The 72,089-nt window shown below is 36.6% G+C and overlaps 2 protein-coding genes, 1 long non-coding RNA gene and 1 pseudogene across 5 annotated transcripts; all 4 read left to right on the top strand.

The window, feature by feature from the left end:
* The first annotated feature begins 172 nt into the window (after positions 1–172).
* Positions 173–3,698, top strand: LOC122293327 (UDP-xylose transporter 1-like). The gene is made up of 9 exons (XM_043101873.1): positions 173–377; positions 482–520; positions 1,319–1,439; positions 1,677–1,861; positions 2,260–2,327; positions 2,417–2,549; positions 2,657–2,818; positions 3,064–3,336; positions 3,457–3,698. Exons 3-9 carry the CDS (start codon positions 1,319–1,321, stop codon positions 3,559–3,561), a joined length of 1,047 nt encoding a protein of 348 aa, XP_042957807.1. The 5' UTR covers positions 173–377; positions 482–520; the 3' UTR covers positions 3,562–3,698.
* Positions 3,699–12,082: 8,384 nt separating this feature from the next.
* On the top strand, positions 12,083–22,630 carry LOC122293361. 3 transcript variants are annotated; one of them, XR_006237252.1, is made up of 4 exons: positions 12,152–12,880; positions 13,024–13,222; positions 13,501–15,351; positions 22,204–22,630. It is a non-coding gene; the product is annotated as an uncharacterized LOC122293361 (long non-coding RNA). The 3 variants fall into 3 exon arrangements; XR_006237253.1 differs by lacking the exon at positions 13,501–15,351 and having other exon boundaries at positions 12,188–12,880; positions 22,204–22,603; XR_006237251.1 differs by lacking the exons at positions 13,501–15,351; positions 22,204–22,630 and having other exon boundaries at positions 12,083–12,880; positions 13,024–13,396.
* Positions 22,631–24,218: 1,588 nt separating this feature from the next.
* LOC122294963 lies at positions 24,219–27,306 on the top strand (annotated as a pseudogene).
* Positions 27,307–43,484: 16,178 nt separating this feature from the next.
* On the top strand, positions 43,485–45,698 carry LOC122294962 (very-long-chain 3-oxoacyl-CoA reductase 1-like). Its single transcript, XM_043103951.1, has 3 exons — positions 43,485–44,143; positions 44,371–44,440; positions 45,255–45,698. Exons 1-3 carry the CDS (start codon positions 43,503–43,505, stop codon positions 45,495–45,497), a joined length of 954 nt encoding a protein of 317 aa, XP_042959885.1. The 5' UTR covers positions 43,485–43,502; the 3' UTR covers positions 45,498–45,698.
* The last annotated feature ends 26,391 nt before the right edge of the window (positions 45,699–72,089 follow it).

Here is a 72,089-nt window from a genome sequence, read left to right as displayed (position 1 = left end):
AAAAATACTGCAACTAATTACAGGTTTCATGACCTAAACGGCCATTCAAAGTGACAGAGGCTCTTTGCTTGCAATAGCCGTAAACTCCATTCTGGAAACAAAACACGTGAAAACAAAAACCAGACAGCCAAATAAAACGGTGTTCGGCACCAACCACAAAGGCATCAAAAATAAAAGGCCTCCCTTTACACTCATTCTCTCTCAGTCTTTAGCTCTAAGCCATCCCAATACATTCTCTCATCATCCACTCCTCACCGTTGATAATAAAATAACCCCATTTGTGCTGCATGGTCTGCAGAAAACTTGCCTCAGACGTGCCTGCATGGAGTTGTAGGAGCCCTTTTAGATTGTAAATCGATTTGTTCATTTTTGTAAAGGTATTTTAAACTCACCATTTGCTTGATTTATGGGATCTATGTTATGTTTTTGTGTAAAATTAGTAACGGGTCCTCTGTTTCTGTTTCCTTTTGTGAATTTGCAGGGCTCCTAACCCTCCAAGACTTTCTCATCCCTTGCAAAGGTACGTTGGCATTCTCATTTCTTTGTCATTCTAATTAGTAGAAAAGCTGTTCTCCAAGCTCCATCAAGATTACACCAGTTATTTATAACTGCTGCATCTGAACAAGCAAGAGACTGGTCTGGTTTATTCAATCAGCACTGTGATCAATGATCCCTCGCGCAAAAAAGTTGCTTATAATGCCTTTATTTATTATATTTTATATCACTTTGCATTCAATCATTATCAGTAGTACATTTCCAATCTGTTACAATTTAATTTTGCAGTTAGTTCATAGTCACTTAGATTTATCAATATCTTCAGAATGGTATCAGTTTGCCTCCCAATCTAGTGTTACATTGTAATCATCATCTCATCGGATCGCCAGAAAGATTAATGACATGGTCAGAATTTGTCACCTCTATATTAAAATTATTAATAATCTCTTATTGTCAAACTTTTTCCTTTTTTATTTATTTTTTATTTTTTTATTATCTATAAATAACGTTTCAAATATGGTAGAGCGTTCGTCTCACTCAACCTTTTAACTATCGAGAACTTCGACTCTTACATGGTCGAGAATGGCTTTCCCATTGTCCAAAGTCCTAAGCAGCTGGATAGCTGTCAATATTATTGTGAAAGTCAAAAGAACAATACCTTTTGTACTAAATGACATGACAAGTTTTCGCATCAGTGATATATTTAGCATATAATAAGCAGTAAATAGATTTTTTTTATCGACAAAAAAATATTGTCATTCCAAATATTCAGTCATTTGATATCGAATGTTTGATACATTCTTTTGTCTCTTGCTCATCAAAGATGGGAGAAATGTCGACACTCCAGTTTGGGGTTATTGGCGCTCTGTTCCTTTCAGTCGCATCATCCGTCTCCATTGTCATCTGCAACAAAGCTTTGATGAGTAATCTTGGCTTCCCTTTTGGTAACTAGCCCAACCTTTTCCTGATCTGGATTGTAGTTGACAATTAACAGAAGTGTTGAACATAAACAAGAGTAGTCCCCTTGTGATTTCGAAAGCTCTGACAAAGTACCAACAAAACTTCAGTTTCACAGTAGTTCCTATAAACTGATCTACTTTTTTTCCCCATTGTTATCTTATTTTGACAACTTTTTCCTTTGCTTCTCCCAATGTTTTTCCTTGCTTTTGTTCTTGTTGCAGCTACTACGCTCACTAGTTGGCATCTCATGGTGACATTCTGCACCCTACATGCGGCGCAACGCTTGAATTTTTTCGAGTCGAAGTCAACTGACACAAGGACTGTAATACTCTTTGGCCTTCTAAATGGGATTTCAATTGGACTTCTCAACTTGAGTCTGGGTTTCAACTCCATTGGATTTTATCAGGTTGAGTTCAATTATTCTATTCAGAACCTCATATATGTATATTGGATTATAGAGCTCTTATTTCTGGTCCCAAGATTACTAGTTAATTAAGTTGGGTCCAAAAGACTATAATTACGAGATGAATCCTAGTTTCTTTCTGCATGTTGTCACATATAAAAATGAGAAACTGAAAAACTTTCTTGTATGTAATATTGTATAGCATGGTGTTAATGGCCTGGTTTACAAATTACAGAGTTGGATAAAAGGGTAACTTTCATTAAACTGCCCTCTTAATGAAATGAAATAGAACTTACTGTAGATTATGGAAACTCAACCTTAAAGTGTGATTTATCCTTCATCTTACTATTGTATAAAAATCAGGGCATTCACATGTTTTTTGTTGGTTTACCTGTTGGCAGATGACAAAACTTGCAATCATACCTTTCACTGTATTATTGGAAACTATTTTCTTGAAAAAGCAATTCAGGTATTCTTAAGACTTTGGGGACCTGTTCCTTACAATTTTCAAACAGGATTCTCAAAGCTGACGGTAACCTTTCCCATTCTAATTTGCAGCCAGAAGATAAAGTTCTCTCTCTTCCTCTTACTGATAGGAGTAGGGATTGCCTCTGTGACTGATCTTCAGCTCAATTTAGTGGGGACGATTGTCTCTATTTTAGCCATCATAACAACCTGTGTTGGGCAAATTGTATCCTTTTGCTTCCACTATTCTATATATGGTTTTGTGGTATTTTAACTTTTAGTGGATTGCATTTGCGTATTGAAATATATGGGCATTCTTAACCTCAAAATCAGCTGACAAACACAATACAAAAGAGGCTGAATGTCTCTTCAACTCAGCTGCTCTACCAGTCAGCTCCATTTCAGGCAGCCATTCTCTTTGTCTCAGGCCCTCTGGTTGATCAGTTCCTCACCAAGCAAAATGTCTTTGCCCACAAATATTCTCCTCTAGTTTTGGTAAATTACTACCTTTTCTTTTCCTTTCTTCATGTCTGCCATGCCTAACATACTATAGATATATCAGCAATGTTACTCTTTATCCTTAATTTTGTCCTTCCCCGTCATACCTGCTGATGTAGCTCATTTGTTAACCAACTAAAATGTGCCACATCAACATATATGACTAGAGATGAAAAAATTTAGGATGAAGAACAGAAATTTTCAATATCATATGGCTGACTTCGAAGTGAACATCTGGGCAGTTATTCATTGCTCTTTCGTGCCTCATAGCCGTGGCTGTGAACTTCAGCACCTTTCTGGTTATTGGCAAGACTTCCCCGGTTACATACCAAGTGCTAGGCCACCTAAAGACATGCCTTGTTCTTGGCTTTGGGTATACACTACTCCATGACCCGTTCACAGAGAGGAACATCATTGGAATCTTAATTGCAGTTTGGGGCATGGGATTATATTCATATTTTTGCACCCAGGAGAGTAAAAAGAAACAATTAGCTGATGCTTCAATGGTATCTCAGGTACCCACCATCTCTCCCTTTCTTCCTCAGCATTCAGCAAGTTTTCTACGAGAACTGGAATTGAAGGATTAATCTTTCTTTTTTGTTTTGTTTTGTTTTTTTGGTGTTCTTATTTTCCAGATTAAAGATAAAGATACAACACCACTTTTGTCCGCAAAGAGCATGGGTCACCAAGATAAGGAAAGTCAAGAGACTAAGATATCAACCAAGGACTCTGCTGTTTAAATGATAGGCATTGTTACCAAAGTTTCTATGTATTATGGTTCTTTCCATATTGAAGACATTTTTTCCCCTGATAAACTCCAGACATATTGCTGAGTGTAAATGGTTTTGATTCTTTGAATAAATTCTCTCTTTCAGTATCTCTCTTCTTTTTTTGTATTATTTCCAAATTGCAAACTTTCTGAGCAAGCATTTCACCTTATTCCCTATTTCTTCAACTTTCTGAGCAAGTTTTCTTAAATTTTCATTCTTAAGTCTAGGAACTAATGTAAAAAGAAAGGCAATCATACGTTATTTATTAAAAATTTAATATTGTCTAAAACAATTTATAGTGTATTACAATTGATGTGAATGATATGCTGTAACATCACAATGGAAGGCTTAAACCACATGATCTATATTTCAAAATGATTAGTCAATGATATAATTAGAGCCCTATTGTAACTTTATAAAGGGCAAGAACTTCTCATTCCCAAGCAATGTGATGTTCCATACATCACCTACCCTTAACCTTAGACTGTCTATTGTAGGTGGCACAGCTCAAGTCCCACATTTCTGGTTGGGATAGGTTCTGATACTATTTGTAACAGTCCAATGAAAGGCCCAAACCATATGGCCTATACTCCAAAAGGACTAGTCAATGATACAATTGGAGCCTTATTAGAACTTTATAAAGAGCAAGAACTTCTAAATTACAAATAATGTAAGATCCCATACATCACCTATCCTTATCCTTATCATATGAGATATCACATATGCTCTAGTCATCGGCTCTTACAAATAGCATTCCAGCAATCATGAAAGTCAAGTGTGATCTCAACACAACAAATGCAGCCCAAAATGAATCGGCAGAAGATATGACTCAAGACTCCCAAAATAGACGACATTGCTTTACTGCATTCACTGCTATAGCTTTTCTTTCTTTCCATAACTGTAGTATTATTTTAGCATTATTGTACAGTCCCAGCAATTGGGCTGAATATATTATATATCCTTGTAATATCCAAATAAACGAAATGCAAAACGTACTCTATCTCATCTCGTGAGATAGGAAATCCTCAAAAGGCTTTATGTTATCAGAGACATTGGCGATCGAGATAGGGAGCTTTTTCCCTCAAACATGATGGAAAGTCGTTCTAACTCCTTATTATCTTCTACTTCATCCACTGACAACCCACACACCTTGTTCCACAAAATATTGCAAATTCTTGTCTCTGAAAAACACAAATGCTTAACACATTTGAGGGTTATGATCTCCAAGGATTCATAAATGGGAAATGTCTAGCACCATCTCAGTTCTTTGGAAGTAATGATTCCAAATCTTTGCAAAACCCTGCATCTGTAAAATGGCGGTGATCACATCGCCTCATAAAGGGTTGGCCTACTGCCACTCTTTCTGAAAAAAGTGTTGGAAATAAAGTGAATATTTTGAACAAGAACAACATGACAATTTTCTGGATAATCTAGAGTACGTATCTCATTTTCTTTGTATATCTTTTTTTTCTTGTATATCTCCTTCCACAAATACATGACCTTTTTATATTAGGTACGTACAAATACAAATGACCAATTGCAAACAATTTTTTTTAATATTTATTAATTTATTTAATTTCTGAAAGACATTATACGAAATAATAAAAATGCAAAACATTAATTGAATTTACATTCTCACACTTCTAAAAGTAAAATATTAATAATAACATATTATATTTTAAAATTAATATGAAATTATAATATAATTCATTATGAAAACTTTTAATTATACTACTTCACCTATTATAATTACTTTTAATAGTTAAAGTTGAATATGTATGTTGTAAATTACGTAGTTATAGAATAAAAATATAATGTTTCAATTTTAAAAATATAACGTTTCAATTCATTATTATTAAACGATTAATTTTATCCAACAATAAAAAAAATAAATATTTACATTTCAAAATTATATATTTAAAAAAATCATTAAATCAAAATCATTAATAAAAGGAAAAAATAATCTTAAAATATAAACAAATTAAATATTGCACAATATTAAAATTTATTTTATTAATATTTTATTTCTATCAGATTTTTATTTTTATAAATATTTGGTATTTATTTGAAAACAAAAAAGAGAATAAAGTTAAAACTATAGTGAAATTAGTAAACTCATATATATTTTCACCATTATTTATTTCTCACCTAAAGATCAAAAGATAGAAGTCTTTGGTAACATGAAGGGCCCAACAGTGTGCTGGAGCCCAACCCTCTAAATCCTACCCAAAACTACATCGTTTTGGGGGCTTGGAAGACAAAACCCTACTTCCATCTTATTTTCCCCTCCCCCTCTTTGCGCCACGTGACATTTCCATCTCCCTTCATTCATTTTCATTTTTTTCCTCTCCCCTAACTGCACCGCACGACATCTCCATCACCCTCCATTCATTTTTATTTTTTTCTCTCCTCCATGCCTTTGCCCGTGAGTTGCTCCCGCTGCTCCCATCGCCACCATCAGCTGCACCATGTGGTTGTGCCTCCCATTGTCTTTGATCGCCACCGCAACTCCCAATCCTTGTATTGCACTGTGTCATTTTCTCATGGGTTATGCCGTGCTTCTGCGTGACACCAGCTGCTGCCAGTCCAACTTAGCCACGCATCCATTGAGCAGCAATGCCTCGTCTCTGTCAGCCACCACCTCCCCCCTATTATGAACTAACGGCATCATCTGGTTGGAACAGAGGCAATGCATTTGAAGATGGAAGAATAAAAAGATGTATTTTTTTATTTTAGTTAAGTCTCTATTTTAATTGTTCTTTCAAGTGGGTTCATAACACTTGCCCCCCCTTATTCCGATAAAAAAGAATTGCATCTTCGAAGAAAATGTCACTTTGTATATGTGAAGAAAACGTCGATCATAGATTTTGAATCCTCTAAATCTTTATTGGTGTTTGTTGGTGCTAATTTTATCTGCATCTTGTTCTAAAATTTCTCTGTTGGCTTTCAAAAGATATAACTCAAGTCCGAGCTACTCGAGCCTGTATCAACTTATTTATTTATTTTATGCGAGTTCAAGTCGAGTCTGTTCTTATTATATGTTAGGCGAGTCAAGTTCGAGCACATATATATGCTAATCAAGTTTGAGATCCCTTGTTCGAACTCGGCTTGACTCAATTCTTTTGCAGCCCTAGAACCCGCTGCCTTCAACCCCGTGACTTCAAAAGCAGGAAAGAAACAAAACTCATCTCCTAGCCGCTTGTGTGTGTTCCATCCAAAAGCAAGAAAAGAAAACGTGGGCCCCGCATCCGTGTAAGAAACCCAAGGCCCATCTCATGTCCGTCCAAAACAAAAAGCATAAAAACTTTACTACCTGTTCAGCGTGCACCCAAAAGCTTTGCTGCCTTTTCAAAATGCATGTTGCCTTCACTCGTGCCAGAAAATTGTCTTCCTGACCAGAAATTTGTTGTTCGTGTCCATAAGCATGTCGCATGCCCAAAATCCAGCTAGTCATGTGTTAAAATTGAATTTTAGCATGCTTGCGTTTTATCAAAGGGCATGAATCTTCAACTTGGAAATGAAGAGAGTAGCGCAAAATCCATAAGCATGTCATGTGCCGAAAATCAAGCTGGTCATGTGTCAATGTTGCCCAGATGACTAACACAAGAGGGTGGGTGAATTGAGTTGTATTAAAAAAAATAACAATTATAAATCAAATATATAATATAAAATATAAACAAAATATGAAATAACAATAAATATAAAGAGTAAGGGTAAGAGAGAAGCAAACTCAGTATGTTAACCAGGTTCGGCCTCACTGCCTACGTCCTCGCCTCAAGCTACCCCTTGAGGATTTCCAAATTCACTATTCAACCTCTTTCAGGTGGAGATAAAAACCTATTACACCTTTGAACAACACCGCTACAAAGGATCCGTGTAGAACACTCTCTACACTTGCAATCACCTTACACGTGGTGATTCAACTATTCCCCGTGTAGAATACTTTCTACACGCACAAGGGTTATACACACCCTTTTTCTGATACAAAAGCTGATAGTGGGTATGTTATCAGAAAACACTCCTCAATGAGTGAAATAAGAACAATACAGGGCAAACTATATTTCTCAAAATGAACAAAGATTAATGCTCAATGCTTAGAAAAGAGAGAATGAAAGCTTTGAATGAATGTTGTATGCTCTTGGTGTTGTAAATGTGAAGCTCTCAAATGATCTATTTATAGGCATATGAGACTTCATATTCAAATTTAAAAAGATTCACATGTCAAAGACAACATCATTCACTTTTTCAAAAAAATCAAACCTAATCTTTTAATTTTTGTATATGACAAAATGAGCACACTTTACTTTTTAAATTTTTCAAACAAAATCATCTACCTTTTGTATAAGTCTAAAAAAACATCAATCACTTTTGAAAATATTCAAATAAAACATGCACATGTGAAAGATGACAATCAATCATCTTTAATATTTTCAAAGTTCAACCCTTTAATCAAGGCATGCACATGCAAAAGATGACAATCAATCATTTTTCAAAATTTTCAAATTTAATTTTCAAAAATATTCATGCACATGTGGAAAATGTATTTTAATGCTTTATGATAAAATATTAATTTTGACCATTAATCATAATTTCGAATTTTAAGAGATTTACAACATTACTCTATAACTTTAATGTAAACTTGTTTCCTTCTTACTCATGTTTGGTTCTTTGATGTGCTTGATTCCATTGTGTGAACAACTTGATCTTGAAACTCCTTTATTCTTTGAATTCACTTGTTATCATCAAAATCCATGTGTAGATTTATAATCACATGAAACTTGAAACCTTGGGTTCAACAGTCAACATGCATGCGTTTTGCATGTGGACTTGCAGTACCACCTTTTTCTTAATCAGCAATGTTTGTTTTGTAATCAGAGCATAGCTTGACATCTTGTAAATTGTTAGTCTGAAGGTGTAGCTCAAGGAGAGGCTATCTTATTTAAAAGCAACTCTAAAAATAAGGAAAAGAAATAACACAACAAAATAGAAAACCAAAAATAAATTAAAAGGAAGAATAGAATATCAAAAATGTGTTTGCATGTTAGGAAATATTGCCCAAATAAATCACAAGTTATAAAATTAAGCCTAAAACATGTTATTAATCACAAGTTACAACTTGGATTTATGCTTCATATTCATTTTTCCATTTAAAACAAATAATAATGTTATGAAATAATTAAAATATGCTAATCCTAAATGTATGAAATATGCAATAATTCAACTCAATAAAAAATCCATAAGTAGATCTAGTAGTTAATGATGCTTTAAATGTTCGTTTCAATAATATAGTTTGTAGATAGAACCATAGATTTAACATATTTACCAAATATATAAAATGGATATGTTGGATTAGAAAAAATTGTGGAGAAATGTTGAGGGTTTTTTAAAAGCTTTGGAGATATAGTTTTTATTAGTTTTGTGAAAGTTTAGGGAACTTTTTGAGTAAGGCCTAGTTTAGGAAATGAGATGAGATGAGATGAGAAATCTATGAATAATAATAAATTGGTTTGAGTTAAAATATATTATTTGGTTTTGAGAAATGAGATAGAAAATGTGTTGAATAAAAATATTATAAAGTTAAAATTTTGTTATAGGCGCTGCTCTGCTCTCCTAAACGTGTCACTCAAAGTTACAGCTAGTGCATTGTGCGTTTTTTTTTTAAATATTAAAAAAAAAAATACAAATGTTCTAGTGGTAACTTTGAGGGTCACATTGGGGAGGGCAACATAGCATTTTCTATTGTTACAATATAATTTGTTAATATTATTTTTGTTTTCAATTTAAAAATTTTGAATTATTTTTTGTGTTTTGTTTGAAAGTTTGGAAAAGTAGTAATAATTAAGTAATGATTAGATAAAAAAGTTAAAATTTTGAAATTAAAAAAGTGTTTGTGCTTGAGTGATGTTTAAGAAGAAGATGAGATGAAATGAAATGCGTTTCCAAATGAAGTTTAAGAGCTTGTGGCGATATGACTTCTGTTGGGTTGATGAAAAGGGGCTAGGTGGATTTTTTTTTTTTTTAAATTGAATATATTTTTGTGAGGATCTTGTTTTTGGAGTTAGGCAAAAATTGTTTAATTTTTTTCTTTTTCCAAAAAATAAATTGTTTTCTTAAGATTAAAAGATAATCAGATTAATTAAGAATAAAAACTGTTAAAAAATATTGAAAATATAGGAACATTTTTTTGTTCCAAGCATGCACTATTGATTGTGTGTCGAGAAACGCTTCTAACCAGAATTTCCTATAAGTGTAAGACAACGGAGACCAATGGAGTAGTACCACGTAAGGGTACATGTTTTGAATAATGAAGTGTACTGCAGAGGAACTTCACGGGGTCTGAGTTGAGCCCCACCCTCTCTCTCTCTCTCTCTCTCTCTCTCTCTCTCTCTCTCTCTCTCTCTCATAGAAAACCCTAACCTCTCTCTCTCCAACGTCGAGGCCCCCTCAGGCAGAAGGACCGTGCTGCAAAATCCTCTCCAATAGCGAGGACCTTAACTAGGATGTCGAGTGCGTCAAGATCGACTAGGTTGTGGGTTTCCCATTTTGATTTTGATTGGTTAGTATTATTTTACCTTCTCAATCAAATCCCTTCCAATTTTGTTTTTTACTCTTCAAATCCCCCAAGGCCCCTTTTTTTTCAATAGTTCCACTGCGGAGCAGTTTGTCTAGTAAAGTCTGAAAAGTAGTCCACCATTCACAAGGCGACATGTAGCCTAAAACACAATAAACATGTTACACCTCACCACATAGGATCACTAGAAGCAGTTCGCAGAAATCGGCAGCTCCATTCTCTCTCAGGTTCATTCCTTCTTTGTCTCCAAGCTCTCAAGCGTCTCATTGCACTGCCATCAATCCTTGCCGCCTAAGACAAAGCTCAATTCCACCGCCACCATCTCAATCCAATGCTGGCATCTCCATTTTTCAATGACCAAATGTGGACCAGCCAAAAGTGTCCTCCAAAGATTAAAAAAAAAAGAAAAAGAAAGAAAAGAAAAGATAGAAGCCCGGATATTCTTGTCAATATCATGAACCTTATCCTACTTTCTAATAAAATCACAACCATAGAAACAATTTCTCATTTTTCTCATCTTCTTCTTGTTATGAATCCATACCAATTTTATCACATATACCAACCATTCCATGGAACCCATTTCAGTGAATCGACAAAATCAAACCTCTATAGAATCAAATGTAGTACAGAGTCTGTGTCTACTTGAAAGATGTACAAAAATGGTGGAAATAAAGCAAATTCATGCTCAACTTTATAAAACAGGTCTCATTGGAGACCCAAATGCAGTGAGCAAGCTCCTAGCTTCTAGCACGTCCCTTGATTTTGGCAGCTTGACTTATGCTCGGAAGGTTTTTGATGAAATTAGTAGACCCAATACTTTCATGTGGAACACCATGATTAGAGGATATTCAAACAGCAGTGAGCCAGAAGCAGCCTTGCTTCTATACCATCAAATGCTTTGTCATTCAGTCCCACGTGATGCTTACACCTTCCCTTTCCTGCTAATTAGGGCTTCTCGTCAATTTCCAAAATTGATAAATCCAACTCATTGATACAAGATTAAGAAGAGAAATCCTTGATAAAAAGAAGATAACAAAATCACCAAGAGAGAATCATGACGAATAACAAAACTTAGTGTCGATAGAGAAATTTCAAAACTCAAAACTGAGAAAGATTAACGAGAGATGTTATTATTTGGGTCTCCGTCACCTTCTGGATTGAGCTCCACCACCATTTTGGGTTGAGCGCTGTGTGGGATGAGGGGGTTGAGATCTTTGTTAGTCGGGGATGGAGTGGAAGGAGTGAGGGAGGAATGGAATATGAAGGAGTGAGAGAGGGGAGAGTTCTCTAATTGGGTGTATGCAGATGGAGATTAATAACAATAAATCTCTTACGTGGCGTAGGGCTATTGGAGGGCTACTCTTCTAGATTTAATAGACGGACTGGTCCCCAGGATTTCTCTTTTTTCAATACTGATGCAACAACGTGCAGAGTTGTTTAGGATGTTTTTTATTCATCATGTTTATTCTTTAGGATGTTGTTTTATCAACTCTCTAATGCAATTGTTGATTACTGGAAGGCAATTGCAGAGCTCATTCCTAATAAAGTGCCAACTATGGAGAAAAAAAGATGGAAGAAAGATCAGGACATAAAGCATTCCATAGTTGTTGTCCAAGAAAATGGAGCTCGATGATGTTTGTTTTAAGTTTCTTTTTTACTAGTATTCTCTGTGTGTGTGTTTAGGACCAGCAATATCAATGCAACTGCAAGAAAACGAACTTGATGCAATGGGAAGTTTTATATTTGTTTATGTAGATGGAATTCTTTTGAAGGAATTTTGTATTGTTTCCGTGTAGTTGGTTTTGTCCATAGAATTGAATTTTTTAGCTAGTATTCATAAGGTTGTTTCAATGTGGAATATTATTAGAGTTTTCACACACACACAGGTGTGAGTCTCGACTCAGAAGTCAGAACAGTAAGTTTCCCTCCAGCGCACTAGGAATGGAGATGTAGCCCTTACGTGGCTTTCATCTATTGGCTTCCGCTGAAAAAGCTTTATAGGAGGCACCTGTGAGAAGATTTGCTCTTGTGTGTAGGCATGTGCAAGAAGACCGATGGCCAGCTCAACCCGAATGGGCTCACCTGACAAAATTCAGTTTCATTGGTTCAAAATTAAATTGCAGGTTTTAATATCGGCTCCAAATATTTTTCAGTCGAAACCTTGAAACTGATGAACCCATTGAGCCAGCCTTTTCCTCTAGCTTTTGCCTCGAGTCTCTTTTCCCCACTACTGTGGAAACCCTAGCCATAGAATCATATTCAGTCGAAACCAATCACTAAAAGGCAAAAGCTCTCTTCTCCTCAAATCGAGTATCCTTTCTCTCCATTCCAGACTATCTCTGTTCACCATCAACCTTCAGTTGTCGCTCCCTCTGTTGCTTCTCCACCTTGCATGGCACCAGATCTGCACACTCTCAAAGTCTCACGGCGATTAACTTCTTCATCTGCCTAGATTTGCTTTGTGATCTAAAGCTTATAGCCGCTTGCTTCCAGATCTGCACACTGAGCTCACGACAATACTTCTTCAGATCTGAGTTGTTGGGTATAACTTTTTGCCACATAGATCTAGCTTTCGATTTGGATTAGTTGATACCATGCACACATATGGGTATTTGGTTGTAAGGGGATTTATAAAGGGGTTTGTCTGTCGTGTTGCCTCATTCGGAAATTTTCTTGTCACCACAATGGAAGGCTTCGGTAGATTTTTCAACATCACTGGTATTAATCTCTGCTTTTTTGTCTTTGGTTTTCCTAATCTCTGCTTCTTTGTCTTTGGTTTTCAACATCACCATCAATGATGGCTTTCTCTATTTTCTTATCTTTGGGGTATTTTTTCTGTGTTCAATCTTTTTGGATTTCAGACTTCGCACAGAGTTCTTCTTGGTAATCTGTTTTCCGAGGAAATGGTTTCTAGGATTTTACCTGTGCGTAAAGCAAATCAAAGTCCTCAAGCATTTTCACCATTCTACTCAAGCACTGGTTGAGATCGAAGAATCTGAGATTGAGATTGAGATTATGAGGCGACAAAAGGGGTGGTGATAGAGATGAGCGGCTCAAGAGGTAGGCAATTAGGGATCTTTTCGCCACTAATTTCGCCACTGCTTTGCAAAGTTTTGCTCTTTTTTATTTTTTTGGGATTTTTTCTTGAGATTGAGAAGAATCTAAGATTGAGATCTGTGAATGAAATTTGTCCTCAAATCTGTGAATGAAATTTATCCTCAAATCTGAGCTAAATCGATGTGCAAGAGGAAAATATTTTTTTTCTTTTTTTCTTATTTTTTAGGTAAATGACGGTTCATACGGGTTGATCTAATTTTATTTTATTCGGATTGGGTCAGATCGGTTTGGCGCCTTAAATGAGCATGGCCAGGTCGGATCAAACACAAACCCAGTTATATTAGGTCGGATTGCAGCCCTACTTGTGTGCCCCCTGCGTATATGATACAAAGACAACTCTCTCACTCTTCATTTTTCTCAATGTCTTCTCTCTAGAAAATACCTCCCAGCCATCTCCAGTACCGGACCCTCCCCTCTAGTAGTCGCTCTCTTTCTCCACCGCCTAGCTACTATTTAAGTATTTTTCATTTTTTCTTTTTTCATTAGATGGAAGAATCCTCAATCTATTACCTTCCAGTCATGAGTAGATCACCACCACCCACGTTATACGACTGTGCTCGATGGTGACACTAGATATCTAAAATCTTGGTGAAGTACCGTACGTTGAATGATGGGCGCTTGTGCGCATTCCAGCCACACACATAGATACGTCATTTATTTAGAGCAGTATTATACGTATAAAAAGGTTATACAAAAATAAATTTACATATAAATATAATTTTATATAATTTATAAGAAATATTTTATATATAATAAAAAAATTTAAAATTTGATATACATCGAGATATATTAATTTATAAATTTATTTTTATATAATTTTTTTATAATTAAAGAATTTTCCTTTTATTTATCTTTAATAACAGTAATTTGTCAAGACATTGGCATGCAGTAGCATCAGCAAATTAAAGTCATAAAGGTTAAAATTTGCCTATTTTAATTAGTTCAAAATGTATCTGCCGTGGCATACGCAATATCTTGGCTTTTAGTAACAGTAGATCAACATATAAACAATGATACATTAACATATGCATTCTTTTTTTAATATTGTTTTTTATGCACGCTGAACAATGTGATTTATTATTAGACAATATCATATTTTGTATGTATTATTTTTTCTCTACCACACACAACATATATGAAAGGCAATGTTTTCTCTCTCTATAGGTAGAATGCTAAATTAATTTAAACGTGGCCAGATTATATTATCACGTTTTCTAGCTAGTCTGCTGAGTATAGGTTTATTTTGATTTATAGTCTATTGTATTTTAATATATTTAAAAAAATGGGTGCGGCTATCATGCCGTCCAGTTTTGAACATTGGGTGTGCCCTTAGTACAAATTGTATTTTTTTTTCTTTTTCTTTCAAACATTTTTTAAATACTTTTAAATATTAAAAAAATATAAATATATTAATAATCACTTTCTTAACTATTAAACAAGAAATAAAATTAAAAATAAAATTAAATACATGAGAGATCAAACTGAGGGTGGAACTCATGTAGTATAATATCATTTTCCTTAAAAAATATAAATAGAAAGATTTTACAAATATTTGGGTTTTAAAGATTTGGGTTGCTAAATCAAGATTTTATTAAAGTTTATACTTTTTTAAATTTGAGATTTATATATATAGTCATTTTGTTCGAGATGAATACAACTATTTTATAGTTGTGTAGATTTGGGTTGAACTAAACTTTTTTTGCAGTCAATTGAATTTGATTCGAACCAATTTATTTTCTTACAACACCAGTAAAAAAGTAGATAAAAAACATACAAATAAAATATTAAAAAAAAAGAGAAATTCTAAATATAGTCCCCAGCTAGAGGTCTGCACATGCACCCCTTACATGGCCAAAACAACTCGTTTTATTAATGCCCAAAAACGGTTTCATAACTTCGTTTCAAAGTGAAACACGGCTAGCATGAAGCATTGGGTGCGATGGAGAAATAAGCTGAGGCAGAGAAGGTGCACGACGAACCCTAGCAAAGCTACCGACCACAGTGTGAGCTGCCGGAGTTGCCGACCACGACATTGGCGTCCCCTTCGAGCTGTCATCGACTCCATTTTAGAGGTATTTGGTAGAGCTCTCATTCAAATTGCTTTCTCCATCACAGGTACCTTAGTGATTTCTCCATCGTAATAAATCCATTATTTGCATTGACAATAAATCTTACCTTGATGTATCTCAATAATGCTATAAATTACTGTACGATGTTAGGTGAAAAAATGATACGTCGTTACTTAGATGGGTATATCTTTGAATTATAAATGTTTTGAGAAACACTATCTCACGAGTTGAGATAGAGAGTGTGACTGCATTCATATATATACCAATATACAATCTGGTGTCTATCTATGGAAAGACAACATAAAAGGAAAGATTTCTATACAGAACTATACAGCTAGCAGAGAACTTAATACACGTGATTTACTCCTATTAAATACTCATTAGTTGACTAGAGAGAATTGCTGAGAATATTCCTGATATGTTGCTGTGATCATGAGCTAATATCCTTGATTGATGCACAGCTGATTGTTTTGATTTCATTCCTAATATTCCCCCTCAAACTTGGCTGTGGTAGAAAGCAAAGACCAAGTTTGTTACGCAGCTGTTTGAATTGAGTCTTGAGTAAAGGCTTGGTGAACAAATCTGCAAGCTGGTCATGGGAGGTGACAAATTTAGTTTCTAAGGAACCAAGTGCCACCCGTTCCCTTACATAGTGATAATCAAGTTCTATGTGCTTTGTCCGAGCATGTAGAACTGGATTTACTGTCATAAATAAGGCACTCATGTTGTCACAATGAAGAATGGGTGTTTTGAAAAGGGGCAGCCTAAGATCTTGAAGCAAAATGGAAAGCCAAGTTAATTCTGCTGCAGTGGAAGCCATGGCTCTATATTCTGCTTCTGCACTAGACCTTGCAACTGTTGGTTGCTTCTTTGCACTCCAAGAGATGCAATTGCTACCAAGAAAGGTACAATAGCCTGAGGTGGATCTCCTTGTAGTGGGGCAACCAGCCCAATCAGCATCTGAGAAGCCATATAAGTCGAGGCTGCTGTTTGAGGTGATGTGCAGATCAAGTGCAGCTGTGCCTTGCAAGTACCTGAGGATTCTTTTAACAAGTTGGAAATGAGCCACAGTAGGTACTTGTAAGAATTGACAAACATAGTTCACACTAAATGATAAGTCTGGTCTGGTGAAGGTGAGGTACTGAAGACCACCAACAAGACTTCTATAAAGGGTAGGATCATCAAATAGCTGGTCAGAGGCAGATATGAGTTGTCCTGTGGTTGGCATAGGGGTTGCCAAGGGCTTGCATTCATGCATGTTGGCTCGAGTGAGTAATTCCACAATGTACCTATGCTGATTCAAGAAAAGATCAGGACCAACCTTGTGGACTTCGATCCCCAAAAAATGATGGAGAAACCCCAAGTCTTTGATAGAAAATTGAGTGCTGAGTTGAGAGATGAGCCACTGAATTCTCTGTGGATTATCTCCTGTGACCACCATGTCATCCACATAGAGGAGAAGAATAAGGACTCCATGGTCTGAGTGACAAATAAAAAGACTTGGGTCTGCTGAGCTTGAGAAGAAACCAAGTTGCAACAGAAAAACACTCAACCTGTCAAACCAAGCTCTAGGAGCTTGTTTGAGGCCATACAAGGCACGGTTGAGCTTACATACATGGTGAGGGCACTTGGTATCTTCAAATCCAGGTGGTTGCTGCATGTAAACAGGGGTGTTAAGAAAACCATGTAAAAAAGCATTCTTAACATCTAATTGGTGAAGTTCCTAGTGTTTAACAGTGGCAAGAGTGAGGACAGTTCTAATACTTGCAGGTTTCACAACTGGTGAAAAAGTTTCTGAAAAATCCACTCCATCAACTTGACTGAAACCTTTAGCAACTAGTCTGGCTTTAAGTCTCTCAAGAGTACTATCAGCCTTAAGCTTGGCTTTATAAACCCACTTGCAGCCAATTACATTCACACCCTCAGGTTTGGGAACCAATTTCCAAGTATTGTTCTTGGCAAGTGCATCAAGTTCCTCTTTCATGGCAGCAGACCAACCAGAATGTTTCAATGCAGATTTAACTGACTTTGGTTCACTAGGTATAGGAACAAGGTGATGCAGGTTGGCATACCGAGGGTTAGGTTTGTGAATGCCACATCGAGCCCTGGTTTGTATAGGATGGGTAGTTTGAAGGGGTTGGTCAGCAGGTGGAACTGAGGTGGGTGGTGATGGATGAGGCAGGTCATGTGCTTGTGGAGAGTCAATGGGAGCAACATGAGATGAGGAAGGAGTATTCTGAGGTAATGATAAAGAAGGGGGAGCATAAGCTGAGGGCAGTGGATGCACTGCAAGCTCCTTAGACTGCATTGGAGGCTCTTCCCAATTAGTGAAGGTTGAAAGTTCACCCTCAACAGTAGGAGATGCATAAAGCATAGTGGGTGTAGAGTAAGGTAAAACTGACTCATCAAACACCACATGTCTTGAGGTATAGATACGGCCAGTGGGTGGATAAAGGCATAGATATCCTTTGTGTTTATTGCTATAGCCAATAAAAACACAAGGTAAGGATTTGGGTTCAAGCTTGTGAGACCTGTAGTCTCCAAGATAGGGAAAACATCTGGACCCGAGGGTTCTGAGTACAGTATAGTCAGGGTGTTTGGCATAAAGTCTAAAGAAGGGTGAGTCCATATTAAGCACAGGGGTAGGGAGCCTATTTAATAAGAAAACTGCAGTAGAAAAGCAGTCTAGCCAAAACCTGGGTGGTAATTTTGCATGAAACATCATGGTTAGCCCAAGATTTGTGATACTCCTATTCTTTCTTTCTGCCTTCCCATTCTGTTCAGGAGTTTTGGGACAAGCAGACTGATGAATAATCCCATTATTTTGAAGATATGCAGTCAGCTTGGCATCATTAAACTCCCCCCCTTCATCAGTTTGAAATACTCGAATCTTAGCATCAAATTGACACTTAACAAACATATGAAACTGAATAAAAGCTGAGTGCAGATCAGATTTGTGCTTGAGAGGAATCAACCATGTAAAATTTGTAGCTTCATCAACAAATATGGCATAAAATTTAAACTTGTCCCTTGAAAGAGTAGGAGCTGGTCCCCATAAATCACAATGGATTTTATCAAAAGGAATAGTAACAGTGTGGTTTCTGGAAAGAAAAGGCAACTTGCATGTTTTTCCCATTTGACAACTTGTACAAATTTGTGAGGAAGATTGTTTTGACTCAAGAGTAATAAATTTTTTATTACAAAGAAAGTCTAAAATTCTTGAGTTGGGATGTCCAAGCCTTTGATGCCATTGCTCCTTATTTGTAGATCGAAATCTAGAAGAGTAAAAACTCTCTTTATTCTCAGAACTGGAAGCAGAATCAAAAATGTATAGGCCCCTCTGATTCTTGCCTGTTGCCACTGTCTTCTGAGTTATCCTGTCCTTTAGCACAAAACCATGTCCATTAAACTCAAATTGTAGAGGATAAGCAGTAGTTAACTTGCTAACAGACAATAAATTCTTCTTGATTTCAGGAACTACTAACACATCTTTTAACAAAATCTGAGAATTAGGAGACCCAACCAAAGCCTGACCAACATGAGTGATTGGTAATACCTTTCCATTTCCTACCATTATTCCATCATGGCCTTGATATGGAGTTAGGGAATGGAGAATACCTTCATTGGAAGTCATGTGATCAGTAGCCCCAGTGTCAGGATGCCAGGAAGAGGTCTCTTGAGGTTCCTCTAGTTTGACTGCTGCAAAACTTTGAGGGAGACTGTCATGGGTAAAAGAATGATTAAACCTTTCAAAACACCTCAAGGCAGTGTGGTTCCTTTTGTTACAAATCTGACAGACAATGTCTTGTCTGTTTGTAGATTTGTTATGAGATGGGGAGGCACGATGATGGTTGCTGTAACTTTGAGTGGGAGGGGTATGTGATTTGGAACCAGGAGATGATCCTTGCACAAAACCACGGCCTTTGGATGTGAAAGAACCAGAGTTGGCATTGGATTTCTTGTGTTTAGATTGCTTTTGGCCATAGAAAACCATAGAGGAGTTATTAACATCAGTTTTGTACCTGTCTGTGTAGCTCTCCAATAGAGTTACAACTTCTGAGTAGGCAGGGACTGGAGGCCTAAGCATAGTGGCAGTAAAGACTTCAAATTCTTTACCAAGTCTATTAAGCAACCACCAGGACTTCTTATGTTCTGCTACAGGCTTGCCAATAGCGGCAAGTTCATCACACACAGTTTTGAATTTTCTAAGATATTCACCTAAGGAGTCAGATCCTTTGGTGATGGAGGTAAGTCTTTGCTTAAGAGCAAGACTTCTATCAGAGGAAACTCGTGCAAAGGCATGAACCAGAGCATGCCACACTTCTGAGGCAGTGTTCAGGCCAACAACAATGCCTAACACTTCCTCAAACAAGGTGGCTGTAAGCCAACCTTTAACCAATCGATCAGACCTGCGCCACTTGGAATACAGTGGGTTAGGCTGAGAATATTCCTGATATGTTGCTGTGATCATGAGCTAATATCCTTGATTGATGCGTTTTGAGAAACACTATCTCACGAGTTGAGATAGAGAGTGTGACTGCATTCATATATATACCAATATACAATCTGGTGTCTATCTATGGAAAGACAACATAAAAGGAAAGATTTCTATACAGAACTATACAGCTAGCAGAGAACTTAATACACGTGATTTACTCCTATTAAATACTCATTAGTTGACTAGAGAGAATTGCTGAGAATATTCCTGATATGTTGCTGTGATCATGAGCTAATATCCTTGATTGATGCACAGCTGATTGTTTTGATTTCATTCCTAATATGAATACAGAAGAGAGTTTGAAGTTCAAGTCTTGGATATTTCTTTGCTAAAAATCATGTTCAACTGGGTGCAATACAAATGTTCTTCCCTTTGAAACAAAAAATCCAGCCTGGATGGGTATTCTGCAGGATTTGTATCATTACCTCTGTTTTATAAGCAATCACTGGGTGCAAACGACTTCAGCTCAATCTTTATGTCCACAAAAGAATAGCATTCTGATCAGACATACTAGACCAATGGTGATGCATTGAGCTCTTGTTTGGACCTTGATATTAATTCAGCAAGGGATGAGAGTGGAATACATACATCTTGCAAAAATGAAAAATTATACATTTTAAATTGGCACCCTAAAAAAAAAAAAAGTGGTTCTTAAGATAATTTGATATAAATAAAACGACGTTTAGTTAAAAGGGCCACTGACATCCTACACATAATAAATATTTTGCTTCATATCATTGATGCTTGTAGGCAATAAAACATCTAATAAAGATGCAAAGACGATGAACCTTGTGACTTTGTATGACCACACCCTCATCACTGAGTCTACCAAAATTCTTGAATTCCTCCTCCACTTCAATAATAGATACAAAAGGTGGCAAGTTTCTTGTGTAAATAGATTTGATTTCATCTACAAATATCCACACATAAAATCAAAGAAATCTCCAAAAAATATTTTTCTTGGCATAAATGTTGCAAAAATATCACCGAAGGCAATGACAAACAGATGAAGCCCTATCCAATTTCGCAAGAAAGGAACTTCAAATAATAATAAGAAAATCTTGGTGAGGAAGAGCTAACCACGACGCTGGTGGTGATAAGAGCTGACCACGAGATGCCGATGGTGGAGGAGCAACGTCGGATTTCAAACTTCATAGTGACGAAGAGCTGGGCAGAAGCAAAACAAATAAAAAATGGATCAGGTGCACACCGTATAAGATTTTTGAGTATTAGAGAAGCCTGACATTTTGGTCATTTGACATAATCTGATTTGGACAAAACGACAAAACATGGAGTGCATGGGAAGCCCTTCTAAGGACTGTACCTAGCAGCTCTCTTAGACAAAAGATAAAGAAAAAGTCTGACTCAGTTGCAGATGAGATACGCAATGGATGGCATATTCTTTGGTCTTTACTGGGGACGCACGGATAAAAAGCAACGGCTTCACTTTTTTCTTGATTGCTGGACGCATAGGTTGTAACACTTTTGTTGAGACGCTCAGTTATAAAAAGAATGGAAGCAAGGTCTGAGAATGGGAGAGAATAGAGGAGTAGTGTCATTTACATTTGCTCTCAGATTTTTTTGTTTTTTTTTTTTTAAGTTTTTGAGATAGCTAAGGTGGGGAAAGAGACACGACAACGTAGTTGTAGAGCCCTTGGCTCAACTGTTGCTACCCATCCTTCCTCCTCTGCCTGTAGCATTCCTTTCCAGTCTATTTTAAATTCCAATTTGTTTAATTTGATGTCATTATTTTTCTTGCATTTTTAAGCCTTTATTTAAATTCCTGCATGTTTAATTTGATGTCATTTACTTTTTTTGTATTTAAATTTTTGCTATTTAATTTGATATCATTTACTTTTTCTCTTTATACTCAAACAAATCCAACAATATGAATTTAGTTCATGACCAGTACCTTTTCATTTTCGTTACACTCTTCTATTTGCAATATAAGGATAGATATAGCAAGCACAATGGACCGCCCCAAAAAAATGTGGTAAGTCTGAAAGAACAATGAGAGTAAAAATAAGGTCTGATATTTAGGGATATACTTTCATTCGAAATTTCACATAAAGTGAATTAATCAAATGCATTACTGTGCACCTGAGACATAGGTCTTATATTAAATTCCTTCTACTTTGAATATATGTGGGTTTTAGTTTTACTTCTCATGTAACAATTAACAGTACTACCGCTTCACATTCAAGATTATGTTTAAAATCATAGACATTTTTTTCAGATAGTTATTATTGATGGTAGGGGTTGGGTCATTCTAGCTTGTCAAAAGACTTGGAATGGTGTTTTAGATTTTTGTTCGTTAAAATGGATTTGAATCGTTCTTGATTTACTCATTTCATCAGGATCTGATAGAAGGGAAGACGAAACAAAAGAAATGGAATGATGCACGGAAAGAAGAAGCCTAAAGCTGAAAAGAAAGATCAAAAGAATGTTTTTGAAGAGCCTCCAGCCACATATTATATGACCCAATAATAAACTGGACGGTGGCTGGACCGTTGAGTGGGTAACGAGCTGCGAAGGAGTTGGTAATTATCGGCTGGGTGTGTGCGGTTGGAGAGGTGCATCAAGCCCTGGCCAAAATCTGAGGGGTGAGGACAGAGGTGCGGGTTTCGTATTTGGTTTTTGAATTTCAATGGTAGCACTTAACAGGTAACTCTGCGAGGGTTTCAGAGTTATTTTTTTTTGCATATTTTATTAATGTGATTAGTTATATACGTATGTGCATATATATATATATATACTTGTTTTCATTGAAAACAGTCATTTTGATTGCAAAATTTTGATAGCAAAAACCTGTTTATCTTATAGCATGTATTAAAAAAAAATTAATACAGTCAATCACATTAGAGAGTATATAAAATTGACTATATGTAATATTACTAAAAAAAAAAAACTTTGCTACACATAAGATCACACATTACATACCATTTTTTTTTTGTACTTTTTTTAGATTTATTTTTTTAAAACTAATTAAATTCTTTTAATTATTATGTAGATATCAAATATTTGATAAAAGAAAAAAATGTTGTTCATAAGGTGTAAAGCTTATATTTAGAAGTTTAAAATATATATATATATATCGTGTGAGGGCAGTAGATGCGTAGTAGTCAATGTAAGGCTCTCATTTCCCTTACACATAATTCTTTTTATTAAGTTTTTAAACTTTTTTAATAACTAAATTATCAATGGGTGGTAAACCAGGGCCAAGGCTATCCTTATTCATTATGCAATTATTGATTATCTTTAGTTGTCGACGACATTTAAACCGTCAACCCGAACCGACTCGAAAATTCCGACTTTTCCGCACCGAATTACCCGACCCGGAATGAAATAATCGGAAGCAGGACACTTCCGTTTTACTTCCGAAATATTACGGTTAGGATCGGTTAATACCCGTAACCGAAAATTGGTACAGTCCCTGCGCAGAGTCTTGGATGAAGCTATTATGTTTCTTCCGCGCCAATACGTTCTTATTCTAAATCTGCACTCCTCAGCCATTGGAGGCAATTCTGGTAGAGAGAACATGAGAAAATCAGCAAATGTGAAAACATAAACATAAAATAGAGCAACTCGAGGAGTCTTGCTATGTTAGCAAATCGATGCAGAGAACTTCAAATCTTCAAGTCTTCAACGTCCTTTTCAAGGGTTATTCAAAGAAAGATAGCTTTGGAGAGAACAACAATGACAGAAAGAAATAGAGAGAGAGAGAGAGAGAGAGAGAGGTGATAGAGATATGGGGAGGGGATTTGATAAAGTAACCAGATTAGTGGAGACGTGGCACATTCTTGGTCAAGTATTATCATTATTTCTTTAATCTTCATTCATTGCATCTTTAAATTAGTGGATGATTTAAGCTCCTCTTCATTAATTATATATAACTACAACGCGGGTTTTTTGTATAAAATGGTAATTGGAATTTTCTAGTATACATATATATATATATTAAAACTATTTATTTTTATTATAAAAATTAAAAAAAAAAAAAAAAAAAAAAAAAAAAAAAAAAAAAAAAAACGGGTCGGGTCGGACACCCGCTTATTTCGAGAAGCTTTTCCGTTCGGGTAATCGGCTAATCGGGGAAGCGGCTAATCGGAACGTTCCTTATTTCGGGTCAGGTTGGAAGTGAGATTTTCAGGCCGAGTCAGGTCGGTTGAACAGTCCTAGTTGTCGTATTCATTTATTTTTTTATTGTTTGGAGTTGAGGAGTCGTATTCATTGGGACCTACTGCCAACCTCCAATTATTCATGTCATACTCATTTCTATTAATGTGATAATAGGTGTGGACCTATATTATAGAGGTTATTATAAGAAAAATAATTGTGGTGTGCGAAGTTTAAGATAACAAAAGAATTTTCCTTTTATTATTATTCGACATACGTGGGAACCAACCAAAAAACTTGCCATCATTAATCCACTTCACTCCTCCTACACTTTATAAATCAAGAGACCTTCGCTATGATCTTATGGTCTTCAGTCGATCAGCATGGAGTTTCAAGATTTCATCCTGATAGTGGCATGTTCTTTAGGCTTCATCTCTCTCTGCAAAACCTTCATCCGATTTCTGAAATGGGTCTGGGTTTCGTTCTTCAGGCCTGCAAAGAATCTCAATGAGTATGGCTCTTGGGCTCTCGTAACTGGCTCCACCGATGGAATCGGCTAAGCCCTTGCCTTTGAGTTAGCTTCAAAAGGCATTAACCTCGTCTTAGTTGGTCGCAACCCTTCAAAACTCGAAGCTACGTCGAATGAAATACGAGAAAGGTTTGCAAGAAAAGTAGATGTGAAAGATATTGTTATAGACTTGGCAAAATTCAGCGGGGAAGCTATATCAAACATGGTGGAGGAAGGGATTAAAGGGTTAGATGTTGGAATTTTGATAAATAATGCTGGGATAGGACCTCCTTATCCGATGTTTATTCATGAGGTTGAGTCTGAGGTTCTGGAGAGCATACTGAGGGTTAATATGGATGCTGCAACTTGGATAACCAGAGCAGTCATTCCGGGCATGCTGCAGAAGAAGAAAGGAGCCATCGTCAACATTGGTTCTGCTGCCTCCATGGTCCTTCCTGCTTTGCCTTTATGCACTCTTTATGCTTCAACAAAAGCGTAAGTTTCTTCTGGTTTTTGTACATCATTTTCTGTTTTTTTTAAGGCATATATTGGGATATTTGGAAACTCTTATAATTTTGTAGTAAATGGGTTGAATGAAAATATTTTATTATGTTTTGAAAAACAGATAAAAATATTTCAAAAAAAAATTTATAGAGTCAAAAAATTATTTGAATATATTTTGTTATATTATTCTTGTTTTAAAGTTGGTAATTAAAAAATCTATTGATTTTTGTTTTGTTTTGAAGTTTATAAAAGTTATATTAGTTTTTGTATTTAAATTATAGGATTGTATTGCGCTTGCATACTCTCCGATTATATATACCTAACATTATTTATTTTCAATATTTTTTTATTATTTTTCACATACCTTTCATTATTTTTTATTATTATTAACTATTATTTAATATTTTATTATTACTTTTTATTATTATTTACAAATTATCTAAAATTATTCTATCAGCCCAACATAATCTAAAGAGAGAGTCTTAAAGGCCGGATGTGGTGAAGATATGGGTTTTACACCCTCCAATAGAATATAGTTGCGTCATATTTCTTTCTTCGTTAAAATAAACTCAAATTGAGCAAAACCCTATCTCAAGCCTTTGTCAAGCCTCATCTCAAGCAGAATTCTCTCTCTCTCTCTCTCTCTCTCTCAAGCTGAATCTGAAGCTCTCAAGCTCTTTCTCCTGAAGCTGAATCTGAAACTCTCTCTTGCTCTCAAATTATCTCTCTTCAAGCTTCCAGCACCACCGATTCTTCATTTTTGTTTTTTTTTTATTCCAAACTTCTTTAATTCGTTGAATCCATTTTTGTAAGATGTTTTTGGTCCCAATTAGTTGGATTGTCAGCCATCCTTACTGATCTTGACCATGTCGCAGGTATCTGGAGATGTTCTCGAGATGCATTGGTTTGGAATACGAGCAACACGGAATAGATGTTCAGTGCCAGGTTCTATATTGTTTATTTTAATAAATAAAAATAATATTTTAAATCATGCATATTTTTATAAAAAGATTATAAATATAAAATTGATATAAAAAATTAATTTTTTAATAATAAACTATAATTTTTTTTAAAAACAAATATAGTACTAAATTTACACAATCTATTACTGTTTTACTATTACTTATTTATAAAACAACAATTGTAAAATATTTTATGACTAGTCTCGAGACATGCATGTCTCTATTTACTAACCTCCAAGACTATCACAAAAGCTATCTCATAAGACTATAAAATGCATGTTTCTATTTATTATTCTCAACTAATTGAATATAAAATGTAAGCTATCTCATAAAACTATAAAATGCATCTTTCTATTTATTATTCTCAACTAATTAAATATAAAATGTCAGTATTTATGAGGAAATTAAAAGGAGACAGATAACATAAATATCATATTCATCATCTTAATTTTTATTATCCTCTCATCATCTCATAATGTGATATTAGATATTTGAAGACTATTTATTACGTTTCACTTGTGAACCTGTCATCTAATACCACATTATGAGATGATAAAAGAATGAAAAGAAAATTGATGATGAATAGATTTTTTCATTTACAAAGAGGTTAATAAAACCAAGTTTTGATTTTATTTCATCCATAAAGTAGGATCTAACAAACAAATTATAAGTTCTTGGATGTTTTTCCCAAATCAGTTTTCCATGTTGATGTATAGGGAGTTTTCTAATTTCTTACTAATTATAAAATAAAGTTCCAACAAAAAACCTGTTTCCATGAGGAACCAGACCTTGTTCCCCACCCGAACAAACACTTTGTGAGAGGAATATATAAATCATTCTCACGTTGTTCCACTCTTGAAAATATTAAAGAAAATACTTTAGTCACAAAAAGATTATATAAAAGTAAACTTACAAACTGAATATTGCATGTAGGTTCCACTATTTGTGGCTACAAAGATGCTAAGAGGTTTCAACGTAGCTTCTTTGTTCACTCCCTCACCGGAAATGTATAGCAAAGCAAGCATCCGATGCATCGGTTATGAACATGTTTGCACACCCTACTGGTTGCATTCTGTGCAGTGGCTTTTAATACAAAGATTGCCAGATGCATTATTAAATTGGTCCACGTTCAAGTTATTCCTTAAAATGCGCAAAAGAACAATGGAGCAGTACAAGGTTTCGAGTGTCAACCACTGAGAATATTCTGGGCAATGGAGTTGTTGTTTGATGATCTGGAAGCACCATATATAAAGTATGTTAGTTCTTCCTTAAAATAAGCAAACAAAGAATGGAGAAGCTGTACAAGCTGGTTTCGAGTGTGAACCACTGAAAACATTCTATGCATTAATGGAGTTGTTGTTTGATGATCAGAAAGCTACATATAGTACATTAGTATATCTAGGAATATTACCTAGCATTAGGCTTGCAACCCAATGAGGCCAAGTCGGATCTGTGCCTGCTCTGACCCGACCCAACTGCCAAAATGTGCCAAACCAACCTGTCCCGTTTGTACATGCGGGTTTGTACGAACGGATTGGTTTTTTTTTTTTTTTTAGGTTCTTGCATGTGAGTTCATTTCTACACTCATTCTATTTGTTTGGTCTCTTTTCCATACAAATCAATATCATTTCATTACTAAGTAGTGAGCAAAACACTAATACAAAGCTATCAAGAGAAAAACTGCAAAAACATGATGATTATTAAAATGATATAAAAATAAACATTATGAAAAATTTTAATAAATATGTAAATAAGAAATAAATTCATTACCCAATTCCTCCTCAAAACTTTCAATATTATCCAAGGAGGCACGAAGATCAATGAGTATTGGATCCTTCAACCAATTTTGTGTACAAACAAGTGTCTCGACTGTTCTTGGAGATAGTGAACTACGAAATGGGTCAAGCACACGACCCCCTACACTGAAGGCTGACTCAAAAGAAACTGTAGCAACGAGAATGACCATTACATCCTATGCAACTCTTGCCAAAATAGGATATTTTACTTCATTGATCTTCCACCAATCCAAAATATCAAAATTTGGAGTTTGTGCCTCACAACCATATTCTAAGTATTGATCGATCTCTGATTTGATCATCAAATTAGACTCAATAATTTCTTGCTCATAATCAATTTAAAAACTTTGTTGAGAATCAAAATCAATCATAGTAGGATCAACTGAGGAAGGAGACTCATAATAGGAAACTCCACTTGAACTCCCATACACAATACTATACTCACAGTAAATGTCCATCATCAAGTGTTTTACTATTGCAATCATTTCTTACTAAATTACCAACATATATCTTTTTGAACCAAAAATGCAAAAGACTAAATTTGCATCTTGGATCAAGAACAACAGCAATAAATATCATCAAGTTAGTCTTTTCAATTGATCCCCAATATTTGTCATACTGAATCTTCATATTTTCCACCATACATTTCAACACTGCATCATTACTTCAACTCATTTTTGACAAATGTGATTGTATGCCACAAAACTCCTGGAAATATGCATTAGATATAACATACAAAGAGTCAGAAAGTCTCACAGTAGTATCATAAAAAATCTTCAAAAACTTTATCAATACTCTAACTCTCTCCCAATCATTAGAGTTATGGGGGTCAAGTTCACACTATGATAATAACGAACAAAAGAATCATCATCCTTCTCCAATCGCAAAAAAGGTTTTTTTTTTTTTTTTTTATATATATTTTTGCAACTTCTAGCATTAGATAAGTTGAATTTCATCTTGTGGAAACATCAAGGCATACCAATTTTGTACAATCAATTTTCTCTTTCTCTATACACTTTTTGAATTTCTCCATTCTTGCAGAAGATGATTTAACATACCTAACAGCATTGCGCACCCTTGTGATTGAATCATCACAATCTTTTAGCCCATCATTTACAATGAGGTTCATTATATGAGCACAACACCTAATGTGAATATACTTCCCTTCAAACAAATGACCTTCTACAAACTTTCTCAAATACTCAATGGCAACATCATTTGAGGAAGCATTGTCAACTGTAACAGTAAAGATTTTGTCAATGCCCCAATCTTGTAGACATGAATCTACATACTTTCTAATTGTTTCTCCTTTGTGATTAGGGATCATACAAAAGTTTAGAATTCTTTTGTGGAGTTTCCAGTCAGACTCAATAAAGTGTGCAGTAAGACACATATAATTAAAGTTTTGAATCGACGTCCATGTGTCAGTAGTTAAAACTAGCCCGCTTAACCGTCTTAAATATTTTCCTTAACTTCTCCTTCTCCATTTTAAACAGTTTAATACAGTCTTTCACTGCAGTGGTTTGAGATGGCACTTGGAATCTTGGTTCAAGTGATCTACATACCTTCCTAAATCCCTGGGCTTCTACTATCCTAAATGGAAGCTCATCACAAATGATCATTTCAGCAATTGTCATTCGTTCATTTTCTGAATCAAACTTATGTGCATTTGCCGAGTTACTAACATCACTAGGCTACCATATCTTGGAATATATATTTCCATGATTTCCTGTATTTTAGAATATTTCCATATTATAAAATATTCTTAGGAAAAAATATGTTGCCATATATTAAGCTTTGATTGTATTTGTATATATGCATAGCTAGAATTTCTTTATATACCACATGCCTATTCAATATAAATAGGCATTTCCTGTATGTTAAACAGACACACTTGAATATATGGTTTTTTATATTGTATCAGAGAATACCAGATCCTAGTATCTCTCATAGAATCGTTTGTGTCTGTGCTCTATAGTTTTGTTAGCAATTATGTTTCTTCCACTTTGCTATTTGCATAGCACATCACGTCCAATTTAATAGTCTTTTAGCAGTTGACAAGTATGCTTCTTTACACACTAGTTACATCCATTTTTCAATTTGTTTATTCTCACATTAGACAGTCAATCGACTATACGAGTTGTCATCAACATTTTGGTACAAACGTCACCACATCCCAATAGACCACACGGCAACCCTATTTTCAGTATGGGTTGTCTCAATATGGTCACCATAAATGTTTGACCATGCACGCTATGCCCCAGTTTCCTCCCATTTGGTCCAATGCACCTTCAGTCCAGCCTATCTAAAGTAAGCTTCTCTCCCTGTTTTACCCTCTATTATTTTTTATTATTGAATGTCCATTCACCCTCTTTAAGCCCACACCACTTAGGCCCACCTAATCCAACCCAGCCCTCAAACTCATGCTACCTCATCTATCCAGTCACTCGTCCAGTTAGTAGCCACATTGTTTATTGACCATTGACAAAAAGAGGAAAATAGAAAATATCCCTGGAAACTTCCAACCTTGATAGCATTGTTCATTCCATTGAAAATATCTTGGATCACTCTAACTACAATATATGTCTCAAAATATGGAAGATTTTCCTTGAGGGTGCAAATTGTGACATTATGTATCTTGTGATCTTCCTACTCCCAAGCAATATGGTAGCGAAAGTATTGAAGCTGTTATATGTCATCTTGAAGACTGGCATAGCATGCATTATAAAATCCTTTCTATCCATTCATAATTTGCTTCTAAAAACTTGGAAACATGAAAACTGCATGGGATTTTCTTATTAACTGCTATAATTTTACTTATGATGATCCTCTACAGTTTCAACTTGAGACTAAACTTTATCAGATGTATCAAGAATCAAGCTAGTTTGTTGTTGATTTCTATTTTCAAGTTAACAATCTTTGGTAACAACTGTCTGCTACATATCCTCAACTAAAGTGCTCTGAGGATCTTGAATTGTTTGCGACATGATTGCCACAATTTTATGCATTTCAAGATGGCTCTTTGTAAGGATTTTGAGCCCACTTGAGCATCTCTCCTGACCACACACTGCTTCCCTCTCTAGAGGCTGTTGTTGTTGTACTCATTTACAAGGAAAGCTAACGCTCCACTATGAAGTTATAAACCTTTGATTTTGTTGTTGTTGTTGCTTCTTCACCTACTTCAAAATCTACTTTTGGAAGTTCATCTGGACGTTCCACTTCGCATTCCTTTTTATTGACTATCTTTTGAAAATATTGCAAACATCCAAGTCACTTAGTTACAAAATATAATAAATTGCAACACAAGAATCAGTCACAAACCCCTTTCTCACATGTTGCTACATTTGCTTCAATTGCTTCTTCTATGCTTGAGTCTTCTTCTAAGCAATCCACTACTCTCACTACTACTGATGTCGAGGCCTTAATCTATATAGTTTTATCTTGATCTTCTTCTACCTTGTCCATCACTTTAGGTACATCTCCTTGGTTTATTGATTTTGCATGTTGTAACCACATCCCTTCAAATCTTACACTATTTTCCCTCAAATCCTCTTTGTCATGTACCCGTTCCATGTACACTGTTGATGGCTCTCATTTGCAAGTTAGACACCTAGGGTCTATTTCTACCACTCAGTTGTCAATTAACAATACATACCTAGTTCCAACATTGTCGTTAATCTCCATTCAGTTGGTCAACTATGATGTGTAAGATCCTCAGACAAGACAGCTCATTGGGACAGGTCGTAAGATTTGACGGCATTTTGAGCTCTCTTCTCTACATATCCCTTCCTCTACCTCTCGCTTGGTTGCTACAATGACCATCTCTTTTAGTTTATGGCATTCTTGGTTGGGTTATACCTCTCGACCACTTGTTAGTGTCTCAAGGTCATCTAGGTTTTATAGATTTCAAGTTCTATAATTGCGTATCTTGTCAACTTGGCGAACAAATGCATTTATCCTTTAATAAAAGTGAGTCTTTTTCTTGTGCACCATTTTATTTGTTCCATTATGACATTTGGGGTCCCACTGTCTTTTCTACTGAAGGGGGTCCCCTTTTTTGGTAATATTTTTTGATAATTATTTTTATATACATGGCTCCATCTTTTACAACATCGATCTGAACTCATCCATGATTATCAAACTTTTTGAAAAATGGTACAAAAAAATTTCTCACATACCATTAAAGTGTTCTATTCAGATATTGCTGTGGAATGTCATGAAAAATCTCTTCTTGATTTTTTTTAATCAGTAAGACACAATCTCTCATCGCTTGTGTCCTTATATTTCTTAACAGAATAGGCATACTGAAGAAAAATCATCACATTTCTAACACAACAAGAGCACTTTTACTTTATGCTTCTTTATTAGCAAAATCTTGGAGTAAAGCTACTCTTACTGCTGTATACACCATCAATCAGGTACCCTCATCCACACTCAACAACAAGTCTCCATTTGAGCTTCTCCATGACAAAATTCCTAATTGTTCCCTACTTCTAGTCTTTGGTTGTGCTTGTTTTGTCACTTTTCCTCCCCTTGAACATACCAAACTTGAACCCTATTCTCTGTTATGTTACTTTCTTGGTTATGACTTAACCCAAAAAGATTATTGCTGCCATGATCCCATAACCAAACATCTACGAGTCTCTCATCATATATATTCTTGGGAACATAGACTCTTTACGAGCCTTTCCATGTTCTCACGTTCTACCTCCACACATTCACATGTCTTCATTAACCCCTCTATAGCTTTATTTTCTAATTCCTTTGTGGAGACTACAAGTTTCTCAGACTCCAATGTCATTCTCATTCCAATTAATGCGTTAGAAAGTTCTCCTGCACCAACACCCTTCCCAGAGTCCTCTTAGCTTCTTCCTTGTTGCTCTAGTTGGGTAATTGTTATCCACTTTCATCTTCAGGATTATCATTGTTTTTTAGCACTGAGGTTAAATATCGTGCACTAGCATACTCGACATCTGAACTTTTATAGTTATGATGGCTTTTGACAGACATGGGTGCTCCTCAACTGATTAGCTCTTGTGTACATTGTGATAATCAGAGTGCCATGCAAATAGCTCATGTCGATGTGTTTCATGAACATACTAAACACATTAAAATTGATTGTCATTTCGTATGCCATCATTTTCAACAGTCCTCATTCACTTACATTTTGTCCCCTCCAAAGGAAATTTTACTGAGATATTCACGAAATCCCATCCACTTGATCGGTTGGGTGATCTAGTTTCCAAACTCCAGTTGACTTTGCCACCTCAAATTTAAGGGGAATGTTAGTATATCTAAGAATATTTTCAAGTACATTTTGGGATGTTTTCATATTAGTATATCTAGGGATATTTCTTAGTATATTTGAAATTGAAAAGTGTTTTGTATTTGAGTGATATTTAAGAGGAAAATTTTGAGAAATTTTGAGAATATCTAAACAAGCCTCAAATCAAATGCTATTAGAAATAGTAAATTTATAATTCAATTGATGGTATTTTTCATAACAACAAATCACCTTCGACCAAATCAATATACTCCATACCAGTTAGAAGTCACCATGCACTTTCATGATTAAGGTAAATCATGATAATTGGCAGGCTACAATTTTATCATATAAAATGCCCCATTTTATCATTGATTACCAACTTACACTTTATAGGTTGCAAGACGTGATGTCACGCCCGTACCTTGGTGTGAATTATTTAACCTGAAATATACAATAATAAAAATATAATAACCTCGTCTCATCTAATCCTTACTTTTAAATGAATTATTTAACATGAAATTTGTGACTAGCTAGTAGAGGTAAAGTAATGATAAAATAATTAATAATAGTGAAAAATTGGATAAAATATGTGAAAAGTAATGATAAAATAATGAATAACACTCCACTACCCAAACGGGGTCGCGTTTTGATTCAAAGTTGATCTCAACTCATCTCATCTAATAATTACAGTTTTTTTCAAATTTTTACACAAAAATATAGTAAACAATTGATCAATTTTTTCAAATTTCAAAAAAATAATATTCTGACAATATTTTATTCAACTTTTAATTTTCATCTCAACTCACTATTCAAACTTCACCTTAAGGGTAATGCTACAGTCCTGAAGTGCCCCATGTACTCCCTTTAAAAAAAAAAAAGTGGGAACCACCATTAAAAAAAATAATTTTTAGATTTATCCACTTTTTTCATATAGAGTACACAGGGAATGCATATTCCTAGACTGCAAATATCATTTCTCAAAACTTAAATACAAAAAAATTTCTTCCAAATAAAAAATCTAAAAAGTTTTTCCAAGTAAAACAAACTAAACATTAGCAAAATTTCTCTTAACTCAAACAAACCCACTAATGCCTCCTGACACTTATCTCACATTTCTCTTATATTATTTTCATGTGCTATCTACTCCAACTTTCATAACTATCAAAGTCATCTGAAAAAAATGGTGGAGATAAAGGGATGAGTCCACCGACTCAATAAGCAGTGAACCGATACTCGTGATATAAACATAAGCCAGTTATAGAATGCTTAAACAAGTAGTTCTAAAAAATAGCAACGATATTTTTAGAAACATTTTATTTCAATAATAAGAATTTATCCACAATCATAATTGTAATAGCATTAGAAGTAGAAACAAGGACCATGCTTACCTCCATGGCAGGGTTGTTCATATTTGCGATTAGTAAAATAGAATATAAATCACTATTTTATCACTAAAGTGAGTGCACTCAAAATAGAGGCCATGATTACCCTAGTAAAAGGATTGTGCATTTTGCTAATAGCCAAGCACACCATAAACAACCTTGTGGATACAATGCAATAACAGAAATAGTATGCTGAACAAAAAATACCATAGAATCTAATAAAAAATTTCATATTTCATATTCACAATTTAGGCAGTAGAGAAATAAAATACAATTTATGTCGAAGCCTAAAATAGAGAAACATGGCAACTAAGATTTTACGGTTTCACATGTGAGAGAGGTCTGAGTAGAGAGAGAAATTGCCACAAAAACTCAAGTGGGGTTGAGGGGAGAAAGAGAGAGAGAGAGAGGAGGGGTAGTGGCGGAAATAATAAGTTCCCTTCAGAAGATCTGAAGATAAGGTAGTTTTTAAGCTTAAGATTTTTTTATATTTAAATCTAGGTACCTGGGTTACAAAACCAGTACCCAGACTGAGTAGGTCCATTTGCAACACGAGTTCTAGCCCGAATTTGATCTAGGCCAGAATCCTTAACCGAAACCCAATTATCCAAGTCAGAAAAAAACCTAACCCTAATGAACAATCCTACTTAAAATTATATTTAGCATTACTCTTTATATAAATATATTACACAATAAAAAAGTTAACCCCTCAATACAAATGCTGCTTCCACCACTGATTAGACCACCACCCATGACAGATGATAGCGTTCGCTTGTCGTCGATTTTAAAGGATTGGCACATGCATAAGCCACGCGCGCTTCCAAGGCATGTCATTACCAATTTTATTTATTTTTAGTGACACTAATTTGTATATATGGAAACTGTAATTCAACATATATACAATGATATAGTAACTCATGCACTTTTTTAATATTATTTTTTATGCACGTTGAATGATGTGATTTATTATTAGAAGATATCATATTTTGTATGTATTATTTTCTCACTATCACATACAACATATAAGTATGCATATGTGGAAAAGTTTTGAGGTCCTTCTTTTCTCTAGAGAAGCAGTAAGATGGTGCATCCTTCATTTGAGCTAAGGCGGTGTTCTTTGCTTCAAACCAAGGGTTTAGTCTCTCCTTGTTGAGAGTGTAGTGCAGAAAACAATGGCAATGGCAAAGGAAGAATTGTCGAAGCACTGGGAAAGACTGAACCTGAAGAATGAAGAAAACTCAACTTACCATGTTGCTCATGCAAACAAATATGGAGTTCATTGACAACATTGCATAACTGGTAAAGTCCTCTCTGAAATGCCTTAACAATGAACCTTTTAGGAAAACGATGGCTATAATATGGAAACTGATGGGATGGGTGAGGTTTAAGGAACTGTGGTATCAGAAATTCCTAATTGAATTCCAAAACATAGCTGATAAAGATAAGGTTCTCATGGGAGACCTTGTTTTTTTGATAAGAACCTCTTGACCCTTCAAGAAGTGGATGAATCTGATGCTCTTAATTTATTGCAATTTAGATATGAACCTTTTTGGGTAAAATTCCATAGTATGCCCCTAGCAACTATGACTGAAGAGTTGGGAAGTCAATTTGGAGCAACCCTTGGACATGTTATTAGGGTCAATGCAGATTCGGATGGCTCAACTTGGGGTAGATACCTAAGAGTAAAAGTTGCTATAAACATTCACAAGCCTCTATTGAAGTGTCGATAGCTGAATTTTGAAGGACAACAATATTGGATATACTTCAAATATGAAAGTCTACAATCATTCTACCTTCATTGTGGCATACTATTCCATCAAGGAAAGAGATGCACTAGACAAAGAACTGAACAGAGGGGAGAAAGGGAGAAGATCCAATAGTTTGGACCTTGGCTTCGAACTCAACCCATGAACACAAATATATTTGACTGTAGGAAGTATGGGGGTGCAATTGAACAGGGCCAAAATGAAGGGAACCGAGAGACACTGGAAAGGAGTACTAGTTATGAGAAATCAAAGGCTGAAGAGAATGAGAGATCACAAAAACAGGCAGCCAGAAATGAAAACCAAGAAATAAACAGGATACAATTGCATACTGAGAGTAAGGACTATATGGAGACAGAGGAAGAGGAACATGAATCTATTGCCATGGAAAAAACTGTAGAAGTGAAAGGAAAGTCAAGACTAAATTAGAGATAGAAGAATTAAACAAAGAAAGTAAAGAGGGACTGATGGAACTAGAAGATCACATACTAGAAATGGAAAAGAACCCAAGTACTAATGACTTCACCCAACTCAACTTATCTTGACAAAAAGGGGAATCAGTGGTATTAACAACCACAAAAACTAAGATGAAAGGAACCAAACCTAAGGGGAACACACGGAAAAGAAGGACAAGGGCAGCAAATTGCAACCCTCAAACAACTACTGAAAAGGAGACCCTAAGTTATAAAAGGAGAGAAGTGAATATTATAATAGGAGAGAAGGATCAAATTGGAAAGAAACAGAAGATTGAAAAGGAAAGGGAACAAGGCTGTTGTGAAACTGGGTTGGTGGAGGCTGCTGTGCAACTCTACCCATAGCAATGGTGAGCCTTAGCTAGAACTATAGAGGGCTTGGCAACCCTCGTACAATCCAAGAACTTCACTTTTGGGTAAAGACAAAGAGGTCAAAGGTAGTCTTCCTAATAGAAACCATATGTGGAAGAAGGAAAGTAGAAGAAGCCAGAAACTTAATGGGTTATGACAGTAGTTTTGTAGTTGAGAGTAGAGGCCTAAGTGGAGGACTTGCTTTTTTATGAAATAGCACAGATGAAAACTCCTTAGAAAATTATTCCCATAATCACATCTCCTTATCTTATAAAAGCGATGGATCCCAAATAATCCTACAGGTAACTGGGTTCTATGGACAACCCACAACCTTAGAAAGAGACAATACATGGCAGCTAATGAGAGTGCTTAAACAATGATAAAGCTTGGATCTGTTTTGGGGACTTTAATGAGGTATTATTACACCAACCTGGAAAACAAGGGGCAGCCCCAAGGCCTTATCAACAAATGAAAAATTTAGGGGAAACAATGGAGTTCTGTGGCCTAAGTTATCTAGGCTATGAAGGGACAAAATTCACATAGAATAATGGAAGGAAGGGAGCTCAAATTACTAAGGACAGGTTGGATCGAGTCTTTGCTAACTTAGCCTGGATCAACCAATTTTCTGATAACCGGATTAATGACTTGGTAGCATAATCTTCTAACCATTGTTTTATTGTGTTCGACATGGGAAATGGAATGGAGAGAAGAAGAAGTGAAAGAGGAGGCAGAACCAAGATATTCAGATATGAGGCAAGTTGGGAACTAAGGGATCAATGCAATTAATTTATACAATCTAGTTGGAACTAAAATATACCATGGCAGGGATCTTATGTAAGGGGTGTTCACAATAAATTAAAAAAATGCAAGGAATCTCTAGTGCATTGGAAGAAGCAATCCCTCGACACAAAATGGAAACAGGCTTAGGATAAACTTGACAAACTTACTAAAATGCAGAATGCTAACAAGGGAAATTTGTCGGCAGCAGTAAAACAAGAGCAAAAAGAAATAGAAGTTCTATTGGAAGCAGACAATGCAAGATGGAAACAAAGGGCCAAACAATCCTGGCTCAAACATGAGATAGAAACACAAAATTCTTCCACAGAGTTGCAAATTAGAGAAGAAAAATCAATGAAATCCAAAAAATTGTGTGAGAGGATGGAACTGAAGCTTGCAACAGAAAGGACATTTCAGAAACATTCGAGTTATATTACAAGAAGCTATTTTCAACTTCTCAACCTGATAAGATCCATGAATGCTTGAAGTTTTTAGAGAAAAAAGTGGATGACCACATGAACAGGCACTTAACAAAAGCCTCAATGGAACTGAGGTAAGGATAGCTTTATTCCAAATGAATCCATTAGGTTCTCCTGGACCTAATGAATTCTCAGCTATATTTTATCAAGACCATTGGGACATAGTGGGAGAAGATATAACTCGAGCTGTCCTAGATATCCTTAACCATGAAGGTGACCTAACTTGTATCAATGAGACTTATATAGTACTAATTCCTAAGGTAAAAAAGCCTCAATCAGTTACTGAATTCAGGCCTATATCTTTATGCAATGTCATCTACAAAATAGTCTCCAAAGTCCTAGCAAACATACTTAAACAATCTTGCCTCAAAACATATCTCCCACTCGAAGTGCCTTGTACCAGGTAGATTAACCATTGATAATATAATAGTGGATTTTGAGGCTATGCATGCCATGAGAACTAAAGGAAAAGGACAAGAGGGCTACATGTCTTTGAAGCTTGATACGAGCAAAACATATGGTAGGGTGGAGTGGAACTTATTGAAAGCTACAATGATAAAGATGGGTTTTAATCCAAGATGGATTGAATTGGTGATGAAGAGTGTTTCAACTAGGTCATACTTCCTACTCATCAATGGAGCTCCTCAAGCATGGTTTCAACCTACTAGGGGAATGAGATAGGGAGACTCCTTATCTCCCTATCTTTTTATCCTGGTAGCAGAAGCTCTAAGCTCACTCTTGTACCAAGTTGAAACTTTCAAGCAAATTCACGGATTCCAATTTGGTAGGAGTAAGTTGTGCATTAACCACTTTTTTTTTTTTTTTAACAGATGATAGCTTATTATTCTGCCATGCCAATGCATTTGAATGGGTAAGGATGCTTGATCTGCTTGACCTATATGAAAGAGGCTCTAGACAGAAACTCAACAAGGATAAAACCTCAATATTTTTCAGTGCAAATACTAAGAATATGAGTAAAGATCATATACCTGACATGGCTAGACTTAGAGCTACTCAACTCCATGAAGCGTACCTTGTTTTACCTACTCTTATATGTAAGTCAAGGTTTCAAGCATTTAAGGGAATCCTGGACAGAGTAAGAAGTAGAGTGAGCAACTGGAAAAACAAACTCCTACCACAGGCGGGAAAAGATGTGTTACTCAAGGCTATCATTCAAGGTCTACCAACTTATTGTATGGGGGTCTTCAAATTACCAAAGACACTTCTACAAGAACTTAATAAAGTTATAAAAAACTTTTGGTGGGGCTAACAACAAATGGAAAGAAAATCACATTGGGTATCATGGAACCAAATGGGAAAGGCAAAAAGTGCATGAGGAATGGGATTCAGATATTTCAAATGTTTCAATACTACTTTGTTAGCTAAACAAGTATGGAGGATTATGCAACTGCCTCAATCCTTGGCATCATAGGTCCTTAAAGTGAAATATTTCAACAAAACAGATTTTTTAAACGCAAAAGTAGGGGCCAGACCATCATTCATATGGAGAAGCATTTGCTCAGCTAGACATCTAATTGAAAAGGGATCGGTGTGGAGGATTGGTAATGGCCATAGCACATACATTTGGCAGCATAGGTAGCTTCCTAGTCCATTATCATACAAGGTCCAATCTACAAGTCAGGTGCTATCTAAGGAGGCCAAAGTAGCTAATCTTATTGATCACTTAAAAAAACAATGGAAGAAGGACTTGGTAAGGAAAGTATTTGAGGAAAATGAGGCTGAAACAATTTTTAAAATCCCAATTAGCTCCTCTGGTGCAAAAGACAAATTAATTTGGCTTAGAACCAAGGATTGGACTATCAATGTGAAAAGTGCTTATCATCTTCAAATGGAACTGAAAACTATGAGTGATGGTCAATCCTCATCTTCTATCACTAAGAATGTAGATTGGACCAACTGTTGGAATCTTAAAATCCCAAATGCATTAAAGAATTTCATGTGGAGAGCTTGCCTCAAGTCATTACCCACAAGAGTGAACCTGGCTAAAAAGAAAATTTGTGAATCTCCTAAGTGCCCTATATGCCAAGATGAGGAAGAAAATGTGGCACATATTTTATGGAATTGTTCCTCAACAATGGATGTGTGGAGTCATGCTTTATCTGGACTACAGAAATGTTCTATCAAGTCTGAAAACTTCAGTGAATTGGTTGAGGCACTAATGTCAAAATGTGATCAAGATACTACGGCACTATTTGCAATAATAGCAAGAAGCATTTGGTACAAAAGGAATCAATTTATTTTTGAAAACTCCTTTACTCACCCTAATGCATTGGCCAAGACAGTAAGGAAATCTCTTAAAGAATTTAAAGCTACACAAGAAGAACCAACAACATACATTCGAATGACATAAAAGATGATTAACATATGGCAATCTCCACCTTCAGGGGTTATCAAAATTAACTGGGATGCAAGTCTGAGTAAAGGAAGTGGAAGAGCAGGCTTTGGTCTAGTGGCACGGGATCATGAAGGTAGAGTGTTGGCTACCAAAAAATTCTCAAGACCAAGTCTAATGGATCCTCTATTTGCTGAAAGACTAGGTGCTTTATATGCTGCAAGTATGGTCAATGAATTGGAATACAGATCTATCATAATAGAGGGAGATTCTCTAACAATTGTAAAGGGATTAGAACAACAAATAGCTAGATGGGATAGAGTGGGAATAATCATTAGTGATATCAAAACAAGGCTTTCATCTTTAGCTAGCAGGAGGGCCTCATATGTCAAAAGACTAGCCAATGTTTATGCCCATAATCTTGCCAAAGCTGCAATATCAATTCCAAATGATGTAGTTGATATGGTTGTTTGTTTAGACAACTTGTAACATGTAACTCCTCGCTAAGTTTTAATGATAGTCAAAGTTTCAAAATATATATATATATATACATACAACATATATATATATATATATATAATATGCATTATTTTCCCCTCTCGATCTGATAGGTAGAATACGAAATTAACTTTAATGTGGCGGGATAATATCATATATAGTTTTATTTTGATGTATAGTTTCTTGTACTTTTAATATATTTAAGAAAATATAAGCTGAAAATTTTTACAAATACTTGACTTGTAATTATTTGTGTTGCTAAATCCTGAAGATGTTATTAAAGCTCATAATATTGTAAATTTGACACGCTCGAAATAAATACAATTATTTAATTTATAGCTATATTGATATGGTTTAGCATAAATTTCTTTGCAGACCTTTTGATTTGTAACTGTGAACTGTGTAATCGCTGTGTAATCGTTTTAAAAAAATAAATAAAACATGAGACCTATATGAAAAAATTAATTTTTTAATAGTGTGTCCCACTCTTTTCCAAAATAATTACAAGACGTTTACATACTTCACAATTGTATGTAGAATTACTCGAACTCACATTTGCAGAGTAACCCTAGTCCTGTATACCATACTCTTAAAAGTTTCTCTACACATAATTGGTTAAATCACTGGCTTTTCACCAAGAAGCGTGGCTTTAAAAGATTGTTTGCACTCATGAGGTATTGAACCTTAAACTTTGAAGGGAGTGATACATTAAGACCAAGGCGTTCACCACTTGAGCCAACCCCTTGGGGTTATTTATACTAATTTATTTTGTTACGGCCCAGTAAAAATGTAGAAAAAAATAATAATAAAAAGTTGATGAAAAATGCCACCTCAACATAGCGGATGAAAATATGATACGAGTATAGTTTGTAGTTTTGTTGGAAATTATGAAAATTAAAAATAAAAATAATTTTAAAAAATAAAAAATGTACATTAATATAAAAATAGATAAATTAAATAAGAAATAATATCTTATTATTATAGAAAGTGTATGACTAATATAACCTAGAATTCAAGTTTTAAATGGATAACCAAAAGCCAAAAAGTGAGATATTAACCCAAATTTTGCCTAAATAAATACTAATTAATGCTCTTAGTAGCACTATTCGTACGTAGTCACGTACTCTTTTTCCCGCTTATTCACTATTAGTAAGCTAGATTAGAAACTTGATTAATGTCTTCTATACTAAATTAATATATATAAACATATTAACTAAAAGAAAATGATAGTATGGCTATCAAATATACCTATCACATATATATTTTTATTATTTTATTTTATTTTTATTTTTTTAATAGTTAAAGAAGTGACTTTAAGTAAATTTTTATTTTTTTTAATGGTTAAGAATGTTTAAAAAAATACTTAAAAAAATTAAAAAAAAAAAAAACGCATTGTCCTTAGCCATAAGTCTAAGTTTTTTAGTCTAAATTTGCATGATACGGAAAATTAGAGTTTTTTTAGTCTAAATTTGCATGATACGGAAAATTAGAGTCAAGATCTCCGAAACCAAACCTTAAGATCATGATACGGAAGATGTCTAAAAAAAAAAAAGATCATGATACGGAAAGTGACATTTACAATGTAAACTTGATCTAACCAGAAATATGGAATGTAAAACATAGCAACTGCATGGCTAAGATGGCCTATGCCTTGTTTGCATCGAACGGAGTAATGTGTACATACGGCGTTTCCATTTTTATTTATAAGAAGATCCAAGCTTGATGGCTAGCCGACCTAAAGCTTCTAGCTAGGTCTGAAATTTTGGTACGAGCGGTGCTACATTCACCAACACTCTCCATCGAGACTTTTTATCGAGAAGGTTAAATTTTTTAATTTTTTTTAAATTAAACTTTTTAATAAATAAAAATTATAAACTTATTAAAAAATATTTATTTAATAATAAAATAAATAAAATAAAATAAATCAGTGAAGATCCTCGGTGAGCCAGCATTATTCTTTTGGTATTTGCTTGAGAATCCGAGATGCTAAGATCATTTTATGTCTGTACAAGATGTGATTTTTGTTTGAAACGAAAATTAAATTTTTAGAAAGCGATGTGTTTAGTCAACAAAGATATTTGAAAACAAAATTATAAAATTGAAATAATTTGATATTATATATTAACTTATAAATATATTTCAATATAAAGTACTAAATTTAACGTAATAATTATTTAAATTACCGCAGCGCATAAATTTATTTTAATAGATTTATCACTTCTCTTGTAATAAATAAAATTAGAGAGCTGCACCTACCTCGTAGCGTTCTCAGCCAAGAATTATGGGGTAGGCTACCTCGTACATACGTAGCTGCACCCACCTACTTCTCTTGCTGAGAACGCTACAAACGTACGCGCGTGGGAACCAGGCAAAAATTGCCATCATAATTCACTTTACTCCTTCTGCCCTTTTTAAAGAGACCTTCGTTATGACCTTCAGTCGATCGCCAATGGAGTTTCAAGATTTCATCCTGATAGCGGCATGTTCTTTAGGCTTCATCTCTCTCTGCAAAACCTGCATCCGATTTCTCAAATGGGTCTGGGTTTCGTTCTTCAGGCCTGCAAAGAATCTCAATGAGTATGGCTCTTGGGCTCTCGTAACTGGCTCCACCGATGGAATCGGCAAAGCCCTTGCATTTGAGTTAGCTTCGAAGGGCATTAACCTAGTCTTAGTTGGTCGCAGCCCTTCAAAACTCGAAGCTACGTCGAACGAAATACGGGAAATGTTTGCAGGAAAAGTAGACGTAAAAGGTATTGTTATAGACTTAGCGAAATTCAGTGGGGAAAAGATATCAAACATGGTGGAGGATGGGATTAAAGGGTTAGATGTTGGAATTTTGATAAATAATGCAGGGATGGGATCTCCTTATCCGATGTTTCTTCATGAGGTTGAGTCTGAGGTTTTGGAGAGCCTCGTGAGGGTAAATATGGATGCTGCAACTTGGGTGACGAGAGCTGTGCTTCCGGGCATGCTGCAGAAGAAGAAAGGAGCCATTGTCAACATTGGTTCTGGCTCCTCCATGGCCGTTCCTGCTTTCCCTTTAGGCACTATATATGCTTCAACAAAAGCGTAAGTTTCTTCTGGTTTTTGTACGTCATTTTCTGATCTTTTAATCTTGTCTTCTGTACCATCGTTCCTTCTTTGTTCAGCTTTTCTAAATGAAGAAACTGTTGGTTGTAAGATGTTTAACCTCTTTTTGGTTTTTTTTTTCCTTCTAAGCTAACCTCTTTTTGGTTTGTCTGGCTGCGTACATACATTGAGAGGTTTTTCTTTTAATGATCTCGACGTTGTCGCAGGTATATGGCGATGTTCTCGAGATGCCTTAGTTTGGAATACGAGAAGCGCGGAATAGATGTTCAGTGCCAGGTTCTATATTCCTTTCCCCTAATATTTACAAAATTAAAAGGACTGCTGTAAATTTTAAAGATTTTATAACTTAATAGAAATATTTGATGGAGAAAAGTGAGTATCTACATATATATATATATATATATATATATATATATATATATATTATTCTCAACTACAGAATCATGTTTCTATTTATGAGGAAATTAAAAGGAGATAAATAATATAAAAATTATAATAATTACAAAAATCAAATATCTTAATATCTATCTTAAGAGCAGTGCAGATCACGTACGTATAAATTTATGATTATACATACTAAATTACAATGTCATTTTATTAGTTTTTTCTAATTCCCACCCAAATAAGCACTCCATTAGAGAAATATGTTATATTCCCACTTTGTTTCACTCTTGAAAGTGCTAATAATTAAAGTTAAAAATTATATGTGTAGTCATTTTTACGTATTTTTATGCACTCTACCGATATAATTAGTTGCATCACTTTTTTAATATAAAGTAACTTTTTTGACTAATAACATAAGTGAAATGCACAACGAGTATGTAAAAGTGACCGTATGTAACATAACTCGTCTTGTTATTTTCTAATATTGATCATCAGTACATAACACGGCTACGTGTACAACCTAGCTTGTACAATTTTTTTGGCATTTGTATTTTTCATTTTCAATTTGTAATATTTAGAAATGCATGGAGATATTGGTGTTACAAAGAAATGTATTCCTATATATATATATTTATATATACGGTTTAATTAATTAACCGTTTCATGATCTTCTTATGAGCATATATATGTAAATATTTGCGTGCAGGTTCCACTATTTGTGGCAACAAAGTTGATAAGACGTTTGAACGATACAGCTTCTTTATTTACTCCCACAGCAGAAATGTATAGCAAAGCAAGCATCCGATGCATCGGTTATGAACATATCTGCACGCCCTACTGGTTGCATTCTGTACAGTGGTTCTTAATACAAAGATTGCCAGATGCATTGTTAAATTGGTACCTGTTTGAGCTCTTAAATAAATCACGCAAAAGAAGAATGGAGAAGTAGCTAGTACAAGATTTCCGAGTGTCAACGACTGCGTTTTGTTCGTGCAATTATATATAGATCGAGGAGTTGATTGATGATGTGAAAGCTGTTGGGGGAGTCATTTTTAAGAGTATTTTATCTAAAGGCTTGGAGATAAGAGTGCGCTTTAAAGCTTCTGTTTGGGTTTGAGTTTGGAAGATTAATAAAAAGTACTTATATCAACCTAAAACTTCTTTTAAAGAAAAAGATGATATGTTTGGTTATTTTATAGAAAGTACTTTAAGCACAAAATTAAAAAAAAATTCTTTTACCATTTTCTCAGCAAGACATTAGAATCACCTTGAACCCATTCGATGGTTGATCCTCAAATTTGATCTATTCTATACATTGATAGAACTTAAGTGCTACATAAAGAACTAAAAAAAGTTAAATATACCCTATGAAAACATGACATAATTTAAATCAGTTAAAATATAACGTAATTATTTGATAATCAACGTTTGAGATTTTAACTTAATTATTTGATAATCAAGGTTTGAGAAAAGCTCATAGCACTTTTTCCAATCGTCTAAATTCATTTCATAGAAATGTGTTTCAATTGCCTCTTGAACATCTCAAATTTCTTAAAGTGTTAATAACACATACTCTTGTGACACTAAAATAATGTAGAAATAAACTCATTCACAGTTCGTATATTAGCTTTACTATCAAAATTGAGCTCCAATGCGTCATAAGAAGTGAAAACTTAAGTCAAATTTCTGAAACAAAGTACTCATAGCCATCAGTTGGCTGGTTTGCCTCAAGAGTATCCAGAGCCATGTTGTCCTCAAGTTTCGAACTTGGCAGTGGAGGCAAATTTTTTTGTTGCCTTTTGGGTGGCATTCTTCTAATTCACTGTCATTGTTAATGGATTAACATATAAGTGATTACTGGAAATATATACATCAACAACCGAGATTAATGCATGGGCATGCAATCAGGTATAACACTCACTCAAAAAGTAGGACCATCCCAAGAGTCAAGCCTTGATGCTACCCCTACAAAACAAGCAACCAGGGTTTATGCATGCACATGTGAGCTTGTGAACACTTGTGTTTTAGCAAAGTGGTCGAACAATCCTCTTGCTATCTCAGTGAGAAATGTTAGCGCATGCGCATGCGCATGCTATTATGACTAATGCCCCGATTGGTTACTAAAATCTAAAACATCTCATCTCATCTCATCTCAATTCATCATTACAACTTTTTCAAATCTCCATACAAAATATAATAAACAATTTAACTTTTCAAATCTCTATACAAAATTAATATTAAAAAATTATATTATAATAATATTTTATTCATTACTATTTAAAACATCTCATCTCATCTAATCTTATCTGTGTAATCAAACGAAACCTAACACTCTCGCCATAACTACCATCAGCGAGTTTCTTTTAAGAACAAGCCTCCAAGCTCCATAACCGCATCACGTGGGTTGTACTTGGAAACAAGTCAATGGGCTTGAAAACTACTTGAGGTGGACCCAAGGGGTCGACAAGCTGCTTGACCACTTAAAGTGGGTTACAACAGTCAAAAAAAAAAAAAAAAAAACTCAAATTTTAATACCAAAACAACAACACAAATGTGAAATCACCTCAAGGGGTCAAAAATCTGCTAGTGCCAACAAAAGTAAAAAGAATCACCAAATATGGGAAATGTGCTTTCTACACTCTTCGATCTCAAACAATAAACTCTCATATCCAAACGAGTAGTCATATCCTCACACAAACAAACTTTCTAGAGGCCCTTGCAAGGGATTTTACATGTCTCCTTGAGGTTTGCCCTCAGAGATCCTCATTGCATCGCACAACAGCTGAAAGTTAGAGACAAGCTCCTAGAGCTTATTTTTCTGCAATTCTACATCGAAGATCTTCATTGCAAAAAATAAAAATAAAAAAACAATCAAGGGCAAGTTCCTGGATTTTATTTTTCCAAAATCTTTCATAGACAAATAGACTATATATCTCTACCATGATTTACTCTCATGTTGAAGATTTTCAATGTATTCTTGTTGGAAAAATGGACCTTAACAATCATGGGCACCTGTTGGATTGGAAATGAACTAAGGTCCAACCCATTGGAAACCCATTACTAGGGATAAAAGGAAAGTTGACTGACGAAAGTGATATAAGGCAAGTATGACTCCTACTCCAAAGGATGAAGGGGATTTCTATAGGGACCAGTACAAATGTGGGTGGATCAACTATCTCTACAAGAAAAGACATATCTACCATCTCGGGGGACTCTTTCTCTCTCAAAAAAAGGGAGGCATCATCTTTAACTTTCCTGGAACCTTATTTCCTCCATTATATTGAGAGCTATAGATCGAAGGCCATAATAGACAATAAAATCACTCAATATAGTAGATTTCACCCCCTCCCAAACAACCTGTAGACGTTATCTTTTTTGCAGAATCATGTAAGTCTCTATCTCTTTTTTGTTTAGTTTATATGCTTTATTTATCGTTTATTTCATGCAGGACCATTCAATCACCGCATCAATGCTCAAACCATATGCATCATCGTGGGGCATTCAACTGTATTGTTGGGCTCCATACTCGTGAAAGAAATGCATCAACAATCTGCATATGCATACACACACACATAGATATATACACTCTACACACATAATCATCAACAATAAGTTTGACCCAAAATCAAAATTTATGGTTTGGTTATTGTGGATAGATGCATGATAGAAGGGCTTATATTATAGAGTTTCTCGATAGAACTATTAAGGACATGTCCCACCGCCATGAATGCAACCGTTCACCTACAAATATTAAGAAGACTCCGGCATGATACGCTTGAGAAAACTCCGATACTTGAGTCAGTAAAATGTATCACTCAAGTAATTTAAGATTCCAAGATATATCTTCTTTGGAGTTACCTAGTATATATAGAGAATTCTTGTCGAATTAGACCAACACTATATGAGATTACTTTCCTGTGATGTTTATCATGTGCTGTGTTTATCGACTTAGATCATCTTTATGTAATTGAAATAGTCACGTACGTGCATGAGACTTGCTTCTTTTCGAATAAAGTGGCATGTAGTGTGCAGATCCCTATTGTGCCTAGACTCTTTACTTCGAGCCTATTTACAAAGGATTTTTATATTGGGCTTAAACATGAAATGGACCATCCAGCTATCCCACTAATTCCCTTCGCTCCATGGCGTGGGGAATTTATGTTGACAATTTTTACAAAAACACTTCTATTATCATGATGTATATTTTCTTGGCGTGTACCTAGCTATAGGCCCCTTTTTCTTCCAAGCCCTATTTTTAAATAGACCCCAGCCCATCTGCAAACCGCTACATACCCTGCTATTCCTTCACTTTTTCAAAAATCAAAGAGTCATTCGTGATTAACTACTAATGTAACATTGGTAAGGATTCCATGTGATGGTTACTACCTTTCCCTGCTCCCATTCTTGCCCATGCTTTTCCCCTTTTCTTGTTTCTTGGTATTTACCCACCTCGTCTTACTCATTTCCTTGCCATTTTCCCTCTCAAAATTCCATGGTAGAATATGATGGCAGCTCTGTGCAACCTTTCCCAGCACCAGAAATCCCAGTGTTTGATGGGTATGGGTGGTGTTTAGTCCTGAAACAAAAACATTTTCCAGCGACATTTAGGATTTGCTTAGTTTGGTACCTGCTCAACTCCATCCTTTCACACTGAGGGCATTTTTTTGTGCATGTGTAGTTTTCCGTATGGTCTTGGAGCCTTTCAGGAATATTTATCCCAATTTGACTGATCGAGAGTTCTTGTCATTTTATAATGTGAGGCCCACCACCAAGGACAACATTGCTAGCTTTCACAAGAAAGACAAAAGGTAGACATTGGCTCGATTTGAGACTCAGCATTCAAATACCAAGAAATGGACGAGCATGTTCTTTTTTATTACTGGCCAAGGTTGGGAGTTTCCCACCCTAAAGCTAGGGGTGAAAATCGACCCCTGCCAATGAGAGAAAAAATGGTGGAGCAATCGACTGTAACTGGTCGATGGGAAGGAGAAAAATCGGCCGTATTGGCTCCGGCGGTTCACGGTTGGCTCTCAATTCCCCCTAGCGATGATGGTTGTCTGAGAGAGTAGAGAGAGAGAGTTGCAGAGGAGAGAGAGAGAGAGAGAGAGAGAGAGAGAGAGAGAGAGAGAGAGAGAGAGAGAGAGAGAGAGAGAGAGAGAGAGAGAGAGAGAGAGAGAGAGAGGATGTGAGAAACGGAAAACAAATCGAGGAAGAAGAAAGGTTGATGGAGACTTCATAAATTGGAAATGACACCGTTTGGTTTTAAATCCAACAGTGTCGTTCCACTTATTTTTTATTTTTGTGATATTCCATTTTTACGTGTATTTTTATTGAAGGAGTTTTTAATTTAATTAAAATATTAGTTCTTTTATTTTAAATTTATCAAATTTTAATTGGATCTATTTATTTGTGAAATTTATTTTGATATGCTTTCTTAATATTAATTATTGTTGTGTTTAAATTGTACTTTAATTTAATTTAGTTTATTTTTAGATTTTAAATTTTGTTGTTAGTTTTTACTAGTTATTTATTTTATTTTAGCTAGTTATTGTTTTTAAATTATTTTATTTGATTTATTGCTTTTAAAATAGTTTTCGTTCAATCAGTTTCTTCACCTAAGATGTGAGGATTGGATCTTATTTCTTTTCTTTCCTTTTTCTTTTTCCCTTTTTATTTTCCTCCATCTTTCTTTTCCTTTTTCTTCATTCTTTTTCTTTTTTCTTCTTTTCTCTCTCAATTTCTTCTCTCCCCACGCACACCCTATCTCTCTTCCCTCCCACCCGTTTTCCTTCATCTGCCTAGACTGCCGCCGCTCGCCGCATGGCCATCACCACCCCCACCATTCGAATCCCCTCTGGCCGGTGAACCTCCCCACTAAATATCAACCCCATCCGAGCCGCCGTTAAGCCGCACTAGCCCCTCCAAGCTGCGGCGTTCAAGTGCTCCAGCGCCGTCGTCATTCCACCTCCGGCCACTGCTTGTTCACCACTTCATCACTGACCTTTTGCCGACTAACCCACCCATTTCCAGCTCCGATCTAATGCTTGAGTAACCCCCACGAGTTCAACTCTGTTTTGCCCTTTTTTCACTTCCACTGCCATTTTAGTCACCACCCACAGCCAACCACCACTTCCACTAGCTTCACCAATACCTGTAAGCCATTTTCTATCAATCTCAAGCCTTGGTTCGTCTCCATTCAAAAGTGGGTATTTTTACAACCTACAGGCACAGTGTTTTTACACTGTTACATTGCTTTTCCTCCGCCTTTTGCAACTCTTTGATCATTCAAAAATTATTATATAACACTATAAGTATTTTTCAAACTCTCTTTTAGATTTAAATATATATTGTTTTAACAATAAATTGTGACTGGTTGGTTATGCTGGACTGAGTCCGATGAGTTAGGGGTCGGATGGATTGGAGGATGAATTTATTTTATGTTGGTTGATGTTGAGATTTATTGGATATATTTATGTCTTGTCATTTGCATTGCATAGTGCATGCATGTACATGTGTTGAAAAAGGAAAACTGGATTTTCATATAATTGCATGCATGTTCATGTGTTGGAACTTGAAAACCGGATTTTCAAGCGAGAAATGATTTTTAGGTATAGTTGAATGATTGGATTGACTGGTTTGAGTCAGAGGTACTGTAGGGCTGGTGGTAAGTAGGGACGGTGGTAGAGCCCCGCCTGCGATTCTCGTATACGGTGCACGCGGCATAGGGATGGTGGTAAGCAGGGATGGTGGTAGAGTCCCACCTATGATTTTCACCTACGATGCACGAGTAGGGATATTGGTGAGCAAGGATAGTGGTAGAGTCTCGCCTGTGATTCCTTCCTAAAGTGTTCTGATGGTTTGGTTAATGGGTAATTTTCTAGAAAAATGGTGAGATTGAATTTTTGGGCCATCATTTGGGATAATGGCGAGAAAATGTTTTAAAGGAAATGTTTGGGCCAAAAATGGAATTTTTGGTGTGTGTAGAAAAATGTGGATTTTCAGGACACATGCATATGGCATCATGTCCATGCATATTATTGAGTTTTAATATATGTTTATCTTATAGGTGTTTGGATTATTACTTACCTGCAGTACCATATTTGGTATCGTAGACTTTGTTGCAGAGGAAGAGGAGGATGTTGAGCCCGAGGAGGCGGCTCCACCGGAGTATTGAGTTGGAATTGCTTGTATTGTTGGAAAATATTTCCCTTGCCTATATTTTATGTATTTTAAAATTTGAGACAATGCTGAACTTGTAGTATATTATGACGCTTGTTTTAAGCGAGTTTGTATTTAAACAAAATTATGGTACTTAGTTGAAAGACTTTTATTATCGCTGCATTATTTTTATTGTACACGTGTTGCATGTACACATACTTAGCATTCTGCGATGGAATGCATGACCCTTATTGTCATCATCCCGACACCTCAATTTCCATGTGTCCATACGTGGGAGTTAGGAGCGTCACAGTTTTATACGTAATAGATGATACCAAATGGTGTCGTTTCAGTTGTATTTAAAACACAACTAATGGCATAAATTGGTGCTATTCCACTTAAATTTAAGTGGAACGACATCATTTTAGAAACATATAATTTTAAAAAATAATGTTATAAGGCATCGGCCTGTTTAGCGGTTTGAACTGGCCTCAAACCATGACCAAACCAACGCCAATCAGTTTTATTAAAGTGTTGCCACCTACTGACTGGTTCTCTACCAGTTTTAGCCTGTTCCAGCCTCCAGCTGCTGGTCTGTGTCGATCACTGCCAATGTGGCAATTTTTTGTACACCCCGACCTGAAGCCCTTTTAAGAGATTTTCTAGTTAGGGTGATCTAGGGTGCCCTTCCTGATGATAAAAGTCTGTGGGCAAACATGGAGCCTTTGTCAATTCAAGAGTTAGCTTGAATTGAAATTGTCCGCTCTTGGGCTCAAGCTCACCCCAACCAGCTTTGGACCAACTTCCTACTGATGATGCTTGCCCATGTTAATTGGTTCCTAATGTCCCCCAACTACTCCCATGTTCAGGGATGCTCGTTCATGATTTCAGCCACAATTCCTCTCCCTAAATTTGATTGACCTTTAGAGAAAGGCAAGAAGGATGGCCAAGTCGCTCAGGAGAATAAGGAAAATTATAGGCAGTCTGAAGAGGAAAAAAAGAGAAGAGGAGCAAGAAAAATAAAGATGAGAAGAAGGAAAAGAAAGAGAAGAGAGAGAGAAAGGAGAAAGAAAAGGAAGAGAAGAGGCAAAAAAAGAGGGCTCGTGCTGAGGATGCCTCTCCCCCTGCGCGCGAACAAAAGAATACCATAGCGCCTTTAGAGGGTGACCATGTCCAGGCACCTACCCCGCAAGTCATTGCCAAACTTCCTGTGGCTGACGGGTCTTCCGTGCCACTACATTCTCCCAGACTGGGAGACTCTGAGGGCTTGGCTAATTTGGCCCTCTTAGATCTAGTCGCCACCTTCCAGGTTGAGCCCCCCATCAAGCGCGCATCGTGGCATCCAACCCCATTTTTGAATTCCCCATTTTTTATGACCTGGTGGGGGAGGGCATGTTGGACCTTGACGTTGCAGCTGCCCTTAACTTGGATTCTGCCATGGGCAAGGAGGTTCATCCACCTGTGGTAGGACGTCCCTTCTAGGACTGGAAATGTTCGCAAAGGGACAACAAGTGTTCTTCCTACTAATGGAGTAGACAAAGCTCCAGCCCCCACAGGAGACCTCAGTGGCTTGGTTGGAAGTATGCCACCTTGCCACAAGGATAAGGGCGACAGGTGGGTGTCAACTCACCCTTCCCAGAGATCCCACCAGTCACTGTCTCTGGGAGCAATACTCCCTCTTTGCCTGGCAACGGCAAGTGCCTCTCACTTCCTGCCCTCCTCGCCCTCTCCTTTGGTGGATATACCAAATCTCCCCTTCTCGAGGGCTTGGGTGGTTCGTTAGGAGAAGATGTTTGTTTAATCGAGGCTGACTTGGCCTATACTAGGACCTCCCTCCCATCTGTAAGCATTAGAGGTCCCTCAAAAGGAATGGCAAACTCAACACTGAGTTTTGACAAGACCTCCTTGCCCAGGGGTATTCCCAACCTTGTGGAGATCTTTGGCAGGGAGGCTAGTGGTGGCGCCTCCTCTTCCTCTGCCAATACCCAAGCTGAGGCCACCGTCCAAATGGCTAGCTGTTTAAAAGATTGGCTTTATGAGGTATCACCAGCAAGTGACTTGCTCTCTCTTTTTCTTTATAAGTTCTTATGCAATTTCTTACTTGAGTGCCCTTTTTTTACTTTTGTAGGGCATTAATGGTTTGGTGGCATGGATCTCTACGGATCAAACCCTCCTTAAGGAAGAGGTCAAAGAGCGGCAAAAGTTATGCTATGTTGCCAAGCTCGCTTTAGAAAAATGGTGGGTGGACCAATCAGAGCTAGAGATTCTAGTGGAGAAGAAGGAGTTAGAGATACTGCTAGAGTAGTCGGAGGGCTACTCTCACTCTTTGCACAGCGACATGGAGATTCTTGAGGGTGAAGTCTTCAAGCTTCGCAACGCTGTGCCCAAGAGGCGAAGACTAAGGATGACTTTGCCCTGAGGCTTCTTCAGTCAAAAAGGGACTCTGCAAAGTTCCAACTTTTTTATGCATGGAGAGGCTTCGAATCGGACCTTGCCTGCCTTAATTCTAAGCTTCTTGTCCACAATGAGGTGTTGGGTTCAACCCATGAGGAGCTAACCCACTCGCAAAAATGCAGCCAGGGGCTAGCTCAAGAGTTGTAGCTCGTCGTGGAGAAGACCCGCTGCATTGCCCTTAACCTTTCTAAGGTGCAAGGTGCCTTGGTAGAATTCCAAGAATGCCACCAACAATGCAAGGACAGCCGTAGGGATTTGGACGAGGAGCTTAGGAAGTCAAACCTGGATTTCCTTGCCAAGGATCGACAACTGATAGAAAAAAAAAAAAAAAAAAAAGGAACGAACTAGCTGCTACTCAGGCGGAGATTGCCCGCCTGCATGGCTAAGTAGTCCTGGCCCTTGCTACTAGGGATCGTGCATTCGCCTACGGTTATGGTGCTGGCATCCTAAGGCTTAGGTCCCACCTCTTGACCTACCCTAGTACAGACCTCGAGAATCTAGATCGGGACCTATTCCTTGCTGAAGCTGGTCCTCGCCTCCGTGTTGACACTTTTGGGCAGGATGAGATGCCTGATGCCTTCATAGGCATACCTCTAATCCCGCCGCCCACTAGGAATGACGTCCCCTAGCTTCCTTCAGATGGCTTCCTTTCTTTTGTTTCTTAACTATTCTTGTATTATGCTTACTCTTTGTATTTTGTACTTGTTGACACTTTTTACTAATAATAGACTTTGGTTTACCTAAGCCTTGATGATGAGTATTTGTTGATTTTCCTGTTGTGCACCCTTGGCCCTTGAACTTTTTTTTTTTTTTAAATTTGAATTGCTCACTCTTGGCTTTCTGTTTTATAAGTTGTTGAGGCTCGTGATAGCTACTTTAAGGAGGGGTGTGGTCTAGTGATTACTACGCCATTTTTTCATTGCACCGCAAGATGCTAAGAATTGTCATAAGTGTTTAACGGTGGCATGGTCTGGTGACCTCCACGTCCTTTCTTCATGGCACCGCAAGCTACTAAGGCTTGTTATAGGTGTTTAAGGGTGGCGTGATCTGGTGACCTTCGTGCTCTTTTTTCATGGTACTGCAAGCTACTAAGACTTGTCATAGGTGTTTAAGGGTGGCGTGGTCTAGTGACCTCTGCACCACTTTTTTTATGGCACCGCAAGCTACTAAGACTTGTCATAGGTGTTTAAGGATGGTGTGGTCCGGTGACCTCCTCGCCCTTTTTTTATGCCTTGCTTGCCCAATTTTGTGCAAATGCCTGCTTGGTATATTTATTTTATCCAAGAAACAACCAATGAAACAAAGCATGACAGGATTTAATGTTATGATAAACAAGCACAAATGTTACCGCAAACATGAATATATAAATGTAATAATGTCAACATGAAAGAAATGAAATCAAAGTAAATGGAACTACTATAAATACTACTGATAAAATTTTCTTAAGTGCTTTGCATTCCATAGGTATGGCACCTCCTTTCCTTGGCTGTCTTTCAAATGGTACGACCTAGGTCTATTATTTGCTACCACCAAATCAGGCCATTCCCACCAGGACACCATCTTTCCTTCATCTTGGGCAGTCACCCCCCTTCTTTTCAAGACTAGATCTCCTACCTTAAAAGTTTTAGGCTTTGCCTTTTGTTAAAGTATTGCTCGGCTTTGGCTTTTTCTCGCAACATTCTGGCTTCTGCTATTTTCCTTTCTTCTTCACTAAATCGAGGTACTCTTCTATTTTCTTATCATTCTGGGCAGCTGAGAAGTGGTCGTTTGATAACTTGTGAGTCCTACTTCGACTGGGGGAACTGCCTCACACCCATACGCTAATGTGAATGGGGGTTCCCATGTTGGAGTTTTTGTTGATATTCTATACGCCCAATTTACCCCTGGCAGCTCGTCTGCCCATTCTCCATTTTTATCTATGACCCTCTTCTTCAAAATTGAGAGTAATGCCTTGTTTTTCACTTTTGCTTGCCCGTTCATTTGAGAGTGGCTTGGTGAGGAGTACTTCACTTTAATCTTCAACTCCGTGCACCATTCTCTATAATGGTTAGAGTCAAACTGGCGCCAATTGTCTGACACTATGCTTTGCGGGATTCTGAATCTGTAAATTACGTTTTTCCATAAAAACCTTGTCACAATCTTGCTTTCCATGCTTGCCAATGGCTCTGCCTCTGCCCACTTTGTGAAATAATTTACGGTGACAACCATGAATTTTAACCTGTCCCTCCCTATTGGGAACAGCCCAACCAGATCGATGCCCCATTGTGCAAAGGGCAACGGTGCTATCATAGATGTTAACCCCTCTAAAGGGCATATAGCACTGGTGTGTAAGTCTAGCACTTGACACATTTCTTAGTGAATTCTCAAGCGTCCCTTAATGTGTTAGGCCAGTAGTATCCTGCCCTTACCGCCTTCCTGGCTAAGGTTTTCCCGCCATAATGGTTTTTGCATATTCCTTCATATATTTCTGCTTAGACATACTGTACTTTTTGTAGGGAAATACACGAGTAACAGGGTTGAGAAACCACTTTTATAAAAGACTCCATTGATAAGCATGAACCTTGTTGCCTTTCTCCTTACCCTTCTTACCTCCTCCTTTTTCTTTGGTAAATTTCCTTCATCTAGGTACTCGACCACACTATGTGCCCAATTTAGGATATTGGAGCCTAGGACGCCCACTTCTTTCCCGATGGTCGGGATCTCGACGATTCTCCTCTCCACTTGCCATGGGAGAGGCACGTCCTCCATTCCTGATGCTGTACGCTCCAACTTATCCGCCACTTCATTGTCCGCCCTTGGTATATTGGTTATATTAAAATACGAGAAAAGGTCACGTGCCTCCCATACTCGTGCTAGATACTTTTTCAATTTCTCCCTTTTTGTAGTGTATAGGCCCAGCACTTGATTTACAACCACCTATGAGTCTGACTTTGCCTCTATCTCGGTTGCCCCTATCTTCGCGGCTATAGAAAGCCCTGCCAGAAGTGCTTCATATTCGGCTTCATTCTTGGTTACCTTGAATGTTAACATTGCCATGTAGTGTTGCTCTTTACAGTCAGGGCTCAGCAAGTGCATACCCAGACCCTGCTTGTCGACAAGATGAGCCATCTATAAATAACACCCATGGCTTTCCCATTGAAGCTACTGTGTCTTCTTGGGGGAAGCCTGAAAACTTTGCCACAAATTCTGCCAACACCTGCCCCTTTATTGCCTTTCTTGGCATATATTCCAAATCGAACTCACTTAGTTCAATCAACCACCCTACCAATCTTTCTAAACTATCAGGTTTTCTCAGGGTTTTTGCTAACGGGCTCTCCGTAAGCACCCTTATTGTGTGGGCTTGAAAGTACTGGTAGAGTCTTCTGGCCACCGTTACCAAGGCCGAAGCTAACGTCTCCACTCGGGGGTACCTCACTTCTGCTCCTCTGAGAGCCCGACTTATGTAATATACAGGATGTTAGGCTGTCCCCTCACCTTTTACTAGGACGGCGAATACTGCATGTAGGGAAACCGCTAGGTATGCACAAAGAGTATCTCCTTTCTCTGGGTGCTTTAGGAGTGGCGGGCTGGTCAGGTGTTGCTTCAACTTTTCAAAAGCTTCATTACACTCCTCGTTCTAGGGGTGCATCTTGTGTAGTACTCAGAAAAAGGAAAGGCATTTGTCTATCGACCTGGCTGCAATCTACTCAGGGCAGCTACCCTACCAGCCAACCGCTGAGTTTCGTTCAAATTTCTTAGCGGATTCATATTGAGTCAGGCCTCTATCTTCTCTGGGGAGGCCTCAATTCCTTTTCTACATATGATAAATCCCAAGAAATTTCTTGACTCAACCCCTTAGGCATATTTTGCAGGGTTCAGTCTCATCTTATAACAACGTAAGATTCCAAACGCCTCTCGCAAGTTGTCAAGGTGCCTGGTGGGTTCCTTGTTTTTTACCAACAAGTCATCTATGTACAATTCCATAGACTCCCCAATTTGCTCTTTGAAAATGCAATTAACCAACCTTTGGTAGGTTGCCCCTGCATTCTTTAATCCAAACGGCATAACCTGATAGTCTCTTTACTTCCTCGTTAATGGTAGTGTATTCTCTGCGCTAAACAACCTTTTTTCTGGTGTACTGTCTTGTGGGTGAGATCTACGCACAGGCGATGTTCAATGATGTTGTTATCTATGCCAGGCATATATTCATAACTCCATGCAAACACATCCCTGTTCTCTATTAGTAGCTGCTTCAGGGCTTCTCGATCCTTTGGTGGAACTTGAGTCCCAATACATGTGGTTGTTTCGGGGCAGTCTGGATATAACTCACAAGCTCCAACAGTTCGTTGGTCTTGGCATGCTATTGACTTTGTTCATCTCTGACCTCTACGCCCTCTTTTTAAAGCCACCGCCAAAGGCAGTGGAAGAGGTGGTGCCCGTGCTTCGTTTTGTTCTGCTATGACACAAACATCGCTCTAGCCCCTTCTTAACTCTTGCACATAACATTCTCGTGCTAGAGCTTGTTCACCTCGTGACTCTCCCACCCTGCTATCAATTGGGAACTTCATCTTGAGGTGATATATGGATGTAACCACCCTGAGGTGGTTGAGTGTTGGTCTTCCCAATATCGTGTTGTAGGAAGATGGGACTTATATCACTAAGAAGTCGGTCATGGTGGTGGCCATCCGCATACCAGCCCCGGCGGTTACTGGGAGGGGGGTAGCCCCAACAGGCAATATTGTATCTCCAAAGAATTTAGTGGCATTGGGGAGGGCCTTAGTTTATTGGCATTGATACCCATTTTGGCAAACGCTTCCCAGTATATATATATATATATATGTAGAGCATCTGTTGTCGATTAGTACCTGCCTAGACATGTAGTTTGCTATCACAAGGGTGACCACCAAAGCATCATCATGCGAATACAACACTCCTTCCCGATCCTCCTCCCCAAACGATATTATCGTCTGGTTACTAAGCTTTCAGTACTTAGGGGGGTTCTATCTATTACATATACCTCTTCATACCTTGCCCTTCATGCATATGCTTTCCTACTAGATGTGGACATGCCTCCCCCAGCAAAGCCCCCTGCTATTGTCTGAATCTCTCCTATGGGTGCCATGTTCCTATTGCCCTTTGAGTTGCCCTATCCTTATTGTTTCAGTGAGTATCATCTCGATCTTGATGTTGTTGCTCAGGGCTACTGTCCCTCCTAACACCATGTTTGGATTCCTTGCGCCTTCTAGACTTTGAGCGTTCTGCCACCATCTGTTCCAATTCTCTCATTCCCACCAGTTTGGTTACTCTTTTCTTTATGGTCGTACATTCATTAGTCCAGTGTGACCCTGTCTGGTGGTACTTGTAGTATTGACTGCCTGTCTTAAGTTGATGTCGTTCTTTACTCTCCTTTTCCTCTTCCCACACATTTAAATTACTATGCATCAATCTGAGATTGTGGTCTGGTCGCCTTTCTTTCCTTATTACTGGCTGGCTCTCCCCAGTTTTTTTGTCAACTTGCCTGCTCCTTTGTTCAACCTTTCTATCCTCCTTTCGAGGATCCACTAGAGCTTGTAGTGTGTATTCAGGATTGACAAAATCATCCACCCTATCCATAAACTCCCTAAGGGTGGAATGAGTCTTTCTGGCCAGCTCAGCCAGAAAGGGACTTCGTGGCCAAATCCCACCTAGGAGGGCAACGGGGGTAATCTTTTCATCCTATTTGTCTGTTGTTAACCTTGCTTTGTTGAAGCTGGTGAGGTAGGTCTTCAAGTTCTCATCTTCTTTTTTCTTTACTGTTTGCAGGTAAGCGGTTAGGTACCGACACCTCTTACTGGGCATAAACTGGGTTTGGAATTGTTTAGCCAACTCTTCAAAACTGCTTACTGACCTTGGCTTTAGGGTCCCAAACCACCCTCTTGCTGTTCCCCTTAGGGTCAATGGGAAAGCTCGACATGTAATCTCCCCTAGAAAACCATGAGTGTGATGTGGGTCTTGAAGTTCTCTAGATGGTCTACTAGGTCTTTGGACCTATCATACATGTTTATCTGGGGTACCTTAAACTTTGGCGGGAACGGCATGGCCATAATATGTTCGCTATATGGCAGGCCAATCCTGTTTAGCAAGCATTCCACTGAGGAAGACCCCTCCATCCTCATTGCCATCTCTTCGTATTTTCCCGCCAATTCTTTCAATTCATCGTGCATCCTTTTCTTCTTCGCCCTTCCTAGGCTTGACTCTACATTGCACTGCGCCTCTTCCTTACCTTACGCACTATGACCAAGTACAAAGCTATTGTGACCAGGTACGGTGGTGTCATTAGATTTACCATTTTTTCACCGCAAATCGTTGTTTTCTTTCTTCAAGACTTCCATAGCCTCCAACGCCTTCTTTAATTTTTCCTTAGTTGCTGCTAGTCGTGCTTCCATGGCTATCAGCAATATCTCTCGGTTTACTAAGGAACCAATCGACATATGAGAACCACGTTGGTTTGTAACGAGAGACCAAATTTAGATCTCACATATGGCTCAAATGTTAAGGACGTGTCCCACCGCCACGAATGCAATCGTTCACCTACAAATATTAAGAAGACTCCAGCATGGTACGTCTGAGAACACTCTGATGCTTGAGTTAGTAAAATGCATCACTCAAGTAATTCAAGATTCTAAGATAGATCATTTTTGGAGTTACCAAGTATGTATAGAGAATTCCTGTCGAATTAGATCAACACTATATGAAATTACATTCATGTGATGTTTATCATGTATTGTGTTTATCGACTTAGATCATCTCTATGTAACTGAAACAGTCACGTACGTGCATGAGACTTACTTCTTCCAGAATAAAGTGGCATGTAGTGTGCATATCCCTATTGAGCCTGCACTCTTCAATTTGAACTTATTTATAGAGGATTTTTATTCAGAACTTAAATACGAAATGAACCCTCCAAGAACCATAGATTTTTACTTATTTACCAAATATATAAACTGGATGTGTATTAGAAAATTGTGGAGAAATGCCACGAGGTTTTTAGAAAAGTTTGGAGATATAGTTATTAGTAGTTATGTGAATTTTTTGATTAAGAATTTTCGAAGGTGTGATTTTTATCGGGGTTGATGAGAAGGGGCTAGCAGCTAGCTAGCTATAAAACATTTTTTTTATATATTTATTTAAGAATTTTTTTGGACTTCTGTAAAAGTTGCTTAATTTTTTAATCTTTACTTATTTATTTTTTCACTAAATCTAGCTAGGTGATTAGATGATATAGTTTCTTCAAAGAAAATAAATTGTTTTCTTAAGATAATTGAAAAGGTGTTTAGATTAAAAATAAAATTTTAATTATAAAATATTAAAACTTTTTGAACCTTTTTGATCCTTTTCAAACATGCATTATTTTATTTTATATAATCATTATAATTTTTTAAATTTTTACATAAAATATAAGAAATAATTTAATTTTTTTAAATTTTAAAATAAAATTAATATTAAAAAATTATATTATGATAAACTGTATATATAACCAAACGGAGGCCAAATTGTCTGTCCCATGATACAGGCACAACTCTCTCACTCTCATTTTTCCAGATGCTGCTACATCCATCTAGAGAGTCATCGAGAGTTTTCATTGAACCACTAAATTTTTTTATTATTGCTTTTAAATATCTTTTTTAAATCCTTTAAATATATTTAAAAATTATCATAAATTCATTAAAAACATTTCTTTAACTACCAAGTAAAAAAAATCACATATTTGGTGGCTTTTGTTGGTGGGTTCCTTTGGTGAAAATATCATTTTTCTTTTTCTAATATCTTCTCTCTACATGAAATAGTGATAGGCTTACAACCTATTCACAATTTCTATATAACTTTAAATATAATCATACTTTTTATTATATTTAAATCCATCAAATTAAAATAAAAAGTCAAAATAAAATTTAAAATAATATTATTTTATTACATAATTGTAAACATAGTACTTCTTTCGTGAGTGCTGCTACACGGTGTAGTTGGAGACATTACCTCGAGAAGGCCATTTGGGCCTCTTTTTTTTTCTTTTTTTTGTCATCTATTTTTTTATTTTCTAAAATATATTTTTTAAAAAAAAATCACAATCTCTCTAAAAAATATTTTGTTAATCATTAAGTTAAAAAAAATAATCAAAAAAATATCTCGAAACCATTGTAATTGTAAGCTGCTCGCCAACTTTGGCAAGCTACTGTACCGAGTCCATGCATTAGTTTATAATTTTTTTTTCACCCACAACCTCCCCTTTTCCTCGGATTCGCGCTTTTTGTGTTATCGTTTCCTCGTAGTTGTTTACTGATAACTCGTTTCCTTTTTTTTTTTCTCTACGTCGGAGCTACGTCGCATGGAATTGTTTTCATTTTTAGTAATTGGAGAACCTCAAAACAGAGTAGAATGTTGTGCTCTCGCCCGTTGCACAACCGTACGCCGTCGCCTACGCCGCTGCACCTCCACATCGCCTCAGAAGATGCCGCCGAGTACTTGACCAATGAGCTCTGTTTTTAGGAAAGAAAAACAGGGCTGCCAACCAGAGCCTTGCTTATGTCGCTGCACCTCCACATCGCCTCAGAAGATGCCGCCAAGTACTGCACGTCAGCCGCACTCACGGCCGCGTCTCACAGTGAGGTTCTTCCCCTCAACGCCGTGCGATCTGTTTTCCAAATTCATCTCCGTTCTCTCTCTGATGATAACTCTATCTCTCTCTCAGTCACGGGGCCATGCAGATCGACGGCGTTTTCTTCTGGCGCAGCTGACCTCCGTCGAGCCACTTGTGGGCCGCCTAGCTCCGTCGCATGCCTCTGTCTCTGTTTTCATTTTCATTTTCATTTTCGCATGCCTCCGTCGCCCAGTTCCTTCGTTTTCGCATACAGTTTTGTGTTGTATTTAAAATTATTATTTAAATATATAAATATTATATTATTATTTTTACTTCAAAATAACTAGTTCAATGTGATAGACTTAGCTAAAAGTTTTGATTATTGCTAAAATTTGCAATTCTAGCCAAAATTTAGACTTTGGCAATGGTGAGACCGATGCGGATGCTCTTAGATCCACTTTCTTGGTGCCATATATATGATAATAAGGTATGTGCTCACATACTCAATAAAAAGTGTACAATTAATTCTCAGTAGAAAGGATAGTTGAAAATCATTGTAAATAATAGTGCTATGAAAAAATTAACAATATCATAACTACTATATCCATAAGTCACAAGTCTCATGCAAATCATAAGTAAAATAAAATTATATAACCATCTAGATCATCAAGAAATTGAAACATAACGACATGACAAGTGGGGAAAGATCTTGATCCTCAATCTTATGACTGCGTTGGAATCTCTATGTCCATAACTACCATCAAAATCTTAACCTGTATCAAAATCTTTGATTACGAAGAGTGTGATGGCAGTGAAACTGCCATGATGAACTTTTAAAAAGTCTCAGTAAGTGAAATTAACAAAACTCAAAGATGCAAGTACAATGGAAATGAAGATATGCAAGTTATAGATGCAAAGAAAGTTAAATCATTCATAGGAAGTTATAGGTCTCCCTGAAATATGACATAAAGATTTACCGAGCAACTCCACTATAGTAGTGGGACTACCATAATGAAATTAAAAAAAATCTCAATAAGTGAAACCAACAAAACTAAAAAATGAAAGTCTAATGGAAATGAAGATATGCAATTTATAGATGTAATGAAAGTTAAATCATACATAGCAAGTTATAGGTTTCCAAGCAACATACTAAACAACCACATGAAGATTTATCAAGCAACAATGCTCAAAACACACAAAACACCAACAACTCGCTCAAGCGCCCGAAGCATTTTGAGCAACTTGAACACATATTAAAAATTTAGTTTTAAAACGTCCATTTTATGATTGTGTGCACCATGGTCTTTGCTAAAAAGGTTATTCACACACCCTTGCTAATTTTCCCATACCAAGGGTAACGATCGTACGTGTGACTATGTTCCAAGCAACACCTAGCTTTACGCCTTGTCCTTGACCATAGCATCCTCTAGCCTTCACTATTATAGGCCATGGCTTCAGCCCGAGAGTGTTAGCTTTTAGTTTGAGCCTATTGTCTCCAAGCGACAACTCAAGAGATGTGACATATAATCAAGTCAACTTTTCGACAGCATCTATGTTAGAGAATGGCAAAAAATGGACACTTTTGGTCAATTGATCTATGATCAACCAAGTTGAATTGTTTCCACTTTGAGTTATTGGCAAGTCAAGTACGAAGTCCATGGCTATATCATCCTATTTCCATTTAGTGATCGGTAGAGGCTACAAGTTCCCAATAGGTCTCTGATGCTCAGTTATTACTTATTAGCAGGTAGGGCACCTTTCAATAAACATTGTGATATCTCTTTTTATTCCTTCCCACCAAAATCCTTACTTCATATTTTGGGACATTTTCATACTTCCTAGATGTATCAAGTTTGTTGCAACATGGGCCTCTACAAGTATCTTCTCATTGACCCTGGGATTTGCGAGAATCACTCTTCAATTCTTGTATAGTAGGGTACCATCCTACTGGAATTGTAATGCATAGGCCCTCTTGACTTCCTTACCCTTTGTTGAATATTCAATAGTTTTGGGTTCCTTCTTTGCCAAGTCTTCAACTCGTCGAAGTCTACAACTCTAGCTTTTTGCATAGAAGCAATGGCTTCCTCTTTTCGAGAACTCTCCACCAACAGTCTCCTGGCCTCATCCCACACAAGAGAGAATCCATCTATGATGATTCTGTTAGATCCTCCACTTGAGACTTCCAACTCAGTTCATCAGCTATTAGGTTAGTCTTCCCTAGGCAGTACTTGATTTAGCACTTGCTAATTTCTACTATTGCTACCAAGAGTCTGACATGTTTAGCTCTCTCCCTTTCTAAATCTGCATATTCCCTCCAACAGTGACATCTTTACTTACTCCAACTCACTTCCTTCAAAATTCAAGTCTATTTCTCATAGAGTGACAGTATTCTTTGGTCTATTGCTCTCATAATCCGTATGGTCCTAACCTGATCAATTACTTCTGGAGTGGATTTGGATCCAATCAATTCACTTACTCTGGCTTTATCCTAGTACCCGAACTACTACATTTTCATATGTTTAGTGCCTGAAAATACTCCCTTTGAAAGGTCACTTAGAACTAATATTATACTTTAACTCACCAAAGGGTACCTATTTCTCTTAGTGTACTTTCCAAGACCTATTGCGTTAACCCGTCCACATGATTTAGGGCCATACATGCTCACAGATCGACATTCCAACATTACAATGAACTTAGGACCTTACTTGAACGTTTCTCTAAAACCACCATTCACCAATGGGGCCTGGGTAAGCTAATATGGGACTAATGGCTAGGCTCCCATCAATTCTTAGTGTGATGACAAACCCGAAAAGCTGAATGCTAAAAGAATTACCTCTAGCCTCATATCATCCAATTCCAAATAATATAATAAGTATTATGCACAAGTACCACCTTGCTACTTTCAGAGTTATAACTACCTTTTGCCACATTAAGCCCGTCCAAGCTACATATTTGAAAGAATGAAATGGTTACAATGTCTAGGAGACTCCCGAGTCGATCAAAGTGCATGTTCAATACCAACACAATTTGACTCCCTCTGAGTCAGCTATAGACTCTTTCTTCAATGCATCGCTCATAGTATCCATGAAAATAATACTTTATTTATGGAAATACATAATTGTGACACTACAACAAATAAGGGTATTTGTGGCAAAACTTAGTCACTGCAAAAAGTCTATTTTTCGTTGCAAATCAGAAATAATTTGTCCTGAATTTGCCGGTAATTTTGAGCCAAGATAGACTTTTCTCAGCTAATGAGGAGAGTGCTAGAAATCTTTCATTATTTGGAGCGACATTTAGTCGCCGCAAAACTCTATTATTTCGCCGCAAATGTATCTATCATACACAAATTTTTATTTTTATTTTTATTTTTATTTTTATTTTTATTCTCCTCTCAATTATATTAATTTTTATCCACTCAAATCAAATGAACTTCTTTTCCTTATTCTATGCAAATAAAATATTTCTTTTTCTCACAAATACTCTATAATTAATTGAAATGTTATAAATTTCATTTCAAGTAAGTAAAATTATTTTGGGCCAACAATAAATTTCTCAACAAAATAAAGTTCTAAAATTACTCATCTAAAATCTTTATGCACTTCATTTTTTTAAGTCTATAAACCATTAGCACTATTGTTAAGATTTATTGATGTCATTAAGAAAAGCAAATGGCTTAAAAGAACCCACAAAACTACAAATTTATTTAACGATAAGCACTATTGTTAGACTACAAATCTACTATCCCTGAGTCTGCCTCTCTGACTCATATCTCTCTATAAACTTGTTGTAGTTGGCTTGTAGTAACATGACATTCTCTCGTAAGTCATCAAGTTGTCCCTTATAATCTGCAGCCTCTTTCTCATGTCTTTCTGCACGTTCAGTTAATTCTGCTATTTGGACATCAATTGCTTGACTAGATGATTCGGGAATAACCATCTCACCAAGCCCCCTTACATATCCTGACTTTTGATCCAAAACTTCCTCGAAAATTGTCATTGCAACCTCCTCAGTCCGCTTCTCAGGCTCCAACTTTGACATATTTACAATCATCTTATCCTATCAACCATTAGAAAATCACACATGTTAGTGCTCATAATATGTACTTATAGAATGAAAAATTATTTGACAATTTTTTCTAAAAATCATTGGATTTTATTTAATACATACTCACATATTGCTTTTCCATCATGGGAGTTACAAATTTGTCCTTCTTTTTTGACCACCTCACTTCTTTAAAGAAATCAACCGTAGTTTTATCATTCCCAGACTTCAAATACAAGCAAATTACATTTAACTTAGACTGAATATATATTGGAAATCTTAAGGTATATTTCAACCAAAATGGAGACTTAATTACCCTCATCTCCATTAGCCATACAAATGACCTTCGTCCAGCTGTATGATTGTTTTGTTGCTTCTCCCTATTAAATTTATTTCGTTCAGACATTGGCTGTACTCACACGAGACATGATATAAATGAGAAAAATAGAAGTGTCAAGAGGATTATATGACTATTTTAATTAAAAAAATGCCACATAATGTTAATTAAGTATTAACCGGTAAATTACCTTGAAGTTCTCGCTTGAATATTGAGCGCATAACTTCACCCAAGTGGCTGGTGTCACCTATGATGGCACACTCGCAAGTGCTGCTTCATTACTATCATATAGCTTATAGGTTCTATGTAAATCATAGCGAATATGATTAAACGGCTTACGTAGTGTCTTCTTAACCGCATCACGATGATTCTTCTTGGTCCAATCAAGGATGAAGTCATTTTAGAGACAAACAATCAAATTAATTTGATACTCTATTTGAATATGTATGAAATTCAATACTTTTACCTGAACTCTTGAAATCAATTCTTCCTTTTCATTAACTGGTACGTCGTGCCAGCTTGCATGACACAAGTCCATATAATGCTTAACCAACCATGTAATTATTGCAGTAAAAATGAGTGCATGTTCACAACAAGGTACAGTCTCACCATCCTTTATCCTCAAGCGTATCTTTCCATGTTTTCACACCTTCTCAAATTCTGTGTATTTTGCTTCTCCTCGCCCACGCTTCTGACAAGGTGGTACTAAGTTCAAAAATCAAAATAACCAACATGTTAAGCATTTAATGTAAAACAATAAGTAATACTAATACCAATAAAAATTAGATTAATACCAGACGGGTTTGTGCTTAGTGGCACATCGACTGCTGGCATATCATTCGGGACGACATTGGGTTGCTCAGTTGAGTCATCTGAGCTTGAGAATGCATCATCTCTAAGAGCAGCAATAGGTACTCTATTTTGAACTTCATTTCTTTGAGATCTTCCTCCATTATAGTTCACGCCACATGCTCGGCCTCTACCTCTACCTCTGCCTCTTTCAATTGTTGACATATTCCTGCAATGACACAGTTAGTATACCAATAAACTTTGCTAAATTTTTCAAAAAATAACAAACTTAATAATTTCAAGCAACTTACACAAAATGATACTAAACTAAAAATAATACTTATATTCAAGAGAAATAAGTGGCTAGTTCATCTCATCCTCCGTCGAGAGACTATCTTCTTCGATGCTACCCTCCAATTCGGTACTATCATTAGAACTGTCTTCACTAGTATCGTTCTTGATAAAACCTTGCTCAAATTGATCCCAATTTGACCTTTGCATTACTGATGTGTCAACATCAACCTGCTCTGGCTCTACATTAGGCATGTGCATATCTGTTTGCAGTGGAATGTCATCAGCATGGACACTCACGTAAGCATCGCTAGAATTATCTTCTTGGTATGCATCATCACTAGAATCAGATGAGTCATCTTCAATAAGGGGTTTTCATGGAAGGTCATAAACATTTCTATGTATGACCTTTTGCACTACATACCAATCACCACGGATGTTGCGATTTTTTAGGTAAAACACTTGTGAAGCTTGGCAAGCCAAAACAAAAGGGTCGTCCTTATAAGCTGTACGAGACATATTCACACTAGTAAGATGTTGTTCCACACGTATACCTTGTTTGGAATCAGAGATGTCAAACCATTCACATTTGAATAAGTAAACACGACGCCAACCCATGTAGCAGACTTCCAAAATGTTTGTTAGTCTACCAAAGAACTCGAGCTTCTTAGATCCTAGTTGTTCACTAATGACCATGACACCTGAGTTTTGGGTGCGACGATGTTTTTCATAATTTTTGGTATGAAATCTTATACCATTGCTTATAAAACCAGAATAGGACGCACCCCAAGGGTCAGGACCACATGCTAGGGCATATAAATCTTCTAAAACTTCTCCAGGATTATTAGCACGCATACTTTGAATCTATCACAAGTTCAAACAAGGAACTGCATAAAGTAAACACAATACAAGTTTTGGCGTAAAACAAACATACTAAGAATGAGTTTGCATACATGTGACTTGAACCGGCCTGGGAATTTTGCAGCATGCATACTATCGGCATTATCGGGATACTCTTCACTTACCTACAAGTAATGCTCACTAGACAAAAGGCCAACACCAGTTAATCAATACCAGTAAATCAATATCTTTAGAAACTAAGTTGATAAATAGTTTGGTTACTTACTTAAGGTATTTCCCAATCTCTATGCAATTATTAAGAACATACCATCTGGCTTTTATGAAAATGTCATCATCTAATCGATGACATGATGCAAAACCCATGGGGTGCACCTTTTGTGAAAAAACAGATAGTCCATCTCGTACACCCTCTTCTCCTTCATCAACGTTACGTTCAGGAGGATTGAATCTGGTCTCAACATCATTGAGATACATGGAACAAAAATTCAAGCATTCTACATGAATATAGGCCTTAGCTACTGAATCTTCTGGGTAGGCCTTATTCTTAAAATATCTCTTGAATTTTTCAAAATACCCCTCGAAAGGGTACATCCACCTATATTGAACTGGCCCTGCAAGTAGCGCCTAACGCGGCAAATGGTAGGCTAAGTGCACCATTATATCGAAGAAGGTAGGCGGAAAAATCATCTCTAGTTTGCATAGAATGATAGCGATATCAGCTTGAAGCTTCTCTAAGACATCAATCTTACATGTTCTAGCACACAATTCTTTGAAAAAAGTGCTCAACTCAGTTAGTGCCAATCGTACATCTTGGTATAAGTATCCAAAAATTGCAGTAGGAAGTAATCTTTGCATAAAAATGTGACAATCATGACTTTTCATTCTCGAGATTTTGCAATCAGGTACACTAATACATCTGGTGATGTTCAAAGCGAAACCATATGGGAATTTCACATCATGCAACCAACTACAGAAACCAATCCACTCAGCTCCATACAGTGTATAACATGCATACGGCATGCTAATGCGTTGTCCATCCTGAATAAGGTGTAACTCCTTCCTTATGTTGAGATTGAAAAGATCACGACGTGCATTAGGATGATCTTTAGTGTTGCCAAAGATATTTATCAAAGTTCCTATGATGTTGTCACAAATGTTTTTCTCAATGTGCATTACATCTAGATTATGTCTAATTTTTATGGTCGACCAATATGGTAATTGAAAGAAGATACTTTTTTTGGTCCAATTGAACTCCTCTATAGTGCGCTTTTTTTTTTTTTTTACCAAAATTTGCATTAGGAATATTTTGGAGTTGAATGAGTATATCTTCTCCAGCATACACAGTAGGTGGGTCACGATGCTCTGTATTATCATTAAAAATAGTCTTTTTCTTTCTACATATATGGCTTGATGGCAAGAATCGACGATGACCCATATAACAATGTTTTCGGCTATATGTCAACCACATGGAATCTGTTTGTTCCTTGCACGATAGACATGTCATCTTCCCCTTAGTGCTCCACCCGGAAAGGTTTCCATAAGCAGGAAAGTTGTTGATTGTCCATAATAATGCTGCATGCAATCGGAAAGTCTCACTAGCCTTTGCATCATATGTGCCAACACCATTATCCCATAGATCAATAAATTCATCTATCAAAGGCTAAAGATAAGCATCAATTTCATTTCCTAATGATTTTGGTCCAGGAATCAAGAGTGAAGTGATAAAAAATAGATCTTTCATGCATAACCACGGGGGCAAGTTGTAAAGGACAAGAACCACGGGCCATATGCTGTAAGGCTTAGCTAAATTATTAAATGGGTTGAAACCGTTGCTAGCAAAACCAAGTCTGACATTTCTTGGATCTTTTGCAAACCAAGCATGCTCTTGATCAAACGTTGTCCACACCTCAGAGTGAATAGGATGGCTTAGAATCCCCTGTTGAATGACTTGCTGATCCCTGTGCCACCGCATATCAGCTGCTGTTTTCTGTGACATAAATAATCTCTGCAACCTTGATTTTAATGGGAAATGTCGTAGAACGTTTTGACGAATTCGTCTATTCTTACTTTCACTATATTTCCACCTAGAGAGTTTACATTTAGAACATTCATCTTTATCGACGTTTTCCCTCCAATAAAGTATGCAGTCATTCGGACAAACATGTATCTTGTTGTAAGCAAAGCGCAAACCTTTTTCCAAATTACGTGACTCTTGATATGAGTTTGGCAAAAGAGCAAGTGTAAAAGCATATCAAAAGATTTTACACTCCAACCACCAAGTGTTTTAATGTGCAGCAACCTAACAGTGAATGATAGTTTAGAACACTTTGTACAACCTTCATAAAGAGGACGCTGAGAATCAGCCAACAATTGATTGAAAGTGCGAGATGAATTAATATCGGATACATGGGCAACGGATATTGAAAGTGGAAAGACTCAGTTATGGGAACATCAAGAAAGTCCCCAGCTTGAATATCTCATAACATGATAACATCAACATCATCAATGAAGTCATCCTCTTGTTCGGGATCATATAGATCATCATCATCATCACTTATGATTAGATCTTCTTCCGCACCATGAAAAATCCACACCGTATAATTCTTGTCAATACCTTTAATGAATAAGTGTCTCTCTACCTGACTTATTGGTTGAAAGTGATTATTTGAACATCGGACACATGGGCAACGGATTGCCTCACTTGTAGCATGAGAGCAGGTGAAGGTAAGAAACTCCTTAACTCCTTTAGCATATTCCCTAGATCCAAATCTATCAGTGATTTGCATCCAACTCTTGTCATCAGGTTCAACCCTTAGAATTAATCAAGATAATTCTAATATCTTTTAAAACATGGTTGTATATATAAACATGGTTGTAATATGTTTGCTACAACAGAAACTAGTTCATAGTTCAATATTCATGTTTATAATATGAAAAATGAATAAAGTAGTCACCTTATAACCTATAATGATATACTCCAAGATGCTTGCAATAAATTGGAACTTAGTTGT

Source organism: Carya illinoinensis, chromosome 14 (assembly GCF_018687715.1).
Source record: "Carya illinoinensis cultivar Pawnee chromosome 14, C.illinoinensisPawnee_v1, whole genome shotgun sequence".
Classification (NCBI taxonomy): Eukaryota; Viridiplantae; Streptophyta; class Magnoliopsida; order Fagales; family Juglandaceae; genus Carya; species Carya illinoinensis.
This window is presented reverse-complemented; position numbering and strand designations above follow the sequence as displayed.

What these genes read in the sequence shown, in the direction of transcription:
- LOC122294962 (XM_043103951.1), top strand. Translation starts at nt 43,503, where the DNA reads ATGACCTTCAGTCGATCGCCAATGGAGTTTCAAGATTTCATCCTGATA. An exon ending in ATATATGCTTCAACAAAAGC is followed by an intron (nt 44,144 to 44,370) that starts GTAAGTTTCTTC and finishes ACGTTGTCGCAG; the next exon opens with GTATATGGCGATGTTCTCGA. An exon ending in GAATAGATGTTCAGTGCCAG is followed by an intron (nt 44,441 to 45,254) that starts GTTCTATATTCC and finishes ATTTGCGTGCAG; the next exon opens with GTTCCACTATTTGTGGCAAC.
- LOC122293327 (XM_043101873.1), top strand. Translation starts at nt 1,319, where the DNA reads ATGGGAGAAATGTCGACACTCCAGTTTGGGGTTATTGGCGCTCTGTTC. An exon ending in TAATCTTGGCTTCCCTTTTG is followed by an intron (nt 1,440 to 1,676) that starts GTAACTAGCCCA and finishes TTCTTGTTGCAG; the next exon opens with CTACTACGCTCACTAGTTGG. An exon ending in TTCTTGAAAAAGCAATTCAG is followed by an intron (nt 2,328 to 2,416) that starts GTATTCTTAAGA and finishes TCTAATTTGCAG; the next exon opens with CCAGAAGATAAAGTTCTCTC.